Source organism: Clarias gariepinus, chromosome 20, assembly GCF_024256425.1.
Source record: "Clarias gariepinus isolate MV-2021 ecotype Netherlands chromosome 20, CGAR_prim_01v2, whole genome shotgun sequence".
In the NCBI taxonomy this organism is placed as follows: Eukaryota; Metazoa; Chordata; class Actinopteri; order Siluriformes; family Clariidae; genus Clarias; species Clarias gariepinus.
Window position 1 is genome coordinate 875,545 of NC_071119.1, and position 72,089 is coordinate 947,633.

Here is a 72,089-nt window from a genome sequence, read left to right on the forward strand (position 1 = left end):
GTGAACCACAAGATTTTATTATCTATTCTTACAAACCTTAGAATTTGTTGAACAGCGTGGCAATGGTTTGCTTCCTACATAGAAGATAGGTCATATGAGGTAACATGGAGGGGATCTTCATCTGCCCCACGTAGACTCTCTACAGGTGTCTTGGTAAGGTGATATCACTGCAGGGATTTTCATACCATTAATATGCAGATGACCCACAACTCATTCTTCCCTTCCTTCCTTAGACACTCAGGTTTCCACCCAGATCTCAGCATGTCTGGCAGACATCCTGAATAGCAGCTCATCAGCTGAAGCTCAATCTGAGTAAAACCGAACTGCTGTTCATCCCTTGTGACTCATCCCCAGGTCAAGACCTTGTGATATCTCTGGACAACAATCAACTCACTCCTTCAGCCACTGCCTGCAATCTTGGGGTAACCGTGGACAATCATCTGTCATTTTTTCCACGCATGGTTAACCTTTCTCACTCTTGTATATATATAGAGATTGTATACTCTATATATAATGTGATATATATCTGGACTACTGAAACTCACTCCTGGCAGACCTGCCTCTGTCCATGATTCTTCCTCTGCAACTGATCCAGAATGCAGCAGCACGTCTCGTTTTTAACCTTCCCAAGTTCTCCCACACCACCCCACTCCTCCGCTCACTGCACTGGCTTCCTGTAGCTGCCCACATCAAATTTAAAACGCTGATGCTTGCCTACAAAGCTAAAAATGGCCCAGCACACACTTACCTCTCTGATCCAATCACACCACACACTGAACCACGTTCCCTCCGATCCTCCAGCACTGCTCGCTTTATCCTACCATCTATCAGGGATCGAGGGCGGCATTCATCCAGATTCTTTTCTGTTCTACCACCTAGGTGGTGGAATGAACTTTCTCTAGATGTCCATACAGCAGAGATTTTAATGATCTTTAAACGTCGCCTCAAGACGTATCTGTTTCTCCAGTACTTGGACTAATCCCCCCAAAAGCACTTTTTGTAAGTTGCTCTGGATAAGAGCGTCTGTCAAATGCCTAAATGTAAATGTATACTTGTGGTAATCAACCTCAGTGCAGCTTTTGACACTATTGATCATAGTATTCTCCTTCCAGGATTAGAAAATGTAGTAGGAATTAAGAGAACGGCCCTCTCCTGGCTTAGATCCTATTTGACTGCTCATTATCAGTTTGTAGATTTAAATGATGACCATTCTGCATGTTATAGAGTAAAGTGGAGTTTGGTATTCCACAGGGTTCAGTTTTAGGCCCTCTGCTTTTTTTTCTCTTAACATGCTTCCTCTGGGCAACTTAATTAGTAAGCATGGTATTAGTTTTCATTGTTATTCTGATGACACACATTTGTATGTCTTAGCAAAACCAGATGAAAAAAAAAACAGTTTACTAAAGTTGAGCAATGTGTGCAGGACATAAGAGACTGCATGTTAATTAACTTGCTTCTGCTTAATCCTGATAAGACAGAAGTTTAAGTCATAGGACTGCAAGCAGCTAGAAGCAAGCTTTCTGATCACACTAACTTTAAATGGCCTTTCTGTTCCATCAAGTGCAAGAGTGAAAGACCTCAGTGTAATTATAGATCCCAGCCTTTCATTGGAAGCTCATATAGATAATATTACCAGAATAGCATTCTTTCACCTCAGAAATATTGCTAAGATAAGAAATATATTGTCACTAAACGATGCAGAAAAACTAGTTCATGCTTCAATCACCTCTAGGTTGAACTATTGTAATGCCTTACTGTCTGGTTGTTTGACGAGGTGCATAAACAAGCTTCAGCTAGTCCAGAATGCAGCAGCGAGAGTCCTTACTAGAGCCAGAAGGTATGAGCACATGCTTTCTATCTTATCCAAACTGCATTGGCTCCCTGTGAAATTTCACATCAATTTTAAAATACTACTCTTGACATATAAAGCATTAAATGGTCTCCCACCGCAGTATCTGAGTGAACTGCTAGTGTCTTACAATCCGCCACGCCTACTTCGATCAAAGGATGCAGGCTGCTTGTCAGTACCACATATTCTGAAAACTACAGCTGGGGGCGGAGCATTTTCTTACAAAGCCCCAAAGTTATGGTATAGTCTTCCAAATAGTGTTCGGGACTCAGGCACAGTCTCAGTGTTTAGGTCTAGGCTAAAAATCTATTTATTTAGCCAAGCATTTTTATAAATAGATTAGCCTTAGGTAAAGGAGCAGATCTGGGGGACTCATGGACGTAGAGTATTATGATGAACTAGTATGTTTAGATGCTGTCTTCCCCACTTTCATTGATCACTCAGGTTTGTAAATAGTGAAGTGATTGGTTGCTTTACATCTCAGTTCCCCCTCATATCTGTGTTTTCTTCTGGCTCTCCCTTTTAGTTATGCTGTCATAGTTGTCATGTTTAGTTATGCAGTCCTGTCGGACTCCCTGCTTGCACTCTGCACTAAATATACATTCACTTTATACATTGTTTGACTGTGACTATACTTAACTGCCATCTCTTTTTCTTCTGCTTTCTCCTCTTCTCTCTCTTCTCCTCTTTTTCTCCCTCTCCCTTTTTCCCTCTACCTGTGTTGAGTTATACATGTCATTCCTGAGATGCCAGTGATCCAGCCCCCTCTGTGCTCTGTACCTGTCTGACTCGTCCTGGTGACCCTCTTCTGGTTGGATATCTTGTCACATGGATGCCCCGTGTGGTCTGCTTGTGATGCATGTGGTGACTGGGGACTGGGGTACCACTTTACCATGAAGATGGTCCTGTCCTTGGGTGATGCAGACAGCTGTTTTCTGAGAACTCGATAGTTCATGATTTTCCTACAGTCAACCCGACCCTCCAATAATGAATTGGACTCCATATTAACTTAAACACATCTCCTGTTTTACTGAACTTCCAGTCTCACACAGTATAATGCAGTCCAATCCCAGCTATCCGTTGTTAAGTCTGGTTCCTCTCAAAGTTACTTCTTATTACCATCTCAGGGAGTTTTTCCTTGCCACTGTCGCCGTCGTCCTCGGCTTGCTCATCAAGGATAGTCTTATCAGTTTGATTCATACACATTTACATTTCATACAAATTTTAATAATTCTTTTGATTGTGTAAAGCTGCTTTGTGACAATCTCATTTGTTAAAAGTACCATACAAATAAATTTGAATCCAATTGAATTGAATCATATAAATTCTACAACCAGAAGATGGACATCAGTATAGATCAGGCAGGTTCAGAGAGTCATGTGTGTGTAATAACCTACTGTTTACACCATCTGCTGAAAGTGTAGATTAGAGAAAATACTAGAGAAAAAGGCTATCAACACTGACAAATACGACCTATAAAACCACTAAAATTGTCTGTAGTTCTGCTATTCATCTATCTGTCAAAAACAAAATATTGACAGATTGTCCCCTTTTCCAAATTTATGTCTTTTAGACAGAGATCAAGGTGTTCAATATTGTATTCTAAACAAGCAGAGAAGGCTAGAGACAGGTCAGTTGAAATCATTGTTACATAGTAATAAAGTAAAAGGATGTGGAATATTTTGAACTAGATTGTGAAGAGAATAAAAGCCCAACAACAGCAATGAACCACCTTAGAATAACTTCTCCACTGTTGTGATATAGTCCTAGTCTAGTACCACAATTAGAATTTTCAAGTATGCTAAATTATTTCTGTACTGAAGATAGATTTTCAGGTTTCTCAGATCGTAACATTATCAGATTAAATTCAAGAACGTAGGAAAGTCCACTAAAACCTGTTTTACTTTACTTTAATCTAGAAATGATTTATGACTCTACTCACAAGTTTTCTTTGTGTCTCAGGTACATGCAACTACACAACTGAGTTTTATGTTTCTTTAAATAAATCCATGCAAACATTCTGTGTATACACACTTCATACAAACACACACCTTAATTAATTACGCACTCTGTACAAACACACACATTAATTAATTACGCACTCTGTACCAACAAACACATGCACACATACAGTGTGGCTCAAAAGTGTGTATGCCTGGACTAACAGGCAAAATAATAGTAATGAAGTTTGTGCTTTTGTTTTAATGCATTGAGTGTTGAACTGCGCGACTAAAATCGCACTAATAACATGAAATGTTTTACATGGGGTAGTACAAATACTCTTGCTGTTGTTGTGTAATCTTTGCGCAACACCTTTCAACTAGCAGAGAAGTGTTACAAAATATCTCATCCAGTTAGGTGTCATTCAAATTCAATAATGTATTATTTTTTGCTTTAGTGCCTAGTGCCTACTATATTAAGCCACTACTGTTCAAGTTCAAGTTCAAGTAGGCTTTATTGTCACTTCAACCATATACAGTTAGTACACAGTGAAACGAAACAACAATCCTCCAGGACCAAGGTGCTACATGCAACATAAACTTACAACATAAATTAACAGAGAAGCTAAACTAGCTAACTAAGAGGCCTAGTTAGCTGGCTAGTAGAGACAAGACAGATAGTCCTAACAAATTACAACATAAATTAACAAAAACTAACTAAGGAAGACTATTTGCAGGTTTTACAGACAACATAAAGTGCACGTGCAAATGAGCAACAACAAAGTGACAGTGCGACAACAATGACATAACAGAACATAAAATATGGTGTTGAGATAGTAAACACATCAGCAAGAATTGAGGAAAGAGAGGGAATGGAGGGAAGAGAGACCCCGATGATCTCCTCCGCTGTCCTCACTATCCGCGGTAGGGTTTTGCGGTCCGATATGGCACAATTTTCAAACCAGACAGTGATGCAGCTGCTCAGGATGCTCCCGATAGTTCCTCTATAGAAGGTGGTCAGGCTCGGTGGTGGAAGCTGGGCCTTTCTCAGTCTTCTCAGAAAGAAGAGACGCTGGGCTTTCTTGTGCAGGGAGCTGGTGTTGAGGGACCAGTTGAGGTCCTTCTCCAGGTGGACACCCAGGCACCCAGGACAATCTCTGTTATACCAGTCCGTTAGCCTCTGCACTTCCTCTCTGTACGCTGACTCGTCGTTCTTGCTAATGAGACCCACCACGGTCTCATCAGTGTCATCAGCGAACTTAATGATGTGGTTCGAACTGTGTGTTGCTACACAGTCGTGAGTCAGCAGTGTGAACAGCAGGGGACTGAGCACACAGCCTTGTGGGGCCCCAGTGCTCAGTGTGGTGGTGCTGGAGGTGCAGTTCCCGATCCGTACTGACTGAGGCCTTCCGGTCAGAAAGTCCAGGATCCAGTTGCAGAGGGAGGTGTTCAGGCCCAACAGGCTCAGCTTCCCGATCAGTTGTTGGGGGTTGATAGTGTTGAATGCTGAGCTGAAATCTATGTGCAGCATTCAAACGTATGTGTCCTTCTTTTCCAAGTGAGTGAGGGCAAGATGGAGTGTTGTGGAGATGGCACATTGAGCTGGTCCGTTGAGCGGTTAGGACGGTACGCAAATTGCAGTGGGTCCAGTGAGGGGGGCAGCAGGGTCTTGATGTGTCTCATGACGAGTTGCTCAAAGCAACTCGGTGGGTGTAAGTGCAACGGGACGGTAGTCATTGAGACAGGACACAGTAGACTTCTTGGGCACGGGGACGATGGTGGTGACTTTGAAGCACGTGGGAACGACGGCGCTGCTTAGAGAGATGTTAAAAATGTCGGTAAGAACATCTGCCAGCTGTTGAGCACATTCTCTTAGCACTCTGCCTGGGATGTTGTTTGATCCAGCAGCTTTACTTGGGTTGACTCTGCGTAGAGTTTTCCTCACATCAGCTGTAGTGAGAGACATGTCGATCGGAGGAGGGGGTGGTCTTCCTAGCCGCCACATCGTTCTGCCTGTCGAACCGAGCATAGAAGTTGTTCAGTGCATCTGGGAGGGAGCCGTCACCGTCACACTGTGTAGTCCTGTAGTGAGTAATAGCTTGTAAGTCCTGCCACATGCGACGATTGTCGCCGCTGTCTATGAAGTGATTGTGGATTCTCTGGGCGTGTGCGCGCCTTGCCTCTCTGATGGCCCAAGAAAATTTGGCCCTTGCTCTTCTAAGGGCCACCTTGTCTCCCACTTTGAAGGCAAAGTCTCGGGTCCTCAGAAGTGCACGCACCTCTGCATTAATCCACGGTTTCTGATTGGGACGTGAGATGATGTTCTTGGGGACAGTGACATCATCGGTGCACTTGTTGATGTAGCTGGTCACTGATGACGTGTACTCCTCTAAGTCAGCGAAGTCGCCGTAAGTTGCAGCCTCCCTAAACATGCTCAGTCAGCGTTCTCGAAACAGTCCTGAAGAGCAGAGATGACTCCTGCTGGCCAGGTTTTCACCTGCTTCAGAACCGGTTTTGAACGCCTGACGAGTGGTCTGTGTGCTGGAATTAGCATATTACCATCTTTTACCCAAGACAAATCTATTTACAAAAATGTTGGCTAAATAAATAGGTTTTTAGCCTAGACTTCAAAACTGAGATTGTGTCTGAGTCCCGAACATTAATTGTAAGAATATTCCATAACCCTGTTACACTAAATATAAGCACTATGTTAAGACACATGCTTAAGGACAAAACACAGACTCAAGCTAAACATGGAGCTAAAAACGGGGACAAGACGAGAGACTCGGAGACACAAGACAGGACTAAAGACACGAGACAGGACTAAGGCTAAAGACATGCTAATTAGCTAAGCATGGCAACTAGCTAAACATAGCAATTACTGTAGCTACCCATGGTAATTAGCTAAACATGTCCTTAGCCTAACACACGTCTAGCTACACTTACCAAATAGCTAAACACTAAAGGCTAGGGTAAAGGGCACACTGAGGCTAGGCTAAAGGGCACACTGAGGCTAGGCTATAGGGCACACTGAGGCTAGGCTAAAGGGCACACAGAGGCTAGGCTAACGGGCACACCGAGGCTAGGCTAAAGGGCACACCGAGGCTAGGCTAAGGGACACACAGAGGCTAGGCTAAAGGGCAACCCGAGGCTAGGCTAAAGGGCACACCTAGGCTAGGCTAAGGGACACACCAAGGCTAGGCTAAGGGACACACAGAGACTAACTACTTACCTATTTTCTAACTCACAACACAACCGGACACGACACTGAATCAGCTCCACACACACATGAACACCATAGACTTACATACGAACACAATTAGCACACATACGAACACAATTATATATATATATATACACACACAAAATTTTACAGGGAGCCAATGAAGTGAAGATAAGATGGAAGTGATGTGCTTGTATCTTCTGGTTAGAGTGAGGACTCTCGCTGCTGCATTCTGGACTACCTGAAGCTTGTTTATGCACCTAGTTGAACAACCAGACAGTAAGGCGTAACAATAGTTCAACCTAGAGGTGATAAAAGCATGAACTAGTTTTTTTGCATCGTTTAATGACAAGATATTTCTTATCTTGGCAATATTTCTTAGGTGAAAGAATGCTATCCTCGTAATATTATATACATGTGCTTTCAATGAAAGGCTTGATCTATAATTACACCAAGGTCTTTCACTGTTGCACTTAATGGAACAGAAAGCCCATTCCACTGTCTGAAGTTATATCAGATCACTATCTTTTCTCTATTAAAGTGTTTTATAGTGATAATGTATGTGCAGCTCTATGCTACTGTACTTAACGTACATTCACATCAAATACCAGAGGTTGCCCAGAGGAAGCATGTAAAGAGGAAAAGCAGTGGGCCTAAAACTCAACCCTGTGAAACACCAAACTCCATTAGAGAGCATGCAGAATGGTCACTATTTAAATCTACAAACTGATAACTATCAGTGAAATAGGATCTAAGCCAGAAGAAGGCCGTTCCCTTAATTCCTACTACATTTTCTAATCTGTGAAGAAGAATACCATGATAAATGGTGTCAAAAGCTGCATTGGGTTCAAATAACACAAGTATAGTGACGCAGCCCTGATCAGAGGCCAATAGGAGGTCATTTACTACTTTAACGAGTGCTGTTTCTGTGCTGTGATGGGGCCTATATCCTGACTGATACAGTATGTTTATGCCATTCCTATGTAGATAAGAACATAGTTGCTGTGCTACTATCTTGTCCAGAATCTTAGAGATAAAGCGGTGGTTTGATATCGGCCTGTAATTGGACAGCTGACAAGAGTCAAGGTCTAGTTAAATAAGTCAAAGGACAAATAAACATATTGTAGCGTTTTTACCGCTAAGCAGAACTTGGAGAGACAAGTGAGCTTCCTGGCTGCCCAATGCAAATGGCTGGGAGTACTTTATTGAGCAACAGCGCATTCCACAGTCATTAAACAGACATCTACCCACACACACACAACCTGGCCGAAGCCACTACCCCAAACACCTTTCCCCAACACGGTGAACACATCATAACCCCTCCCGCAAAGCATGATGGTCGTCTGTCAAACCCCACCCACGCCACACTGCCCCCACCCGAGCTGTGACTGTCCCCGGTCACCATGGCGAACTCAGTCCTGGAGGCGTGACGGTGGCCGGCGCTGGCGAAACCGTAGAGCCAGTGTCCACGAGCGCCTGTAGCGAAACGTTGTCCAGGCCACAGTTCACGTAGACACCCGCGCGATTTCCTACGCGTCCTGACCGGAAGTTGAACCCGGCCGTTGGGGAAGCAAAGACGGCTGTAGGAGGCGGCTTCTCCTCGGCTAGTTTTAACGGCTGCTGGAGTACGTTGTCCTCAGGCCTGAGAACGTCGCAGCGGTAATCCGTCAGTCCCTGGCCTCGGCGTGGTCGCGGAATCTCGGAGGCTGAGTCGAGGCCTAGCCGCGACGGGTAGCCCTGTCCCCGGCTAGGTTCACCTACCGAGCGGCCCCGAGCCACGGGAAAACGCTCGGCTCTTTCTACGTGGTGGTCTGCCATGATGGGCTCTGCGCGCTCGGCTTCGCGCAGCGCCTCAAACAGGGAAGCCGGTGTCGCCAACCGGATGTGCTCGCGAAGCCGCGATAGCCGAATTCCCCGCAGGAACGCACGCCGTGCTAGCTCTTCCTGCTGGACGGGCCCGAATTCCGGGTAGCCCCGGCGTGCGAGAGATCTCAGGTCCATGGCGAACGCCCCTAGTGGCTCGGAGGCGCTCCGCACGCGGGTTGCCAGCTCCTCGCACGCGGCCTCGTTACAGTCATTCGCGCCGAACCGGAAGTGGAGCACCTCCCGTAACTTCGCCCAGTCCTTCCGCTCATCCGCCCGGAGGTCTTCCAACGCCCGGAGCGCTTCGCCCTCCAGCGAGAGGGCCACCCGGACGGCTGTTTCCGCCGGGGACCAGCCCGCGAAGTCAGCGGCTATCTCCACCTGGGCGGTGAATGCGTGGGGCTTGACAGCGCCGTTGTAGGACGGCAGGTGCAGCTGCAGGTCGCCTCGCCGGCTGACGGCGCTGTAGCTTGCTCTGGGGTGCGCTCTAAGCCGTTACTCTCCATCCCACTTCTGACACCAAATGTAGCGTTTTTACCACTAAGCAGAACTTGGAGAGACAAGTGAGCTTCCTGGCTGCCCAATGCAAATGGCTGGGAGTACTTTATTGAGCAACAGCGCATTCCACAGTCATTAAACAGACTAAATCTACCCACACACACACACAACCTGGCCGAAGCCACTACCCCAAACACCTTTCCCCAACACGGTGAACACATCATAACCCCTCCCGCAAAGCATGATGGTTGTCTGTCAAACCCCACCCACGCCACAATATCAAGGTACGCATTCATGGTGCACATGCATTTAGACAAAATAAACCCCTTTATGTGAATGCACTAGAATATTAGTGTCTGAGGACGGTTTCACTTTACCATGAAGATTATTCTGGCCTTGACTGATGTTGACAGCTGTTTCTCTGAGGACTTGACATGGCTGCGGTTGCCAGATAGTTCAGGACTGAAATTACCTACCTCATAGGGCTACCTAAACCTCCAATAACTACCTGGACTCCATATTAACATCAATTAACATTAACTGCTATAGCTGAACTGCCTGCCACCTAACACACAGTATAAATGCAGATCAATTCCTGCTCTCTGTTGAGGATGCGTTCCCTGTTGATTTCAGTTGCTCTCAAGGTTTCCTCCTATTGCCATCTCAGAGAGTTTTTTCTTGCCACTGTCGCCCTCGGCTTGCTCATCAGCGACTCTCTGACTATTGTGATTCATACACATTTACATTACATACAAACTTAAATAATTCTTTTGATTATGTAAAGCTGCTTTGCGACAATGACAATTGTTAAAAGCGCTATACAAATAAAATTGAATAAAATTGAATATTAGCTAACTGATTTGTTGTGTGTTACTGTTTGTTGAAATGTTGAGCTGTGGGTTCCTAGTGTCAGGGGTTCGAGACGAAGTGGCGAAAAGATAGATCCAGACGCAGAGAAGCAGAGGTGGTCGTGAGTATTGTTTGGGGAGCTGCGAGATCCTGAAGCTGTGTGTCGTAGAGAAACCTGAAGCAGAGCCGTAGTCGACGGATGAAAGCAAGAGATCAAAGCCTGTGTGATCCGTCAGCAAGGGCGTAGACCAAAACAAACTCGAAACAGAGACGTCTTCCATTTGTCACCCTCCTTAATTCGGACAAGATGATATGCATTGCGCAAGTCTAGCTTCGTGAAGATGGTGGCCCCCTGGAGAAGCTCGAAGGCTGTAGACGTGAGCAGTAAGGCGTAGCGGTTCCTAACTGTTATCTCGTTAAGCCCTCTATAATCAATGCACGGACAGAGGGACCCATCTTTTTTTCCACAAAGAAAAACCCCGCCCCAGCGGGTGAGGAGGACGGGCAAATGATACCAGCAGCGAGACCCCCCTGTGATGTACTCGTTCATGGCTTTTTGCTTTTGGCGTGTCAAAGAGTAAAGTTGATAGTTTGTAAGAGAGGCGGCCGAAAGGAGGTCTATCGGACAGTCATAAGGTCGGTGAGGAGGAAGTGAAGAGGCTCGGGCCTTGTTGAAAACCAGCTTGAGATCACGGTATTCGGCTGGAACATTGGAGATATCTGGAGAATCAACAGGCTTAGCCAAAGTGGAAGGCAGGGGGAAAGCTGAGAGAAGACAAGACCTGGAACATGAAGGCCAGGAAAGACCGGGAACTACAGCAGCATGGGATTTATAAACAACCAACAGACAATTCAATTTAGTCACAGTGGCAAGGAACACTCCCTGAAATGGTAATAAGAAGAAACCTTGAGAGGAACCAGACTCAACAGGGAATCCATCCTCATTTGGGTAAAACAGAAAGCAGGAATTGATCTGCATTTATACAATGTGTTAAGGGGCAGCCAGTTCAGCTTTAACAGTTGATGTTAATTTATTTTAATGTGGAGTCCAGGTAGTTATTGGAGACAATTGCAGTCTTAAACTATCGAGCAACCGCAGTCAAGTCAAGTCCTCAGAGAAACAGCTGTCAACACCATTCGAGGCCAGAACCGTCTTTATGGTAGAGTGAAACCATCCCCAGACACCAGACGCATCCCAAAGAATAACATCTTGTGGGGCACCCATGCAACGAGATCTCCAACCAGAAGCGGGTCACCAGGATGGGTCAGACAGGTCCGGAGGGCAGAGGGATTCTGGATCACTGGCAGCTCAGGAACGACATATGTAGAGAGGGAACAGACATATAAGAGAGGGAACAGACATATGAGAGAGGGAACAGAAGAGGGGAGAGGAGAAGAGAAAAGATAACAGTTAGGTATGGTCGCAGTCACATAATGTATAATGTGAATGTATATTTAGTGTGTATATTTAGTAAGCAGAGACTCAGGGAGGACTAACTCCATGTATGCTATTTCTATGTAGATATGAGCATAGCTGCTTCGCTACTATTTTTTCAAGAATCTTAGAGATGAAGGGGAGGTTTGATATTGGCCTGTAATTGGACAGCGGACAGGGGTCGAGGTCAGGTTTCTTAATAATCGGTTTAATAACTGATAATTTAAAAGATTTTAGAACATACCCAATGCTGAGTGAGGAATTAATTATTTTCAACAGGGGTTCTGTTATTGCTGGTACTATCTGTTTAAGAAAATGTGTCGGTATAGAATCTAATATACAGGTTGATGAATTTGCAGAAAAGATGAGTGAAATTAGTTTATTCTCTTCAAGGGGAGTAAAGTATTCTAGGTTCTGATCTGACATAGTTAGTTTAACATCTGCATCAATTGCATTGTCTGGTTTCAAAGCCTCAATTTTATGCCTGATGTAGGAACCCCAAAAGTAGTAAACAAGTTTTTTTTAAGTATGCTGTGTGTCAGAAATCGTACAATGTACTAAAATGTATTTTTGTTGTTTTATTATTATTTTTTTTATTGAGAAGATAAAATAATTGTGTTTCAGTATCCAATAAGAAAGCTCATTCAATACAGGTATACTAATGAAAGCCAATCAATGTTGAGCTTAAGGTTAATGTAGTCACGTGATGAGGAAGTGATTTAGAGCATGGTGAGCGTGTGCGCTGCCAGCGATATCTGCTGTCTTTAACAAGAGAAAACCAAAGAGTGCGTCATCCGTTTGGAGACTAGTACATTTAATGTAATATCAGGCCCAAGTGTGGAGTGACGACGCTTATGTTGTTTTTCCGTTTTTATTTCAAGTGCGGTTATGTTTGTTTCTCTACGGTAGGGTCGCGATATTAAGTCATCACTTAGTTACGCTGCGAGTGTGTGTGACGCGAAGGCCCGGGAGCTAGAGAGACATTTGTTTGAAAGGAGCGAGAACTGCTGATAAAACCATTAACACCGCCGAAGTCTTCAGAAGTGCAGCAAAACAGGACAGAGCGTGCATTTCTTCTTTCGAAGTGGATTGGCTGGATTCATCCGGGATTTCAAGACGGCTCCTGAACGACGCTGAGTCTTCGTGTTGTTCGGTGAATACGCGATTTTTCATTAACTCATCGGAGAAGGTAAGTGGATTCATTTTTGTGTGGAATTAGCATTGGACTTCATCTTCTGTTTAATGTGCACCCACCAATGGGCCCCAACGTTAACGATCGATCCAACTTTTAAACTATTTGACTGACTCACGTACTTTTTGAACTATTTGACTGACTTATGTATACTTTGAACAGATCCGGATATCTATCCATCTAATGTCTATATGGTACCTACATACTGTTATAGTGGGAACTACACGTTTTCTCGAGTCTTAAACTCACCTGGGAAGAGTTTTATGTCTTTTATTTAACCACAAACTATTACATTATTGTGATACAATAAATATTTATTCTTTTTTTCCTTTTTGTACAAATTTGTATTCTGGTATTTCATTGAGTCTAGCAAGTTATTTAAAAATCTAAAAGGAAATCGAGTGATTGCTCACAAAATTTAAAACCGAAAGTAAAGAAGTTACCGGCCTAATTCACCATTCAACTGCCGGGGATCCAGGATTCTTGTTGAGTATATAATTAAATTAACCCCTAGGGTTAAGAAAAGGGTTACACTGATATTTACAATTTTATTATAAAAAAAGTTTATAAAGTCCTCACTATTGCATGATTTTGTTGTGAAGATTTCTGAAGTGGTCTTATTTCCAGTTAATTTGGCTATGGTATTAAAAAATCTGAAATTATTTTTGTTATTTTCTATAAGAGTGGAGAGATGTGTTGATCTAGCAACAGATATCCTCAGAATGATAATTCACATTTTACGATGGGAAGATTGCAGCAATTCGCCAGTCATTCCACCCAAGCAAACTTCCACAGCAAAACCTCAGGGCCTTTCCTTCCCTCCCTTAGCAGAATTCTCCAACCTGTCATCTGATGAGATTCAGCAGATCATCTCATCATCTAACCCCACCACCTGTTTATTAGACCCAATCCCTTCCACAATGCTCCAGGCCATTTCACGAGACCTTCTTCCGTTCACCACAACCATCATCAACCATTCCATATCATCTGGTCATGTTCCTGCTGCTTTCAAGAAGGCAAGGGTTATTCCCATCCTCAAGAAACCCTGCCTGGACCCATCAGAAGTTAACAACTATCGCCCGGTATCACTTCTCTCTTTTAATTTCAAAATTCTTGAAAGAACTGTTTATAACCAAATGTTTCTTTATCTCTTACAGAACAACCCTAATGATCCCAACGAATCTGGATTCAAAGTGGCGCATTCTACAGAGACTGCCCTTCTGTCAGTCACTGAGAAGCTCCATGCTGCTAGATCTGCTAAACTGTCATCTGTCCTTATCCTACTGGACCTGTCAGCTGCATTTGACACAGTGAACAACAAGATTCTAATATCTATTTTTACAAGCCTTGGAATTTGTGGAAAAGCGTGGCAATGGTTTGCTTCTTACCTAGAAGATAGGTCATATGAGGTAACATGGAGGGGATCTACATCTGCCCCACGTAGACTTTCTACTGGTGTCCCGCAGGGCTCAGTACTTGGTCCTCTTCTGTTCTCCCTCTATACCCGGTCTCTTGGTAAGGTCATATCATCGCATGGATTTTCATACCATTGTTATGCAGATGACACCCAACTTACTCTCGCCTTTCCTCCCTCTGACACTCAGGTTTCCACCCGGATCTCAGCATGCCTGGCAGACAACTTATCCTGGATGGCTGCTTGTCAGCTGAAGCTTAATCTGAGTAAAACCGAACTGTTGTTTATCCCTTGTGACTCATTCCCATATCAAGATCTTGTGATATCCCTTGACAACAACACTTACTTCTCTGCTCTAATCACACCACGCACTGCACCACGCTCCCGCCGATCCTCCAGCACCGCTCGCCTCATCCCACCATCCCTCAGGGATCGGGGCGGCATTCATCCAGAAGGAGCGCCCTCTAATGCTCCCAGTCTGCCTAAAGGCCCAATTTTAATAGCCAGTTCCTAAGTAAGTGTCCCGAGGCTCCTCTGTAAAAACAGGCCCTCTCCTGGCGGCACCGCCGTCTCTCCTCCTCTGAGATTCGAGTCCTGTCTAACTGTATAGGCTCCTCCTGATCAGTCTGTCTCAGAGGAAGGGACCTGTGAACTGTCCTAGGGGAGAAAAGTCTCCAAGCGGGGGGTTATCTCCTGGAAGTTCGCCTGGAATGAAGGCACGTGTCGAGATCCATGAGTCCTTTAAGGTCGTCAGGTAGCTCCTGAGAGACCAGCTCATGTTTGACTGCCTCTAATAAGCGTGAAGGCGAGAAGCGAGAAGGTGGTGGCTTGTAGTTAAAAAAATCAGTGAGCACTGAGAAAGAAAGGATCTGCATGTACCTGGCTCTCCTCCATAAGTGCCGCGGGGTATGTGCTGGTAAACGTGGCTCGCGTGGGGTTTTAGGACTTGTGACTCGTGCTGAGGAAAACCAGAGTTGTTGCATTTCTGTGGTGACGTCGGCAAGAGTCTGTCTAGTGTTGAGGAATTCTTGCTGCTGCTTCTCCTGTCGTACTTTGCTGGATCCATTACGGCGGCTAGATTATTCTTTTAGGGGTTCGAGATGAAGTGGCGGAGAGATACATCTAAACGCAGAGAAACAGAGGTGGTCAAATTAAAATTAAAATTTTATTTGTCACATACACAGTCATACACAGTACGATATGTAGTGAACTGTTTAGACAACTGCTCGTGACCTAAGAATAAAAGAATATGAATATGAATAGGAAATAAATATGAAAATTAAAATAAAGGGTAAATTTAACTAGGAAAGAATAAAAATAAAAATAAATAAAAATACAAATAAAAGTTAAAAATAAAATAACTACACAAAAATACACAATATAGAAAATATATGTAGAATATATGAAGAAATGTAGAACAATAAGAGCAGCGAAATAAATGGTAATAAAGGAATGGTAACGACCATGGTTGCGCAATCCACATATTAAAACATATTAAACCATTAATTAACATGTCATGTTCTTTTTTTTTTTTAAATGTTTGTTTTGCACTATATGTAATAAAATGCATCTACTGATGGGATACCCTGTACAGTGGCCAGTATCTATGATGGGTGCATCGCTTCATGTGCACTGACATGCCCATCAGTCTGGAATAGGCTTAATCTGGACTCATCAGACCACATGACCTTTTTCTATTATTCTCAATATAGTCCCTTGCTACACTTATGCACTTATCGCTGCATTTCCCTAATGCTTAGTTACCATCAAGGTAGAAAGAACCTCAATACAATATGACAGAGCCATTATCCAACTGTCTGCTTATCTAAATGCTGGACCCCATGAACTCCTTTAATGGCCAAAAGGATCCCAGCATGACTTGAGAACCGATCGTTTGTTTGTGGGTTTGTGGTGGTTGGGTTAACTTAGTTGATTTCTCAGATGGTGGTGCCACGGAGACGCATTTCGCTGTATATGTATAAATGTTTTATCGTATTGGCGTTTCGTCCACATGGATCCGGCGTTTTAGGAGACTGAAACCGTTATTTTTTGAAACCGGGTCCCAAAGTGGATAAATCTGAAAACGACACCCTTGCGTCTTCGTGTGTACGGCCAATCCGAATATTTTGTAAAACGATGATGTCATCACATCACGTGTCGGCTGCGTCACACGTAACAGCAACAACAATAATGGCGGACTACATAATTGTGTTTGTGTTGCTACAAAGCCTACTAGCTTTATTACAGCAAAATCTATTGCTTCTATGCAACTGTTATGAGCAACAAGCGATAATGGACAACACCATCTTGGTTCGTATACAGCGCGCAAGGTTATGCGCATGCTCAAAGTCTTCTTCTCCATCTATAGTGTATCTCTATGGCAGAATTACAGTGCCCCATACTGGTCTGGCATATATATACTACACCGTTTTCAGTGGTTTCGTGTGTACGCAGATATTTCTTGAGACGACGCCGTGTTTACGAAAAAAAATGAACGCACCGGCTTCGTGTGGACGGAGTCTCAGATTCAAAGTTTTCCATTTGTTCACGTTTGCTCACTTTTCTGTATATTTATTACTATATAATTGTTTTTCATATCCGCATATTTGAATAATTTCACGCTTTAAGAAACATATTTATTTACGCATAAAACACATTCACCTTGAAGTGAAACTTCCTCAGCACACAGCAGATCGGTTTATTTTATTATTATTATAATTGTTCCTTAGTCTTCTCATCATACATGGCTTGTGTTCCTCCTATGTTAAATACAGAAAAAAGTATTCCCTGTGGCCAATCAGAACGCAGAAGACCTTGAGGTGTAAACTGCATCACAATGCAAGGGTTATAAAATAAATGTGACACTCACACACCGTCCTCAAATCTAGTAAAAATAACTGTTTATTTGTACGGGAATTCTGCTCAAACATTTGGCAAATGAAGTGGTGTGTGATCTGTGTGAACTCTCTCTCTCTCTTAGCGGTAGAAGATGAGCACCACCGCCTCTGTCACCTGTTTGCTGGCGCTCCAGCCAGCCTGTGTGCCGTAACCATTCCAGTCAAAAGAGGTGAAATCACCGCACTGCCTCGGAGACGCTTCTGGGAAATGTCCCCGTCCTCCTATACAGCACTGCACACATACACACACACACACACACACACACACACACACACACACACACACACACACATACGCACACACACACCATCTGTATGTTCACACTGGCATGCATTCATATCGCTAAGGGTTTGTCATGTGTGACCTGTTTAGCAACATATAGCAACAGCCTGGTTAAGCACCTGTGCCCTGTTGCACCAGTATCACTTCAAGGATGTTAATTTAGTTGCATAACATGAGAACAAATCAGATTAGATTCTCACGTGTTCATTGTGGCAGGCTTTCAGTTTGACTCCCGAACAGATCGCCATCGCCGCTTTCTCAGTGTTTATTGCTCGGAATGTGATGAATCCAGGATCGGTCATCCCTCCGTCATATGGAGATGTCACACGTTCATGTATGTAAGTCATGTAATAAACGTTAAATCATCTTAGGAGTAAAGTCAACACCCCACTTCTGACGTTGGGTCCATACAGGTTATGGTTGGATGCAGCATCTCCGACGTCGTACACTACAGGAACAGAGAGGCCGTGGTCAGCAGGACAGCTTCCGACGTTATACTTTACGGGGAATCGCTGTAAACAGGAGAGTTATGTTAGAAAAATGTTAGTTTTAAATGAACATTGGATTTATGTGTTAGATGGACGTTAGATTAATTTTAAATAAACGTTAAATTAATGTTAGACAAAAATTATAGTTAAAACTTTTTTCAATTTGATTAAATTTTATTTCCATAGCACTTTTAACAATAGTAATTGTTGCAAAGCAGCTTTACAGACTACTTAGTAACACTAAGATTACACTCTAAAAAATGATTCTGTGGCCTTGTAAATTTCACAGTTATAAAAAGGTTATGTTACCTTAATAAAATCTCTAAAAGTCACATACATGATTGTTTGAGTTAGACAAATCAAAATAAATGCCTAAAAAAACCTTTTATTAATTTTGTCTCCAATTTACATTTAAGTTTACTTCACTAGTAAAAATCAGTATTTGACTAACTGAATTATATTTTTAACATGCACTTAATATTTTTTGATACATTTCAATCAAAATATCTGTTAATTGAGTAATTGTACTGATTAGTTTTAAGAACTACAATTATCACTTATTCCAACTCAATATTCTTTATGTTTAACAACAAAAACTTAAATAATTGAGTAAATTGCCCTGTGCAAGTGCTCATGGGAAGTCTGGTGTAACATCAGAGACAAGAAGGCTGTGAGGATGTGAGAATGGACATGAAGCACCTGGAACATTCTGGAACATTCCTTACAAATCCTGGTGAGTAAACAGCTAACACAAGTTACTGTAATAATGACTCTGTCTGCCTGCACACACAACTTTATAGTGTGTGAGTTACTGTTCTGAATCCTGTCACAGCCGAGCTCCAGAGCTAACGATAGCTAGCAACAGGCCAGTCCTGGGGTTCAGTGTGATTTAGCTTGTTTGTTCCGACCACCAAACTGCTCAGCTAAAGCGCGTTTAATACAGACACTTAAAATCTGGTGTAAAAGGAGAGATTTAACACCGAGCAGCAGCGCGTGCATGTCCCGGTTTCTTCCGCGTTTCTCGGTGTAAACGGCGGCGGTTGTGCCGCAATATTTGAATTTCTCCCGCCAAATGCGGTGATTTTGCGCAGCCAACCGCCACTGTGGCGAGGATATAAAACTAACATGTTCAAATACAGTAATTACCGCATGTGTACCGGTCCACCTCACACACTGAACCGCGAGTCTGCTCGGTCACTCCGACACTTTAAGGAAGAAACTCAGAACAAATCCGGTTTAAACAGCAGAAATGAGGTGCAGTGTCCGGGTTCTGGCAGTGTTTTATCCGTTACTGTATATGAGTATTTTTAACATGATTAAACACTGAGCACGCAGCAGCTGATGTTATAAAATAAATGTGCTAAGTACTGTACTAATAACTAAAGCTATGAAATATAAAGATTTAGTGAAAATACAACATTTCTTTTATGTTACATAAGTATTAAATGTTACAGAAGTATTAAATGTTACAGAAGTATTAAATGTGTAACCATTTAATCAAAGATAGAAATTACAACAAGACTATTAGTCCAAAAAGTATGTATTTGAACGGAAGTACTATTTTACCAGTCTGGTAGACTTTATATTAACAGTCACACTTGTACTTACTTGTATACTATTGTTCCTTTTTCAGGTGCCAGCATTATGGGATGGCGGTGTAAGCTCTGCACATTTGTCGTATCATCAAAAGGAATTTCGATCATTATGGAGTGAAGCATGGTACTGTTGGTCATGGATATTTAGTGTCCTGTCTTCATTTAGACTGTCATTGCTTCTTTAAGACCTGAGAAGGTCTGCACACACATTTGTATGGATCCCACAGTTTGCAGGAAACTGAAGTGTGAAGGTGTGCAATCTTTCAGATGTAAAATGTGACTCATTAGATTCTAATACAAAAGTCTACTTTCCATGTGTTAACTGTATAATACTTGTGGCAGGAGTATTGTTTCTGAGACTGTTTACTAATAACATAAATTCAGCTCTTTGTTTATGATCTTGTTACATGTCATTTGCATGTAAACCAGGTTGAGTTTAGACTTCATGTCTTGTCAAATTTGGCAAATAAATGTTTAATTAAAATGGTAATGTGTGTATTGTTTCTTTCATTCAGTTAAAATATTTAGTAAATGTAGCACATTTGTTTGTTAAATAAAAGTCTAATTTTCAGTATCTTCTACCTTCCATTTCAATTATATCTACTCAATTATTTTACTCATTTTCACTTTGCATTACCTTCAGATTTTCATTACATTTACTTAATTTTGTAAATCATTGTACTAAATATAGTTATTCAGGTCTACTTAATTTTTTTTACTGACTTGTACTCAATTTATGAAGTATATTTTACATGATTTTTACATTTTTTTATATTTACTCAATATTTTTAAGTGTAAAAATGTTTCACCAAAAAAATTGAGTACAGCACAGTTTTATTTTTTAGAGTGTAGTGTTAGACAAATGTTAGATTAATGTTAGGTATTAAACTGGTTTTAGGTGAACGTTGGTGTTGGATGAGGGTTAGATTTACATTAGATAAATGTTTGATGAACATTGCACTAGTGTTAGATGAACATTAGTCCTCATTGGAACTTCAGATTAATGTTAGACGAACATTCGAATATTGTCAGTGTCATGGTTAAATGAAGGTATAAACAGCCTGTGAGCATTAGATAAATGTTTGACTATAATTAAACTGGTGTTAAATTAGAGCAAATGGTAATAGGTTTCAACATGTCTGAGCCACACACTCCAGGAGGGAATCGTCTCTCACCTGGAAGAGATTGTAAAGGTTTCCTGTTGAGGAATCTGGTCTCGGTATGGTAGCGCAGGAATGATGTTTGTTTCCACTGATTCACTCGCCTGTCATTAGGAACGTGCCACACTGCCACATCCTCCGCTGTGATGTCAAAATACCCAGGATTCTGTGGAAGAAATTATGATGAAGAAGATGAAGAAGATGAATGTATCTTCTTCTTCTTTTTCCCGAGCTCCGCCAGACTTTTTCCCGAGCTCCGCCAGACTGACCAATTTTTCTACTTTTTCGTCCCCTTACGAAGAGTAAACATATAACAGATAAGTATTTCATACTACCTTATAATATATTCACTCGAAACGCGTGTTATATCGTTTTCGTATGAGTTTATATCGTATAAGTTTTAATAGTTTTGCAGCACACCGCTTCTAGCCGGCTTTTCATTAGCATCGCTAGCCCGTTAGCCCGGCTATCACAAGTTTGTTTACGCTCTTTCGCACCGGTTATTTCTATTTTTAGACACCATGTCGGTTGGGTCTTTGCCTCTGTGTGCAGGTGAGGAGACATTGGAGCTGCACTCGGTGGACTTGGAGATGGAGGCCGTGGAGAAGCTGATCCGCGACCTACAGGTGAAGCTGGCCCGGCTACAGCAGCGGAAAGCCACGCTGGAATCGTCGCGGACCGACGCTCACCTGTCCCAGGTAAATTCTCGGCATGAGAATTCTCCGACAACCTCTACTCCGCGTGCTTCTCTGCCCAGGTCCAACGCACCGAGAACGCAGCCTGCCCAGCTTTCCTTCACCCCGGCGCCGGGATACCACGAGGCCTGGAAACTTCAGCAGCGGAAGACGCGCGCCAAGCCCCGGGCGAGGACCTCTCCTCCTCCGCCACCACCCGTCTTCGAGATCTCAACCCGAAACCGCTTCGCTCCTCTCCGTGAGACGGCACACGACGCGCTGGTCATCGGAGACTCCATTGTCCGGCACGTGCGTGCTACCACAGCTAAAGGTAAGGCGTACACGCGCTGTTTACCTGGTGCACGTGTTCTTGATGTTGCTGCACAGGTGCCTGCGGCCCTGAGGAAGAACATTCGAGCTGTGGTTCTCCATGCTGGCACCAACGACATCAGGCTGAGGCAGACGGAGATCCTAAAGAAGGACTTCAGGAGCCTGGTTGAGAAGGTCCGCAGCACATCACCCACGACAAAGATCGTCGTATCTGGACCACTTCCGACATTTCAGAGAGGAATCGAGAGGTTCAGTAGATTATTTGCCTTCAATGAATGGTTACAATCTTGGTGTCAACAACAGAGATTACCCTTTGTTGATAACTGGAATGTTTTCTGGGAGCGTCCCAGGCTCTACCGCACAGATGGCCTGCACCCTAGCAGAGCTGGAGCAGCGGTCCTCTCTGACAACATCTCCAGGACATTACGAACCATCTGACTTGCGGTAAGTCATACCTCAGATTCTTTAGATATCAGCCACAATACAACCCACCATACTAATAGAAACTGTGTCTATTCCCCGATTAGTGAGAAAAAAGAATAAATTCGTTAAATCCAGCCGAAACAATCTGGTAACCATTAAACCAGAAAAAGCCCAAATAAGTAATCGAAGTCTACCTCTAAAGTTTGGACTTCTCAACATTAGATCCCTTACGCTAAACCAACCGTCTGCTAGCTGCATAGAGTCGTCACTCAGAGTTCACTCTATTGAGACTGTGTCTGTTCCCCGAGTTAAAAACAAATTTAGAAAGACTCAGAAAGTCTGTTTTAGTAATTTAATTAGCATAAAGACCACAAACTTGGATCAGACTGAATGCGCAGCCGGCACCTCTGATCTGAAGCTAGGACTGTTAAATATTAGATCTCTCGCATCTAAAGCAGTTATAGTTAATGAAATTATCACAGATCAGGAGTTTGATATACTCTGTTTAACAGAAACCTGGATTAAACAGGACGAGTATGTAGCTCTAAATGAAGCTAGTCCTCCTGGATACAGCTACATACACCAGCCTCGGTTAACTGGTAGAGGAGGAGGCATCGCAGTTATTCACAATGATAATTTGACTATTGTACAAAAACACGGACACAAATTTAATTCATTTGAAATTCTTTATAGTAACATAAGTGTATTTAACTATATTAAGTCAGCTCAGTCGATCCCGCTAATTGTCATTTACAGACCTCCAGGGCCGTACTCGGAATTTCTTAGTGAATTTGCAGATTTCCTCTCAAACCTAGTCATTTCTGTAGACAAAGTGTTAATTACTGGAGATTTTAATATTCATTTTGAAAACCCAGAAGACCCTCTGAGAACTGCATTTATGTCTATACTGGACTCGGTAGGAGTAAATCAGTGTGTAGTAGGACCCACTCATAAAGCAGGTCACACTTTAGATTTAATAATATTATTTGGATTAAGTATAAGAAATTTATTCACAATACCACTATCTGAAGTTATCTCAGATCACTATCTTGTCTCATTGCAAGTGTGTCACAATAATAATGTACACACAGCGCCGCGCTACCGTATGAAACGTACATTCACATCAACTACCAAACAGAGTTTTATCAGTAATCTCCCAGAGTTCCCAACTTCGATTAGATCACCGTCTGACCCCACAGAACTCGATCAGGCGACTGAATATTTAGAGTCGACATTTCGCTATACCCTAGATAATGTAGCTCCAGTCAAAAGAAAAATTATTAGAGATAAAAAACTTGCTCCCTGGTATAATGATCACACGCGCACTTTAAAACAGACCGCTCGGAAATTAGAACGTAAATGGCGTCAAACTAAATTACTAGTATTTCAAATAGCATGGAAGGAGAGCATCCTGAACTATAGAAAAGCTCTTAGTGTAGCTAGATCAACATATCTCTCCACTCTTATAGAAGAAAATAAAAATAATCCTAGATTCTTATTTAATGCTGTAGCCAAATTAACCAGAAATAAGACCACTGCAGAAATCTCCACAACAACATCATGCAATAGTGAGGACTTCATGAACTTTTTTAATAATAAAATTGTAAATATTAGGCATAAAATTTAGGTTTTGAAACCGAACAATGTAATTGATGCAGATGTTAATCTAGCCATGTCAGACCAGAACCTAGAATACTTTACTCCCCTTGAAGAGAATGAACTAATTTCACTCATCTCTTCTTCAAATTCATCAACCTGTATATTAGATCCTGTACCGACACATTTTCTTAAACAGATAGTACCAGCAATAATAGAACCCCTGTTGAGAATAATTAATTCTTCACTCAGCATTGGATATGTTCCAAAATCTTTTAAATTAGCAGTTATCAAACCAATAATTAAGAAACCTGACCTCGACCCCTGTCAGCTGTCCAGTTACAGACCAATATCAAACCTCCCCTTTATCTCTAAGATCCTGGAAAAGATAGTAGCGGAGCAGCTATGCTCATATATACATAGGAATGGCATACATGAACTGTATCAGTCAGGATTTAGGCCTCATCACAGTACAGAGACGGCGCTCGTTAAAGTAGTAAATGACATTCTATTGGCCTCTGATCAGGGTTGTGTAACTATGCTTGTATTACTTGACCTCAGTGCAGCTTTTGACACTGTTGATCACGCTATTCTTCTTCACAGATTAGAAAATGTAGTGGGAATTAAGGGTACAGCCCTCTCCTGGCTCAGATCCTATCTGACCCATCGTTATCAGTATGTAGACTTAAATGGTGATTATTCTGCATGTTCTCTAGTGGAGTTTGGCGTTCCGCAGGGTTCAGTTTTAGGTCCACTGCTTTTTTCCCTTTACATGCTTCCTCTGGGCAACATAATCCGTAAGCATGGTATTAGTTTTCATTGTTATGCTGATGATACACAGTTATATGTCTCAGCAAAACCTGATGAGAAAAAACAGCTTACTAAAATTGAGCAATGTGTGCAGGACATAAGAAATTGGATGCTAACTAACTTCCTTCTGCTAAATCCGGATAAGACAGAAGTTCTAGTCATAGGACCGCATACAGCTAGGAGTAAAATTTTAGATCATACCATAACTTTAGATGGCCTTTCTGTTCCATCAAATGCAACAGTGAAAGACCTTGGTGTGATTATTGATTCCAGCCTTTCATTTGAAGCACATGTAGATAATATTACCAGGATAGCATTCTTTCACCTCAGAAATATTGCCAGAATAAGAAATTTATTGTTGCTAAACGACGCAGAAAAACTAGTTCATGCTTTTATCACCTCTAGGTTGGACTATTGTAATGCCTTACTGTCTGGTTGTTCAGCTAGATGCATAAATAAGCTTCAGCTAGTCCAGAATGCAGCAGCGAGAGTCCTCACCAGAACCAGAAGATATGAGCACATCACCCCTATCTTATCTTCACTCCATTGGCTCCCTGTGAAATTTCGCATTGATTTTAAAATACTACTCTTGACATATAAAGCTTTAAATGGTCTCGCGCCGCAGTACCTGAGCGAACTGCTAGTGTCTTACGATCCGCCACGCCTACTTCGATCAAAGGATGCAGGCTGCTTGTCAGTACCGCGTATTATGAAAAATACAGCTGGGGGCAGAGCTTTTTCTTACAAAGCCCCAAAGTTATGGAATAGTCTTCCAAATAGTGTTCGGGACTCAGACACAGTCTCAGTGTTTAAGTCCAGGCTAAAAACCTATTAATTAGCCGAGCATTTTTATAAATAGATTTGCCATAGGTAAAGGAGCAGATCTGGGGGACTCATGGACGTAGAGTATTATGGTGAACTGGTATGTTTGGATGCTGTCTTCCTCACTCTCATTGATCACTCAGGTTTGCTGACGGTGAGGTGATTGTTTGCTTTACATGTCAGGAAGCCCTCATGTTTGTGTTTCCTTCTGGCTCTCCCTTTTAGTTATGCTGTCATAGTTAGTCCTGCCGGAGTCTCTGCTTGCACGCTACAGTTAATATACATTCACATTATACATTGTGTGACTGTGACCATACCTAACTGCCATCTCTCCTCTTCTTCTCTTTCCCCCCCTCTTTCTCTTTCCTCTCTCCTCCTGTCCCCCCCTTTCACTCTTTCTCTCTCTCTCTGTCGAGCTACACATGTCGTTCCTGAGCTGCCAGTAATCCAGACTCCCTCTGCCCTCCGGACCTGTCTGACCCATCCTGGTGCCCCGCTTCTGGCTGAAGATCTCGTCACATGGATGCCCCGTGTGTCTCTCTGGGATGCGTCTGGTGTCTGGGAATGATTCTCTCTACCTAGAAAATGGTTCTGGCCTTGACTGGTGTTGGCAACTGTTTCTCTGGGGACTTGACAGTTCGATAGTTCATGACTGGAACTTCTTACAAGTCTACCTGGGTCTTCAATAACTACCTGGACTCCATATTAACATCAATTAACATCAGCTATTATAGCTGAACTGCCTCCCACCCTACACACTGTATAAATGCAGATCATTTACTGCTTTTTGTTTCACCCAAATGAGGATGGGTTCCCTGTTGAGTCTGGTTCCTCTCAAGGTTTCTTCCTCTTACCATCTCAGGGAGTTTTTCCTTGCCACTGTCGCCCTCGGCTTGCTCACCAGGGACAAACTGACCATTTTGATTCATACAAATTCACATTTCATACAAACCTAAATAATTCTTTTGACTATGTAAAGCTGCTTTGCGGCAATGAAAATTGCTAAAAGCGCTATACAAATAAAATTGAATTGAATGTATAATAAAATGCATAATATGTGAGAAAAAAAAAAATCCTTATAAATTATTAAATGATTTTTGTAGTTAACAACGTTAGTGTGTGTGTTAAATTTATAACACTTTAATAATATTTATAATGCATTTTCAGTTGTTTAACTATGTGTGTTGATTTGTTGTGATTCAGACCTTAAAGTCATCACTGGTTGCAGCTTCTGCAGTGCCGAATGTGACGGTGTTACTCCATGATCCGTCTCCCCCAGGTACGTTAGCATGCCCTCCCTGCTGGCTGGACCAGCGATCACCTTCAGATCGGAATTAGAGAAACATTAGTGCAGTGTTACATATAGATTTAAAAAACACAAACTAAGCATTATCAGGATTTTATTGGCCCTTTTACAGATATTGTTAAAAGAATTAAATCAATGTTTACATTAAAGGAGAGTTGGATGAACATAAAATGTTAAAATAGCATTAGAAAAGGTTTTGATTGTAAAATGTATGTTAACAGAGTGTTAGATAAGGGTAAGATAAACATTAGAGGTACATTAGCTGATTATTATCTGAATTTTATTATAAATATGAACATAAAATGAGACCACAGACCGGTGGTGCATTTGCCATAAAGGTTGTTCTCATGAACGCTGGCCACCAGAGTCCATCCTCCTCCTGCAGTCGTCATGTCACAGTACGTCTGATACACGGTCCCACTCGGTGTGCTCAGGTAATAAAGACCGTCTACAACAACATGCATAAAATAATAACACCGCGTTCCACACTGTAGCTCTGAGTGACACTCTGAATGAGATTGTGTTTAAGAGAAATCCTACCTTCAATGGTTTTATATCTGTGCATCAGCTCTTTGCAGCTCTGTGGATGGAAATTTTTCATTTCTGCAGAAAAACACATGGGGATAAACAATATTATACATTAGTAATTTATCCTTTAATTATTTAAAACAGTGTGATTTAATATGGTAGACAAAAATGTCCATCTCTGTCACACTGCCAGACTGAAGATTATTAATAAAGCAGGAGAGATCTTTGTCTATAATGTGAGGAATAAAGAGTATGAGTAAAGTCCTACCAACAGGGAGACAGAGGTTAATGGACACAAACACCGTAGACACAACGATCCAGCTCGCCATCTCTGTTAGGAAAGTGGACATCACACCCTATTGAGGACATCCTCAGGGTTCTTATAGTGTGTGTGTGTGTGTGTGTGTGTGTGTAAGGTGAGGGGCATGAGGTTGTCCTGTTCAATTCAATTCAATTTTATTTGTATAGCGCTTTTAGCAATTTTCATTGCCGCAAAGCAGCTTTACATAGTCAAAAGAATTATTTAAGTTTGTATGAAATGTGAATTTGTATGAATCAAAATGGTCAGTTTGTCCCTGGTGAGCAAGCCGAGGGCGACAGTGGCAAGAAAAAACTCCCTGAGATGGTAATAGGTAGAAACCTTGAGAGGAACCAGACTCAACAGGGAACCCATCGTCATTTGGGTGAAACAGAAAGCAGTAAATGATCTGCATTTATACAGTGTGTAGGGTGGGAGGCAGTTCAGCTATAATAGCTGATGTTAATTGATGTTAATATGGAGTCCAGGTAGTTATTGAAGACCCAGGTAGACTCGTAAGAAGTTCCAGTCATGAACTATCGAACTGTCAAGTCCCCAGAGAAACAGTTGCCAACACCAGTCAAGGCCAGAACCATTTTCTAGGTAGAGAGAATCATTCCCAGACACCAGACGCATCCCAGAGAGACACACGGGGCATCCATGTGACGAGATCTTCAGCCAGAAGCGGGGCACCAGGATGGGTCAGACAGGTCCGGAGGGCAGAGGGAGTCTGGATCACTGGCAGCTCAGGAACGACATGTGTAGCTCGACAGAGAGAGAGAGAGAAAGAGTAAGAGGGGGGGACAGGAGGAGAGAGGAAAAAGAAAGAGGGGGGAAAGAGAAGAAGAGGAGAGATGGCAGTTAGGTATGGTCACAGTCACACAATGTATAATGTGAATGTATATTAACTGTAGAGTGCAAGCAGAGACTCCGGCAGGACTAACTATGACAGCATAACTAAAAGGGAGAGCCAGAAGGAAACACAAACATGAGGGCTTCCTGACATGTAAAGCAAACAATCACCTCACCGTCAGCAAACCTGAGTGATCAATGAGAGTGAGGAAGACAGCATCCAAACATACCAGTTCACCATAATACTCTACGTCCATGAGTCCCCCAGATCTGCTCCTTTACCTATGGAAAATCTATTTATAAAAATGCTTGGCTAAATAAATAGGTTTTTAGCCTGGACTTAAACACTGAGACTGTGTCTGAGTCCCGAACACTATTTGGAAGACTATTCCATAACTTTGGGGCTTTGTAAGAAAAAGCTCTGCCCCCAGCTGTATTTTTCATAATACGCGGTACTGACAAGCAGCCTGCATCCTTTGATCGAAGTAGGCGTGGCGGATCGTAAGACACTAGCAGTTCGCTCAGGTACTGCGGCGCGAGACCATTTAATGCTTTATATGTCAAGAGTAGTATTTTAAAATCAATGCGAAATTTCACAGGGAGCCAATGGAGTGAAGATAAGATAGGGGTGATGTGCTCATATCTTCTGGTTCTGGTGAGGACTCTCGCTGCTGCATTCTGGACTAGCTGAAGCTTATTTATGCATCTAGCTGAACAACCAGACAGTAAGGCATTACAATAGTCCAACCTAGAGGTGATAAAAGCATGAACTAGTTTTTCTGCGTCGTTTAGCGACAATAAATTTCTTATTCTGGCAATATTTCTGAGGTGAAAGAATGCTATCCTGGTAATATTATCTACATGTGCTTCAAATGAAAGGCTGGAATCAATAATCACACCAAGGTCTTTCACTGTTGCATTTGATGGAACAGAAAGGCCATCTAAAGATACGGTGTGATCTAAAATTTTACTCCTAGCTGTATGCGGTCCTATGACTAGAACTTCTGTCTTATCCGGATTTAGCAGAAGGAAGTTAATTAGCATCCAATTTCTTATGTCCTGCACACATTGCTCAATTTTAGTAAGCTGTTTTTTCTCATCAGGTTTTGCTGAGACATATAACTGTGTATCGTCAGCATAACAATGAAAACTAATACCATGCTTACGGATTATGTTGCCCAGAGGAAGCATGTAAAGGGAAAAAAGCAGTGGACCTAAAACTGAACCCTGCGGAACGCCAAACTCCACTAGAGAACATGCAGAATAATCACCATTTAAGTCTACATACTGATAACGATGGGTCAGATAGGATCTGAGCCAGGAGAGGGCTGTACCCTTAATTCCCACTACATTTTCTAATCTGTGAAGAAGAATAGCGTGATGAACAGTGTCAAAAGCTGCACTGAGGTCAAGTAATACAAGCATAGTTACACAACCCTGATCAGAGGCCAATAGAATGTCATTTACTACTTTAACGAGCGCTGTCTCTGTACTGTGATGAGGCCTAAATCCTGACTGATACAGTTCATGTATGCCATTTCTATGTATATATGAGCATAGCTGCTCCGCTACTATCTTTTCCAGGATCTTAGAGATAAAGGGGAGGTTTGATATTGGTCTGTAACTGGACAGCTGACAGGGGTCGAGTTCAGGTTTCTTAATTATTGGTTTGATAACTGCTAATTTAAAAGATTTTGGAACATATCCAATGCTGAGTGAAGAATTAATTATTCTCAACAGGGGTTCTATTATTGCTGGTACTATCTGTTTAAGAAAATGTGTCGGTACAGGATCTAATATACAGGTTGATGAATTTGAAGAAGAGATGAGTGAAATTAGTTCATTCTCTTCAAGGGGAGTAAAGTATTCTAGGTTCTGGTCTGACATGGCTAGATTAACATCTGCATCAATTACATTGTTCGGTTTTAAAACCTCAATTTTATGCCTAATATTTACAATTTTATTATTAAAAAAGTTCATGAAGTCCTCACTATTGCATGATGTTGTTGTGGAGATTTCTGCAGTGGTCTTATTTCTGGTTAATTTGGCTACAGCATTAAATAAGAATCTAGGATTATTTTTGTTATTTTTTTATAAGAGTGGAGAGATATGTTGATCTAGCTACACTAAGAGCTTTTCTATAGTTCAGGATGCTCTCCTTCCATGCTATTTGAAATACTAGTAATTTAGTTTGACGCCATTTACGTTCTAATTTCCGAGCGGTCTGTTTTAAAGTGCGCGTGTGATCGTTATACCAGGGAGCAAGTTTTTTATCTCTAATAATTTTTCTTTTGATTGGAGCTACATTATCTAGGGTATAGCCAAATGTCGACTCTAAATATTCAGTCGCCTGATCGAGTTCTGTGGGGTCAGACGGTGATCTAATCGAAGTTGGGAACTCTGGGAGATTACTGATAAAACTCTGTTTGGTAGTTGATGTGAATGTACGTTTCATACGGTAGCGCGGCGCTGTGTGTACATTATTATTGTGACACACTTGAATTGAGACAAGATAGTGATCTGAGATAACTTCAGATAGTGGTATTGTGAATAAATTTCTTATACTTAATCCAAATAATATTATTAAATCTAAAGTGTGACCTGCTTTATGAGTGGGTCCTACTACACACTGATTTACTCCTACCGAGTCCAGTATAGACATAAATGCAGTTCTCAGAGGGTCTTCTGGGTTTTCAAAATGAATATTAAAATCTCCAGCAATTAACACTTTGTCTACAGAAACGACTAGGTTTAGGAGGAAATCTGCAAATTCACTAAGAAATTCCGAGTACGGCCCTGGAGGTCTGTAAATGACAATTAGCGGGATCGACTGAGCTGACTTAATATAGTTAAATACACTTATGTTACTATAAAGAATTTCAAATGAATTAAATTTGTGTCCATGTTTTTGTACAATGGTCAAATTATCATTGTGAATAACTGCGACGCCTCCTCCTCTACCAGTTAACCGAGGCTGGTGTATGTAGCTGTATCCAGGAGGACTAGCTTCATTTAGAGCTACATACTCGCCCTGTTTAATCCAGGTTTCTGTTAAACAGAGTATATCAAACTCCTGATCTGTGATAATTTCATTAACTATAACTGCTTTAGATGCGAGAGATCTAATATTTAAGAGTCCTAGCTTCAGATCAGAGGTGCCGGCTGCGCATTCAGTCTGATCCAAGTTTGTGGTCTTTATGTTAATTAAATTACTAAAACGGACTTTCTGAGTCTTTCTAAATTTGATTTTAGCTTGGGGAACAGACACAGTCTCAATAGAGTGAACCCTGATTGACGACTCTATGCAGCTAGCAGACGGTTGGTTTAGCCTGTCTGTCTGCTCCCTGGCCTGGGCTCTGGATTGTCACCGATTAACTAGGCCTTTTCTAAGACTATGAGCTATACTTCCTAGCTTCAGATCAGAGGTGCCGGCTGCGCATTCAGTCTGATCCAAGTTTGTGGTCTTTATGTTAATTAAATTACTAAAACGGACTTTCTGAGTCTTTCTAAATTTGATTTTAGCTTGGGGAACAGACACAGTCTCAATAGAGTGAACCCTGAGTGACGACTCTATGCAGCTAGCAGACGGTTGGTTTAGCCTGTCTGTCTGCTCCCTGGCCTGGGCTCTGGATTGTCACCGATTAACTAGGCCTTTTCTAAGACTATGAGCTATACTACAAGAAATGAGAGCAGCACCTTCCCGAGTGGGATGGACACCGTCCCGCCCTAACAGGCCAGCTTTGCCCTCAAAGGTCTTCCAATTATCAATAAAGCCCACGTTGTTTTCGGAGCACCACCTGGACATCCAGCGGTTCAGCGACCATAACCTGCTGTAAGTTATGTCACCACGTCTCATTGGGATGGGACCAGAGCATACTACTCCATCGGACATCGCCTTCGCTAATTTAAACACCTCTATAAAGTTATTCTTACTAACCTCTGACTGACGAAGGCGTATATCGTTAGCTCCAGCATGTACTACTATCTTGGAGAACCTGTGCTGTCCTAGAGCCCTAAGATTACCTGCTATGTCCGGTGCTCTGGCTCCCGGGATACACCTAACCACTGCCGCTGGCGCCCCTAAAGGTCTAGCTAATTTCACGTGTCTCATTATAGAGTCTCCTATAACCAGAGCTCTTTCAGGTTTCTCAGTGGGTGCATCACTGAGGAGAGCAAACCTGTTGGACACGTGAAGCGCAGAAGAGGTGTGCTCCGGTGGGCTAGCCTTAGCGTTAGCTTTGGCTGAACGAGTATGCCGCCGAGTCGTCACCCACTCGCCCCGCTGTGAGGGCTCTAATGCCGGAGTCGGGGGCTGGTTATCTCCGCCTGTGGCACCCAGACTGTCCGCTACAGGAATAACACTGCTCTCACACTCTCTAACCCTCTCTAAAGTCTGGATGCGCTCCTCTAACGCTGATATCTTCTCCGTCAGAGTGCTCACTAACACACACCTATCACAAATAAAATTACCGCTAACGACGGAGGAAGAATGTCTAAACATCCTGCAATCCACACACTGAACAAGCTGAATATTGGACATGATAACGTACCTGAGTCGGAGTTGTAGTTGTTTGGAGCTGAATTCCGTTTGTTGTTTTTAGAAAAAGAAACTCGCGCGTTCTCCAAAAAGCGCAGAAAAAGGCGAAGCCAAATAGTGTGAGATGTAAAAACTAGTTGCTATTAATATTATTATTGTATAAATGAAAAAAAGTATGTAATTTAAACGCTAACACAAACGCAAACTTTCGCGGCAACGATACGAAAACAGGAAGCTACCCCCAGGATACAAACAGGAAGCAAAATCCCCTGTTCTTGTGCCAGTCTCTGTGGTCAGTTGCCCCATAACATACATGACATAAGAATAATGTCGATTTAAAAAAAAAGAAAAAGACCTTTGGTTTATTAAGTAATGTTTATTAACTGTTATCCCAAAATAACATCCAAAAAAACAGAATTCCAGAACATTCCTTTCAGCCCATTTATTCATTATTTTTAAAGAAAAAAACAGCAGCCTTAATGCAAGTTCCATTTTTTTTTTGTAATCTCGAAAATCTTTTATTTCTGCTCTTAAAACCATTATAATCTAGAAACACCAAGTCATTGTGTGTGTGGGTGTGGGTGATGTTGCAGTTTATAGTTCCCTCAGCTAATATCTAGTTTGTAGATCAAAAACTCTGTTCCGTTTTTTTTGTTTGCTCACATAAAAGTGTGTCCTGTGAGACTCTTCAGTGTGGTTGAGTTTATTTCTGAAGTTTTTTATGAGCAGATTATGATGCAGATGGAATTACTATCCACAATAAAAGACACAGCACTAAACATGACACATACGGTAGCTTTCTGTGCTCTGTTTTGTCAAAAGGTGTTGATTAATTCTATAGAACAGCAGCTTTGACAGCTGCTGAGACTCTTTCTCTTTTCCTTACACTACAGAGGTGTGTCCTTTAAACTATTCACTTAGAAAACATGTATGTATTCTACTGCACGGTAGTGTAGGTTTTAGCACTGGCTTATGGGTTTGAGTGTGTGTGTGAAGTTTGACTGTTCTTCCCAGATTGAAAAGACATACAGATTTGTTACGGAATTTACAGACTCAACAGACAGTGATTGCGCAATCTTGTATGTGCATGGTAGACTTAGCTTATAGGTGACAGGGTTGATCTGTGAAAGGATGGTGAAGGGACTAATGAATCTGGGACTCAGCTTCTTGCAGGGCTTCTTGAAGACGGATGTTGCATGTGGAGAGCCAAAGTCGCTGTCCTGGATGAAAGGTTGGAGTATCTGCTCTCCTCACATCGGCGACGATGCATTGTCTCTGAACTGCACGCTGTAGCTGTTGATGAGCCGAGTCCCAAACCCTCTCACTCTCCTGGAACCAGTAATTCACAGCTGGCACTTCAGATGGGGTTCCATTCCAAGGAAAAAGAGGAGGCTGATAGCGAAGTATGCACTGGAAGGGAGTCCTGTAGTGGGTGGACGCAGAGAATTCTGTGCATACTCTGCCCAGGCGATGAACTGGTTTCAGGAGTGCTGGGGATCGTGGCGGATGGTACGGAGGTATCTGCCTATCTCCTGGATCTTACGTTCAGTTTGTCCATTACTTTGCGGGTGATATCCAGAATATAGACTGACAGTCACATCTAGAAGTTGGAAGAAGGCTTTCCAGAACTTGAAGATGAATTGAGGTCCTTGATCTGAGACAATGTCCTTGGGTTTACCAAAAATCATTAAAACCTGGTTAAACAGAATTTTGTCCGTTTCTTTGGCTGAGGGAAGTCCTTGTTAGGGAACTAAAGAAGCACGACTTGCAAAATCGGTCTACTATGACTAGGATGCATGTATGTCCTTTGGAGCAGGGAAGATCAGTGACAAAGTACACTCCTAGGTGTGACCAGGGACACCGGGAAACTGGAAGGGGCAAGAGTTTTCCTGCTGGTAGATGTCTGGAGAATTTGGTAGCGGCACAGTTCCGGCATCATCTCATGTACCTTCCCTACTGGATCGGAGAGTGTAGGAAAGAATGTTCTCAGGAGCTTCTTGTGTCTCCTCCAATTGGTGGAGATGGGAGAGAGCATCCACTTTTATGTTCTTTGTCCCGGGTCTGTAAGAAATGGTGAAGTGGAACCTGGTGAAAAACAGCAGCTTCTGGCTTGCCGTGGGGTGAGCCATTTGGCCTCTCGCAGATACTTCAGATTGCAGTGATCGGTTAAGACTATGAATAGATGTCGAGCCCCCTCCAATCAATGTCTCCATTCCTGCAGGGCGAGCTTGGATGCTAGGAGTTCTGTTTCCGATGTCATAATTTCGTTCGGCAGATGTCATTTTCCAGGAAAAGAAAGCACATGGAAGGTACTGAGGAGGAGTCCCCTGCTCCTTTGAAAGAACACCTCTAACCCCAGATTGTGATGCATCCACCTCTACAAGGAAGGGTTAATTAGGATCTGGAAGAATGAGTATGGGAGCGGAGGTAAATGCTTTTTGGAGAGAGTGCATGGCTTGGGTAGTGTTGGGGTTCCAGAAAATAGTCTTGTGTTTACCTTTTAGGATTATGTGGAAAGACTAGAGAACTGTAGCCATGAATGAACCTCCTATAGAAATTAACAAACCCCAAGAAGCGCTGTAGTTGTTTGATGCTGGTAGGGACAGGCCAGGTTCGAATGCCTTCCACCTTTGTTTCGTTCATTTTGATGCCATTGTTACTGATGTGGTATCCCAAAAAATGCACGGAGGGCTGATGGAATGCACATTTTTCGGCTTTTGGGAAAAGCTGGTGGCAACAGAGTCTCCGGAGAACCTTGGTTACATGAAAGTGGTGTTCCGATTCGTTCTTGGAGAATATATGAATGTCATTAATATACACCAAAACAAATTGGTTAAAAAAATGGTAAAAGAACCTCATTTATGTAACCCTGGAACATGGAGGGGCATTGACTAGACCGAATAGCATAACAAGATATTCATAGTGGCCAGTCGAAAGCTGTTTTTCACTCATCCCCCTCTTTAATCCTGATGAGATTGTATGCGCTCCGGAGATCTAAATTTGTGAAGATGTGTGCCCCTCGCTGTTGTTCTAGGGCAGCAGGGTAATTATATTTAACAGTGATCTTGTTTCGGGTATGATAATCAATGCAGGGACGAAGGCCCCCATCCTTTTTGGCCAAAAAAAAGATGAAAGCAGCAGGGGAGGTAGACGGTTGGATATGTCCTAGGCGAAGAGCCTCCTCGATGTACTCTTTCATGGCTCTCTGTACAGGAATGGAGAGTAAATAGATCTTTCCTTTGGGCACTTGTTCACCGGGAAGGAGGTCAATAGCGCAGTCCCTGATGAGGTGGCAGCTGCGTGGCTCGCCGAGGAGACGTCTTGAAAGGAGGAATAGATCTCGGGGGTAGTAGTTGACTGGCCGACCCCTGGACTCTCCTATGATGTGGTGTTTACCAGGAGTACGGGTTTTATCAGCATGCATTGGTCTATACAGTTGGCTCCCCACTTTAGAATGTCTCCATTGTCCCAGAAGATCAGGGGCTGATGCTTGGCGAGCCACGGCCATCCCAGTATGATGTCGGAGGTGGATTACTCTAGAACTAGGAACCTGATATGGTCGGTGTGGAGCCAGCCTACCCGCATGTGTAGGAGAGGGGTGACGTGGCGGACCCATTTCCCCGACACAGCAGATTTTAAATTGCATGGAGTGGAGATGCAGAGGTATCCTGAGTCGACGACACAAGGAAGCAGAGATGAAGTTACCGACCGACCCCAAATCCAGGAGAGCCTTTATTGTAACAGAGCCATACACAGTATCAATTACAACATTAGTGGTCAAAGGGGTCATGGTTTTACATAGGAAGGAAGATTGCTCAACAGAGAACAAGGAGGACGTCGAGGACATGTCAAACGGACAGTAAAGGCACAGCCCTTGGGTCAGCCAGTGTTGTCTCTCAGCTGGAGTGAGCCCAGAGAACGAGTATTGGTTCACCTGCATTGGTTCTGGAGCGGATCTCACCTCGGGGGACCAGAGAACTGTGGAGGATCCTCGAACCACGGGTGCTTTATTAGTGCACTCTTGTAGGCGGCTGGCGACTCGGATTGCTGTGCACATGAGTTGCAACCTGAGACGAGGGTCGAGTCCTTGATGAAATTTTGTGAAATAAAAGCGGCTTCATTTTACCCTCTGGAGGCTGCCAAGGTCCTGAAAGTCAAAACATATAGAGTGGAACCTTGGATTATGAGTAATGCGGTTTATGAGTGTTCCGCAAAACAAGCAAAGATTTTTATAAATTTTTCCTTAAAAACAAGCATTGTCTTGGTTTACGAGCAACGAGTATCATGTTTCACACATGCTCTTCTTGTTTTAACCGCGAGTGTCAAGTGATCACAACTTTTTTCACAGCCAACGTTTTTTTTCTCTCTTGCGCTGTGAAATCATCTTCCCTGCTGGGTCTTAGTGCTCATCTCTTACTGGTATAATCAACATCCATGCACGCGTGTACTATAACTTTCTTATAACACACGTGTGTGTGCGCGAGTAAAGCAAAAGAAATTCTCAATAGAGAGGTTAAAAATCTATTTTCTTCCTCATCGCTGTGTGTGTGTGTATGTGTTTGTGTGTGCGTACAGATCTGGCCTTTAAAAACGCACGTTTTCGGAAAAGGGATCCCACGACTTGCCGTGGTTGCGCGCGGCAAGCTGTGAAAATGCCCTTCAATACCTGTAGGGGGCAGTCGTGTTTCAGTCTAAAGTATTGTGTGTCTACTGAAGCCGAAAAATGTTATGTCTCTTAGGCGCCCATTGACAGCAAGCGACAGAGCTCATAAACGTGTCAAGCTCAAACTGTAATGTATTTATTCATCATTTTCATTCAGAATTATTATTATTATTAGTAGTAGTTCTCCGAATTTATTATTATTATTGTAACGCACCCGCGCGTGTGCAAAAGGACTACAAAGATGTATGACGTTAGCCTATAACAGTATTTATGCGCTTTAAACACAGACGGGTACTGGTGGTTCAGTTGTAGGTGATTCGCCCGCCATGTGGGAGACCCGGGTTCGATTCCCAGCCAGTGCTCAATATGCTGGTGCTATTCGCTAAAATGCCATAGATATAGCCATTACATTATCAACTTATGCTTCAGTACTAAATGCATGTTTGCAATTGAGAATTTTTTTTTGCTTAAGCTATGAAACACATTCACCTCACAGTTGCTATAATTTAATGATTATCATAAGCAAAAAGTGTAAAACAAAGGATTCCCATTTATTACATTTTCACCCAGAGCGGGATTCGAACCAGGGTATGGACGATTTTATAGGATATATGAATATTATACGGATATTATTTAAGCAACGCCACACCACGTGGAAAGCGGCAAAAATGCTTCAATTTCATTGGCTGTCACTGAGTGTCAGCTATTCACGACTGGCCCCCGCGTAACACAGAATCCCCGGGCTTTGACTGCGCTTTCTCCATTCGTTAATACAGGGGCGGACTGGGACCAAAAAGTGGCCCTGGACTTCCTGGCCCACAGCAGCCCACACCATATTACATTGGCTCATTAATGTAGAGATACATTTTTAACACCAGTTACTAGTATAAAAATATAACACAATACATAAATCAATGCTATTTAAAAATGTTATTTAAAGTATCACTGAGCATATATTGGGTCAAAGAAACAAACAAAAAAAAAGAACATCAAGACAAACAACATATAAATCTATAAAGACAATATTTTTTATTTTATTCTTTAATTATTATGGTAGTCAATATTAACACGAAATAATGCTGAGAAACATTATTTCAATTAATACTGACCACCATCATAATAACTAGCACCAGTTAATGCTGCTACTAATTTTATTCTGTTTGATTGCCATTCTTTTTACTTGGCTCTGGTAGATGAGGGGAGACTTGTTGGTCATCATCAGCATGTATTATGATGTGGGATGTGGTGCGCTGCTGGGTCCAGCCTCACTGTCCCTGACCTGTTATAGGCAGAATCTGTTCATTTGAAGCATTTCACAGCATTTACCTCTAAAGCTTTTTCTTATTTTCGCGTAACCTTTTCTTCTTTCTCCTTTTCATTCATGGAAATTATTATTAATTTGCTCAGAAAATTCGCTGCATCGAAAAATTGCCCACGTGTGTGGACTAAGAATACAAAAGTGTATAATCTTTAATAAAGTTAGCCTAATACAATATTGTTTCCAATGCTGAAGCAAACATGATTTTGTTTTAGTCTATTTATTGAATACAACGCGACAGGGCGCTCCGAGGTGAAGCGCACCCACAGTTACTGTAATCCCCCATCTCACCTTTACAACAGGTGTGAAGTAATCAAACCGGTTTCGCTGCTGGGGGAATTCACAGAATTGGGGGTTTTAAAACAAATTAACAAGACCGAGCAGACTTCAGACAGGGGGTTTGGTTGGTTAGAAGTGGCGCTGACGGGGGGCGGGAGGGAGTCTCGCCCGGGGAGCAATTCAGTGTAGAACCGCCACTGCCTATTTTCCACCACATCACGTACTTCCCTGATCTCCATCTCCGCGCTTTGCTTTTATAATGTGGAGCAAGCCCGAGATCATATTAACGTAGCATTCATCATTCAAAGTTATTCATATCAGTGTATAGTAAGTGTGATTTGAAAAGCGCTATAACTCCACTTGCTACAGTTTCAGCCCAGTGGAACAATCTGACTACACGTGAAGTGCCATGAAAAAGTATTTGCCCCTTCCTATTTTTTTTCTTTGCATATTTGTCACACTTGTATTGGTGGAATTTCACCTAAACACTTTAGGTGAGAACGTATAGGTTAATATGTATAGGTGAGAACAGCTGATTCACACTTGGGGAGAGTGAATAATTTGCATTTGAATGTTGTCTGGCATTGTAAGCACACGCAGTGACACTAAAAGAACAATAGGATTAATAGGAATAGGAGGCACTAAAGAGGAGGATTTTAATTTAGACTATAAAAAAATTAACCTGCGTCTATTTTTAGGCGTGCCAGCTGCCACTTTTTAGTCTTATAATGCCCACATGACATGCTGGTACAGAGCTGGACATAGCTCATCCATGCCAATGATCCCGGGTTTTCACCCTGCGCTATAAAATACGAGTACGACGGCCATCCGCGGACAGCAGCTCCTGCCTCCGTCCGCTCGCGCTTGCTCTTCTTTGAAGTCCCTGGGGCGCGTTCCATTTGCCCCGTTTGCATGCCGCACTTCCGCGTTGTGTGCGCGCGTCTCATTCACACCGCGTAGTAAAATCCACTGTAAACCAACAAACCCCGAGTATTTTATAGCACGGATTGGAAGCCCAGAATCATTAGCAAGGAGAGCTCTTCTTCACTATTCGTGCCTAATTCTGCAGCCCCGCTTATTCGCATATTTGAAGGAGAGGCCGCCTAACTAGTGAGTGAGGAGCGATATTGATTTGGGCGCACGCCGTGACAGGCTGAAAAAAAAACTATTGTCCTCAAAAATGTAACAGATGAGGACTCTGATTAATGTGCAAAAACTAGGCTATATAATAAAACTATATAAGACTACAAGCCTTTATAAGACTCAACTTTTATTTAAGCGCACTCACAATAACGAAAAAACGTGATTTTATAAATGTTTGAAAGCAAATAAGCTGCGCTGTTCTGTATTGTTTTTGGTGAACTTGAGCACGTCAGAAAATGAACGCAAACGTTTTTTTAAATGGTCAGAGTCAGTCTGCTTGCTGTTTTTCCCGACGCGTTCATAATCATTAGTCTACTTCTGCCGGTGCGCTCTGGAAAACTCCATGCATGCGGCTGAGCGCTGATTAAAACTATGGAGTAAATTAAAGAGGAGAATCACGATGCCGAATCGAAGTCCTGAGCCCAAACCTCATTTAAAAAAATTAACAAATACTATAAGTAAAAAAAAAAACAATAGCCCACGTTTAGAAACCGTTTATAAATTCTTTTCGACATGAGTTGGCCCGGTGTTATGCGCAGAGCGCCGGGAGATTTCCTGAAGCTCCGAAATCACTGGGGCATTTTTTCTAAATAGATGATATCGTTAATAACTGATGGAGGTTTGGGGCTGTATACACACATTTTTGAGGGGTTTAAAACGAATTAGTCCGAGCAGACCTACATGAATGGTGAGAAGTAAGTAACTGCGCGCGCTGTCGCGGTGTATATACTGTACAACACACGTTTATCAACCTTTTGATAAAAACGCTGCCTTTTGTAAAGTGAAAGTACTTTACAAAAGACAAACTGCTTTATTTTAGTCATGAATTCACAATCACATCACATTCCAGCTATTATTTCCAGCCGTGGTTAAATAATGTATGAAATAATTATTAAATGCTGGACACAAACAGCAAATATGATGATTATTATAAAAAGCCCGAAAAAGTTTGTGGTCATAAGATAATATTTACTTAATAATATAATATATATAGTTCATTCATGTCTTCTGATGATGTCGACACTTTTTTACGTTTTAAATAAGATATGTTGGCATATTCACGAATCAGGACATTCGCATAGTTAAGACTATCAGATAGCCTACTATCAGGAAATTAAATTAATTTCAACACCATGTAAACCGAGACATTGCCATGTCTTTCACTGTTTTGTCCCTGTTAAAACATTACAAAAAATATATAAGAAACTTATTAAGAATTTTAAAGCACGAATTTCATCATTATGAAAATAATATGAAGCACATATACACACATTTATCATGAAAGATCTGTTGTAAAACAAAATAAAATTCATGTTTGCTTCAGCATTGGGAACAATGGGGGCCAAGGGTAGCTCAGTGGTTAAGGCATTGGACTACGGTTCGGAAGATCCCAGGTTCAAACTCCACAACCACCTAATTGCCACTGTTGGGCCCTTGAGCGCGGCCCTTAACCCTCAACTGCTCAGATGTGTAATGAGATAGAAATGTAAGTCGCTCTGGATAAGAGCGTCTGCCAAATGCCTAAATGTAAATGAACAATATTGTTTTAGACTAAGTAATTATACACAATTCTTCGTTGTACAGTACTTGGTCCGGCGTTTAAATAAAGTCCTTCTATGTGCCATCTGGCGGATATTCAGTGAAGCACAACACATTTATTTAAATTCCCGAATGTTGCTTACTGCAAGTTGCGGCGCGCCGCGCGCTAAATTGAGGCATCCCGTGGGAAAACACGCGCAGTCTTAATGACCACATCTGTAAGTGAAGCCCCCTTCACAAACACACACAGAAATTAAGGCGAGAGACACACACTCTGCTCTCAGAAGAAACTTGCAAATCTTTTCAGAGGTAAGGTGTTGGTTAATTTGTTTGTTTACTTTACAGCAGTGATTCTGTTAGTTTGCACTCACACGAGTGTCATTAGCGATGTTTATTGCTAATTTTTAGATAAAACAGTGTAGCGGGAGAGAGACGTTGATTTACGACCGCTGTTTACCGAGTGTTTTGAAATACGAGCCCACTTCCGGAACAAATTAAGTTCATAATCTGGTTCCACTGTAATAATATATATTTTTTAAATAATATAACACCTTTCCAGAGCTCAAGGACACTTTACAATAAGTGAAAAACATAAGAAGATAATAGAGACAGATATTGAAGTATTGTAGTAGAAAAAAAGACAACAAACAGACAAAAAAAGGGAGAGACATGCAGAGGACAGATGGATTCAGGTGTAACATTCGGAAAACAAGTGAGTTTTGAGTAAAGATTTAAATACTTAATGTCTTAATAATTTAAATTTAATTTAAATACTAAGATGTTATTAACAGAATGGAGAGAGTTCCAAAGTTTGGGTGCCATAACACTAAATAATCTTCTGCCTATTAAAGAGAGACGGTACAGAGGAAGAGCAAAAAAGCCAGAATCGGAGGAACGTAGTGAATGAGTCGGAATGTAGGGGGCAAGCAGATTGAAAAGATAAGTGGGAGCTAAGCCATTCATAGATTTAAAAACAAGGAGAAGAATTTTGAATTTGATACGGTAGGCAACCGGGAGCCAATTGAGATCATACAAGATTGGGGTTATATGAGCAGAGCGTTTGGTATAAGTGAGTATTTTAGCCGCAGAGTTTTAAATATATTATAATCTGGAGATGGAGCTGGCAGGTAGACCAATAAAAAGGGCATCACAGAAATCAATGCGTGATGAGACTAATGCATGGATGACAGTTTCAGCATCTTTGGTACTGATGAAGGGATGCAGTTGGGCAATGCGGCATGAATGAAAGAATGCAGATTTAGTGACAAATTTAATGTGAGGCTGGAAGGAGAGTGTGAAATCAAAGATTACTACAAAGTTTTTGACAAAAGTAGATGTTTTGATGTGAGAGCCAGCAATCTCACAGGTGAAATTGGTGGAAATGTTGCTGGTGAGTGCTGAGGTTCCGATAAAAATTATCTCAGTTTTGTCCATGTTAAGTTTCAGAAAGTTTAAGTTAAGCCAATCTCTAACGTCCTTCATGCAAGCAGAGATTTTGCCAAGAGATTTTGGGCAGGAGGAGTAGGTGTACAGATAGAATGAAGTTAAATGTCATCGGCATAAAAGTGTTAGTTAAGACCATGACGTTGAAGGATCAGACCGAGTGGGATTATGTAAATTGTGAATGATAGTGGGCCAAGAACAGATCCCTGGGGAACATCTCGCTGTAGGGGGATGGTGGGCGATCGAAAATTCTTAACAGAAATATAAAATTGTCTATCTGAGAGGAAGAAAAACAAGAAGGAGTAGTACCAGAGATACCCGGACCAGAGAGAAGAGAAATAAGCAAATCCTAGGAAACAGTATCAAAGGCAGAGCTGAGACCAAGTCGCAGCAGTATAGACAAGGAGACAGAATAATTACTAGAAGGCAGTAGATTACTTACTACCTTTACAAGTGCAGTTTCAGTACTATGGAGGGGCGAAAATAGTCGAAGAGATTATTATCAACTAGAAAAGACTGGAGTTGGGCAGAAACAGTACTTTCCAGTGGTGAAAGTGCTTTCAGTCGTGGTGGAAGAAAGATGGTGGAGTTGCTCCACCAGCTCGAGTACTGGATCCGAGCCCGTCGGGTTTATTGTCAGGTCTGACTTTCTGGTATAAACTGAAAACACTGAATGAGTAAACCGGATAGTCTTAACTGAATTGATAATGATGGAGCTGGTGGATGAGTGGAGACAAACGGAAGACACAGGGAACACTGAGGAATCACAGACCAGAAGAAGATCTACATGTGTTTTGTGAATTTGGAGAAGGTGTATGATCGGGTCCCCTAAGATTTTTATGTTGGAGGTACTGTGGAAGTATAAGGTGAGAAGGTCAGTTCTCAGGGCCATCCAATCCCTTTACACCCAAAGTGACAGCTGTGTTCAGGTTCTCCACAGTAAGTCAGACTTGTTTCAAGTGGGTGTTGTCAGGGCTGTGCTCTATCACCGATCCAGTTTGTGCCTTTCATGGACAGGAATTTAAGGTACAGACATGGAAAATAGGGTATCCAGTTTGCACTACCCTACTAGGTGTACTCATTAATAAAGACAATCTGCAACAACACACATAAAATAATACCACAGTGTTCCACACGAGGTTGTGTTTTCTGATCTGTGCATCAGCTCCTTGCAGCACTGTGGCCTGAAATACTCCCTGCTTCTGCATGAGGACAAGTGGGGTTATAGCATTATACATTAATTTATCCTTTAATTAATTATATCCCTCCACACTGAACATTATTAATAAAGCAATTACTATTAGAGCCATTGCAATATCAACCATAACACTAAGTGCTAGCTAATGTCCATGCAGGTTTAAGTTTTTATTAATAATGTATATTGAATACAATAATAAAAATCCAGATGCAGGACAGCATCAGTCACGGGAAGGGATTGTGTGTTAAACTCAGCAATAAATAAAATTTATATCTAACTCTATGTTCTTATAGAGTGTCAGTAGATAAGCTGTCTCACTGTGAACACACTGCAGGTTCATCGTAACGCTGTTACGCCACTCTGCAGAAACACAAGGTCACTGAGGTCAGGTGTTTGTGTGTTTGTGGATGATGATGTTGCAGTTTACAGTTCCCTCTGCTGATTTCTAATTTGCAGATCAACAACTTTCTGTTCTGTTTTTCTTTTGTCTCCGCACACAGAAAAGACCAGCTTCTGCCCCGTCCTGCCCTCCTGTGTCCTCTGAGACTCTTCAGTCAAGTTTATTTCTGAAGGTTTTCAGGAGCAAATTATGATGCAGAATTGCTTTACAGTGAGGTTACAGTGAATATAATAGAAATAAATAGAAAGAAACCTTGAAAGGGCCAGTAAATGTCAGTTTGCTTTACACCAGAAATTTTATTACACGTCTTGGTTTGACATTAACGCCCCATGATGTACAAACTGAACCTTGAATTAAGATGTTATATAATATTTGTTGTTTGCTATTGAAAGATGAGAATATAGAGTGTATGCACAAGATCAGTTCCTTTACTATTCTGACACACTAGCAAAATTAATAAAAAATCAAGAAAACTAACACAAAAATTTGTAGAAAAATTTTATATAGATGAACAATTAGCTGATGAATGTGTATGCCTCTAGCAAATTTTTCAATGACCACTTCCCAGAAATGCAGAATCATACACAAATTACTCATATGTCAAGGTGGCTTTTTTTTTTTTTAACAGAGCAGACCTAAGCCTTCATTTACTTGCAAAGAAATAACTATTAAACTAATTGACTATGTACAAACCATAACTTATATACAGTACAGTATATTCTACCACTTTAAATAGAACATGCTTTAACTTCCAGAATGAAACTTAATGTAAAAAAAACTTAAATCACACTTTATGTATCATCATACCCATTGGTGTGTTTTAAGATGTAGTCCTCTCATTTTGCTAACAATAAGCCTTCGGTGTTCTTTATTCAAGTACAATAAAATGTTGGGATGTACTGTAAAGAGCGTTTCAGTTCCAGTTCATCCCAAAAGTATTTAGGTTCAGTCGGGGTGCTGAGATCTTCCAACTCCAACCTTAAAACAATACAGTATGCCTTTACAGAGCTCACTGTATCTGCACTGTAAAGCTAGAACAAGTTTTAGCTCCAGTGAAATTGTAAATATATTCTAAACAGTTATGTACTGTAGTCTGGGGAAGAACCACATATGACTGACATAAAGGTTTCTGTTCCCAAGATTTTTAGGTTTGGGGGGAGTACAATTATAAGGTTTAGGAAAAAAGACAAACACTGCAATGCATAATATGGTACAATATGGTACTAAAAAAAGGACCAGTTAATATAATGAAATAAATAAATAAATTTTATTTCTTAAATGATTTTTTTTTTAAAACAAACACCTTAAACCTTATTTACAAATTAAAATTATAAAAACACATTTTCAACAAATTAATTTGTTTTTATAAATTTATAATATTGTAGCGTTTTTACGCCGGGAAGAATGCTGGAGAGACGAGTGAGCTTATTTGCTACCCAATGCAATGGCTAGGAGTACTTTATTAAGCACACAGCATGTAAGGCATGAGCAGCACCTTCACTCAGGAGCCTACATCCAATTCAGCACTAGCTTGAACTGGAGCACATTTCACACGTCACACACCCCTCACACAAACAGGGCCGAAGCCACCAACCCAAACACCTTTCCCCAACATGGTGAACACACACCGACATCCCCGCAAGGCATGCTGGTCGTCAGCCGCCGCCCCGCCCACGCCACACTGCCCCCACCCGAGCTGTGACCGTCCCTGGTCACCATGACGAACTCCGTTTCGGAGGCGTGGAGGCGGTCGGCGCTGGCGGTGGGAACGCCGGCGTCCTTTGGCAGGTGAGGGGTGAACGCGAATGTAGTCCTGAGGCGGTCCGGCCTCCAGAGTTCGATGGTTCCCCGGCGTGCGGCTGTGGAGGCGCAAGACGGTCCCGGTGGGGCAAAACTCGTGCCCGCCCTGCCAACCACACCCGGTAGATGACATCGGAGAGCCGAGCTGGCTGTGAGTGTCCACGCCCATTCGCCCCATAGGTGCCCCCACCCAAAAGTCTTGCTGCGGTGCCTGCAAGCGCTGGGCGGGACCCTTCTGCCTGGCGATGAGCGGTTCACAGTTCCACAACCCGTGGGAAACAGTGGAGCCGGTGTCCACGAGCGCTCGCAGTAAGACGCCGTCCGGCACACAGTCGATGTAAAGCCCCGCGGGGCTCCCCAACCGTCCACCCGGCGCTAGTTTAGCGGCTGCTGGTGTACGCTGTCCCTCAGGCCTGAGGACGTTAAAGCTCGAACCCGTTATTCTCCACCCCACTTCTGACACCAATGTAGCGTTTTTACGCCGGGAAGAATGCTGGAGAGACGAGTGAGCTTATTTGCTACCCAATGCAATGGCTAGGAGTACTTTATTAAGCACACAGCATGTAAGGCATGAGCAGCACCTTCACTCAGGAGCCTACATCCAATTCAGCACTAGCTTGAACTGGAGCACATTTCACACGTCACACACCCCTCACACAAACAGGGCCGAAGCCACCAACCCAAACACCTTTCCCCAACATGGTGAACACACACCGACATCCCCGCAAGGCATGCTGGTCGTCAGCCGCCGCCCCGCCCACGCCACACTATAAACAATAACAAAAATAAAAAATCCCAGTATTTTCGACGTGAAGCAAGCAGTTGGATCACAGCTTTCATGGTATCCAGATTACATTCAGAAATGCAGTGATAAGTGCGTTAGTGTAGCAGAGGATTATTTAGAGAAACAATAAACTTTGTAACTCTTATAACCTTGTTACCTTGTTGTTATTCAAAAGTATATTAAAAGTCCTGGTTTGTCATGGTTGAAAGTCCCAAAATATAGAGTACAGTATTCAGATCAACTTCTATTTTTATATCATTTTCTATCTGAGCGATTGAGGCTTGAGGGCCTTACTCAAGGGCCCCACAGTGACAACTTGGTGGTTGCGAGGTGTGAACCTGGGACCTTTTAAACCATAGTCTAAGTTACCCTGACCTATACAGAAGTGGTTGTGAATGAGGACTGAGTTTAAAAAAGGTGACAAAACACATCCTTCGCATACACATCCCATTTCCCCAATCTTACACCATCTGATGCCTACTTGTGGGGAAAATTAAAGGATAGTGTCAAGAACTGTGCCTGTATTATGCAAGCAAATTATCTCCTTTTACAGGAGTCTGCAACAGCCTTTGTTCCTGGAATCCGGGTGGAGAATCTGCATGAAAAATATGAGCACTGTCAACGCACACTTTAAGCACTTACATTACGCATACAGAGGCAAAACAACACGCTAATAGTGTGTGTTTGTTACAGGCGAAATAAACTCACAGATGACAACGAGGTTATATTGTTTATTGAAATAACATTAATTAGCACTAATTACCATACAGTGTTTATGTGGATCCAATTGGACTCCAGTTTAAACTGAGATTGTTAAATCCAAACCGGATATTTTATTGTGCAGACAGCAGATAACTCCGATCCAGATCCGACTTGACCCAATTTTATCTCTTACAGATCCATATCACATCTTTTCAGTTTTCAGTCATAATTCTCTAAGGTTCCACGCACAGATGTGCCCCATACATTTTTAAGGGGTTGATGTCAAGCACACTCGGGCATGCATTGCCGAAATGATGTGAGTTGTTTTTGCCCTGTCACACTACCTGTGAAGCAAACACACCAGTAAGGGGGTTTAACACAGCACCAAGCATATGCGGAAGGAGAACTGCACACATCCCCACGCGCTAACCAAACATACAGGCAAGTGTTACTGTTACATGGCCTTGTAAATGCAGCTTGTAGGGTTCGTGGCTCTGCAGTGTCTATGCGAAACATCCAGTGACACATGACACAGTGATACAGTATTACCCAAAGAGTGAAATGCCTGTCAATATATACAGTAACATTAACATTTTTGCCTTGAGTTTAATCATGTTTTTATATTTATAAGATCATTAAAGGCTAAAAAACACCAGTGAGAGAGAAAGAGAGAGAATCACAATCCCACATCAGCACAATCCCACTTTATTTTCAGGATTTTTTATTTTCCTTTTTTTCTCTACTTCTTTTGTATCAAGAACGATTCTTTTTTGATGATAATTTCTCCTTTCATTATTATTATTATTATTAATTCAATTCAATTCAATTACATTTTATTTGTATAGCGCTTTTAGCAATTTTCATTGCCGCAAAGCAGCTTTACATAGTCAAAATTATTATTATTATTATTATTAGGGGTATGCACAGCCATTTTGAGGGGCAGGGACTCAAGTGGAAAAAAGGGCACTTTTAATATTTATTTTTTAAACATTTATTTTTTCTAAACAAAAATTATAAACAATGAAAGGCTTTAGTTATTTTGATTAAAGGTATGCAAATTAGCACATTGTAATTACATGTGATTTGACTTTGGCTTTGTGTTTGGTGTTTGGGCTTCCTCTTAATGACATTCCAGAAGTTTTCTCCAGTAAATTGCAGTGGTCTCTTATTTTTTTTACATTTTATTTTTTTTCCTGTTATTATTTTTGTGACTTGACTCTAAGCTTTGGCAGTACGGGTGTATGCAGGAGTGTGTTCCCTTTCAAAAGCTACACTCGATGCTGCGCGAAAGCGCTATGGGAAACGTTTCGCCATGACCGGTTGTGAAGCACGTGTGTGTCAATCACGTCAAAATTTTTGGCATACTGTATATAACCTTGGTCAGGTGACCTCATTCGATTAGATGCACCTGGAGGTTAGAAATAGGCATAAACCGGAAACATCCTCAGATCTTTTCGTCTTCAGGATCCGCTTTGTAAGTGTGCAAGCACTTTTTTAAAAAGAAAGTGAAAATAGGAAGTGTCTTATTACTCACCAGAAAGATGGCAGAGGTAGACATTAGTCCGTCCCTCTGTGTAGAAGAATATCTTGCTGAGGGTGATCTCGTCGCTTTCTGTTTTCAGTGTTTGGGGGAAGAGCACGCTATCTCAGCTTAAGGGAGCAGGTAAGTATTGCGATTTTTCCCTATTAAAGTCCCTCGACGCATTTTTCGCGTGCATATCTGGCGGAAGCGCACAAGACAGGATTTTCCTTTTCTCTCGCTCTCTCGCTGGATCATGAGCTTTTACCTTCCACTTCTCAAGCGCGCTTCGGCGCTTCTTGTGAAGGGGGGAAAAACTTTTTCTCTCGCTTCCGCAGAGATGGAAACTATCACTTCAGAGCGCTCCTCTAGTGATGAGCCAGTGTGTTAGTTGTTGTTAGAGGTGGTAACGCGCGGTCTAACGCGTACACCTTGATTTGCCGTAAAAATAAATAAATCCCCCAAACGCTCAAGGTCAAACGACAGGTGCCTGTGGGTTGCCTGCCTCAATGATGGCCCCTCCCCCTCCTGGCGACCTCCATGAGTTAACTCTTTCATGGAATAAGCATCCCGTGCTATTGACATCGATTTGTTCCAATGTCATTGATGAAAGCACGGTCCTTTATGATGATGTTCCAGATCAGAGAGACGCTTGTGGGCTATCTCTCTCCTGGGAGCTAATCTTCGTTGGTGGAAGAAGGTTTTTCAGACAGCGAGTCAGCCTGGTGCTGTCCTGCAGACAAGGGCTTTGCAGGCATACCAGACTGACCTACTGAGAGCTGAGCACTGGCGGGAGGCCGTGGTTCAATCTCCGCCACCACTGGTGTTTCGGGGAGCAGCGGTCTTCAGCAAAATGTTAGTCGTTCGGTCTGTTCCTCCCATGTTAAAGATGCCGAACATCTAACACACCCACCTAGCCGAAGTGTCAAAATTCGCGCACCTTTTAGAGAGGCCGGCAGCGGGGAACTTACTGCCAGGTATGCCTCTTTAGGCACTGTGGAAGACCAGCACCCTCAGGAGACTGGTGTTCAATTCCCGCTGCCACTGGTGTTTCGGGAGAAAGCAGTTTCCGACAAAGTGTTAGGTGCTCGGTTCTCTCCTGTCGTGTTTCAGGGCACCCAACAGGCATTACTATCACCACCACTCCTCCACCTAGCTAAACGACAAAGCTACCGCCCCTTCAGAAAAGCTGGCAGCGTGTAAGCTACTGCCAAGCATGTCTCCCTGGCTACAGGATTCAATCATTGTGTTTCAACGACGTGGGTTTTCCAATTCCGTGAAACCACAGTGAGCACCTCTGTTAATTCAAATCACAGGCTTGCTGGAAAAAGGGGCCATAGCACATGTTCCCCTCCCAGACAGAGCCGTTTGGTGTCAACACGTCACCCCTAGCTCACCTCTTAGAGTGGAGTCTTAATGCCACAAAAAGCGTCCTTCCTTCCTACACAAGGTATGACGTTGAGTGTCATGCGGAATCCGACCGCAATGCAGACACAGCTGTCTCCTGCGCGCGCCGGATCCATTATAGCACCCTAAAGGAGTCCAAGCTAGGCCAGGAGGTAACTTCACCGCTCCTAGAGTGGTTTTAGTGGTGGCTAAGTGGCGGGGGATCACACAAAATGCCGCCGGTGAGGTCGGCTGCCGTCACGACTGCTCCGACCTACTTTCCTTTGTTTTTGTACTTTAAAGTAATTTCCAGTAACTTTAAACTCATCACCGTTAAGTACATTAGTTACAGTGGGAGCCACGTCAAACAGCCGCTTGGAGCATGATAGGTCCATGACAGGACCGTGACAGGACCATGATCGATCCGTGCACGGAATGTGATCCCCCGCGATGACGTAGTTAACGATGCCCCGCCCCATAAACGCCCCCATGCGCTTTCTAAAAAGATGGTTGCAATGCTGTATAATTCCGCCAGATGGAGCATTGACTGCTTCAGTGTCCAAGCAGCCGGTTACTATATTAAATATATATATATCATAACTTACGTCAACATAGTTTCATAAATAGATGATGTGGTAAAAAAGAGGGATAAAAAACGATTCATAAAACAGATTTAAATCACTCAATACACAATCCATGATGCTTATGCTATTTTAATTGATGATTAAATCAATTAATAAAACTACTTATTGCAATATTTTTCACGACATCCTTAATAATACTTAAAGACGGTAAAATCTGTAATTTATCTATACCAGTCGTTATAGGTACGAAATACAAGTGCAGGCTATGTACAGTATTTTACATTACGGTGTTTTTATCTATTTTCAGTTTAATAGACTGGTAGATCATATTTTACTGCAAAGTAAAGCTTAAAATTTAACTTCTGCTTAAGTTTGTTTTCGTTATATTTTTGATGTTTTCGCTGATGTTTTTTTCGCTGATAGTCAAAAATTGGAATAACAAATCGATTAATAACGCATAATATCTGGAACAAATATCTGTTCATACGGATCAGTATGTCTTTAACCAGCATAACGTTTCCCCATCAAAGATCTGATGGGACATTAATCACTTATCACTACGGTGAATAGATGCGGCAGCAGTGACAGACTAAATCCCCATAAACATTCACACTTGAACACAATACTAACAGAACTAAACAGGTCCAGAGGGTCAGTGTCTGTTATCAGGACAGGGATCACCTACAGGATACTACTGTAATTTTTACTGCTTATATATTTTTGCCATAGTTTCATTTGGTTTTACGCGATTTCATGTTTTACTTGTTCGTGTGTGTACGTGTGTGTGTGTGAGAGAGAGAGAGCGTGCGTGAGAGAGGGCTTATATTGTGATTTATCCAGGGTTACTAAAGCCTGGCTTACTACTACTAATAAAAAATATTTCAATGTAACCCATGGGTCTCAATCACAAAATCAGCCAACGCTGTAAACAGATGACAAGACAAATTATATAGGCTACCCTGAAACGTTAATTCGAACATAAAAAAAAATATATATATATTTGTGTTAGCGTTTAAATTACATACTTTTTTTTCATTTATACAATAATAATATTAATAGCAACTAGTTTTTTACATCTCACACTATTTGGCTTCGCCTTTTTCTGCGCTTTTTGGAGAACGCGCGAGTTTCTTTGTCTAAAAAACAACAAACGGAATTCAGCTCCAAACAACTCCGACTCAGGTACGATATCATGTCCAATATTCAGCTTGTTCAGTGTGTAGAGTGCAGGATGTTTAGACATTCTTCCTCCGTCGTTAGTAATAATTTTATTTGTGATAGGTGTGTGTTAGTGAGCACTCTGACGGAGAAGATATTAGCGTTAGAGGAGCGCATCCAGACTTTAGAGAGGGTTAGAGAGCGCGAGAGCAGTGTTATTCCTGTAGCGGACAGTCTGGGTGCCACAGGCGGAGATAACCAGCCCCCGACTCCGGCATTAGAGCCCTCACAGCGGGGCGAGTGGGTGACGACTCGGTGGCATACTCGTTCAGCCAAAGCTAACGCTAAGGCTAGCCCACCGGAGCACACCTCTTCTGCGCTTCACGTGTCCAACAGGTTTGCTCTCCTCAGTGATGCACCCACCGAGAAACCTGAAAGAGCTCTGGTTATAGGAGACTCTATAATGAGACACGTGAAATTAGCTAGACCTTTAGGGGCGCCAGCGGCAGTGGTTAGGTGTATCCCGGGAGCCAGAGCACCGGACATAGCAGGTAATCTTAGGGCTCTAGGACAGCACAGGTTCTCAAAGATAGTAGTACATGCTGGAGCTAACGATATACGCCTTCGTCAGTCAGAGGTTAGTAAGAATAACTTTATAGAGGTGTTTAAATTAGCGAAGGCGATGTCCGATGGAGTAGTATGCTCTGGTCCCATCCCAATGAGACGTGGTGACATAACTTACAGCAGGTTATGGTCGCTGAACCGCTGGATGTCCAGGTGGTGCTCCGAAAACAACGTGGGCTTCATTGATAATTGGAAGACCTTTGAGGGCAAAGCTGGCCTGTTAGGGCGGGACGGTGTCCATCCCACTCGGGAAGGTGCTGCTCTCATTTCTTGTAGTATAGCTAATAGTCTTAGAAAAGGCCTAGTTAATCGGTGACAATCCAGAGCCCAGGCCAGGGAGCAGACAGACAGGCTAACCCAACCGTCTGCTAGCTGCATAGAGTCGTCACTCAGGGTTCACTCTATTGAGACTGTGTCTGTTCCCCGAGCTAAAATCAAATTTAGAAAGACTCAGAAAGTCTGTTTTAGTAATTTAATTAACATAAAGACTACAAACTTGGATCAGACTGAATGCGCAGCCGGCACCTCTGATCTGAAGCTAGGACTGTTAAATATTAGATCTCTCGCATCTAAAGCAGTTATAGTTAATGAAATTATCACAGATCAGGAGTTTGATATACTCTGTTTAACAGAAACTTGGATTAAACAGGACGAGTATGTAGCTCTAAATGAAGCTAGTCCTCCTGGATACAGCTACATACACCAGCCTCGGCTAACTGGTAGAGGAGGAGGCGTCGCAGTTATTCACAATGATAATTTGACTATTGTACAAAAACACGGACACAAATTTAATTCATTTGAAATTCTTTATAGTAACATAAGTGTATTTAACTATATTAAGTCAGCTCAGTCGATCCCGCTAATTGTCATTTACAGACCTCCAGGGCCGTACTCGGAATTTCTTAGTGAATTTGCAGATTTCCTTTCAAATCTAGTCGTTTCTGTAGACAAAGTGCTAATTGCTGGAGATTTTAATATTCATTTTGAAAACCCAGAAGACCCTCTAAGAACTGCATTTATGTCTATACTGGACTCGGTAGGAGTAAATCAGTATGTAGTAGGACCCACTCATAAAGCAGGTCACACTTTAGATTTAATAATATTATTTGGATTAAGTATAAGAAATTTATTCACAATACCACTATCTGAAGTTATCTCAGATCACTATCTTGTCTCAATTCAAGTGTGTCACAGTAATAATGTACGCACAGCGCCGCGCTACCGTATGAAACGTACATTCACATCAACTACCAAACAGAGTTTTATCAGTAATCTCCCAGAGTTCCCAACTTCGATTAGATCGCCGTCTGACCCCACAGAACTCGATCAGGCGACTGAATATTTAGAGTCGACATTTCGCTATACCTTAGATAATGTAGCTCCAGTCAAAAGAAAAATTATTAGAGATAAGAAACTTGCTCCCTGGTATAACGATCACACACGCACTTTAAAACAGACCGCTCGGAAATTAGAACGTAAATGGCGTCAAACTAAATTACTAGTATTTCAAATAGCATGGAAGGAGAGCATCCTGAACTATAGAAAAGCTCTTAGTGTAGCTAGATCAACATATCTCTCCACTCTTATAGAAAATAACAAAAATAATCCTAGATTCTTATTTAATGCTGTAGCCAAATTAACCAGAAATAAGACCACTGCAGAAATCTCCACAACAACATCATGCAATAGTGAGGACTTCATGAACTTTTTTAATAATAAAATTGTAAATATTAGGCATAAAATTGAGGTTTTGAAACCGAACAATGTAATTGATGCAGATGTTAATCTAGCCATGTCAGATCAGAACCTAGAATACTTTACTCCCCTTGAAGAGAATGAACTAATTTCACTCATCTCTTCTTCAAATTCATCAACCTGTATATTAGATCCTGTACCGACACATTTTCTTAAACAGATAGTACCAGCAATAGTAGAACCCCTGTTGAGAATAATTAATTCTTCACTCAGCATTGGATATGATCCAAAATCTTTTAAATTAGCAGTTATCAAACCAATAATTAAGAAACCTGACCTCGACCCCTGTCAGCTGTCCAGTTACAGACCAATATCAAACCTCCCCTTTATCTCTAAGATTCTGGAAAAGATAGTAGCGGAGCAGCTATGCTCATATATACATAAAAATGGCATACATGAACTGTATCAGTCAGGATTTAGGCCTCATCACAGTACAGAGACAGCGCTTGTTAAAGTAGTAAATGACATTCTATTGGCCTCTGATCAGGGTTGTGTAACTATGCTTGTACTACTTGACCTCAGTGCAGCTTTTGACACCGTTGATCACGCTATTCTTCTTCACAGATTAGAAAATGTAGTGGGAATTAAGGGTACAGCCCTCTCCTGGCTCAGATCCTACATGACCCATCGTTATCAGTATGTAGACTTAAATGGTGATTATTCTGCATGTTCTCTAGTGGAGTTTGGCGTTCCGCAGGGTTCAGTTTTAGGTCCACTGCTTTTTTCCCTTTACATGCTTCCTCTGGGCAACATAATCCGTAAGCATGGTATTAGTTTTCATTGTTATGCTGACGATACACAATTATATGTCTCAGCAAAACCTGACGAGAAAAAACAGCTTACTAAAATTGAGCAATGTGTGCAGGACATAAGAAATTGGATGCTAACTAACTTCCTTCTGCTAAATCCGGATAGGACAGAAGTTCTAGTCATAGGACCGCATACAGCTAGGAGTAAAATTTTAGATCACACCGTAACTTTAGATGGCATTTCTGTTCCATTAAATGCAACAGTAAAAGACCTTGGTGTGATTATTGATTCCAGCCTTTCATTTGAAGCACATGTAGATAATACTACCAGGATAGCTTTTTTTCACCTCAGAAATATTGCCAGAATAAGAAATTTATTGTCGCTAAACGACGCAGAAAAACTAGTTCATGCTTTTATCACCTCTAGGTTGGACTATTGTAATGCCTTACTGTCTGGTTGTTCAGCTAGATGCATAAATAAGCTTCAGCTAGTCCAGAATGCAGCAGCGAGAGTCCTCACCAGAACCAGAAGATATGAGCACATTACCCCTATCTTATCTTCACTCCATTGGCTCCCTGTGAAATTTCGCATTGATTTTAAAATACTACTCTTGACATATAAAGCATTAAATGGTCTCGCGCCGCAGTACCTGAGCGAACTACTAGTGTCTTACGATCCGCCACGCCTACTTCGATCAAAGGATGCAGGCTGCTTGTCAGTACCGCGTATTATGAAAAATACAGCTGGGGGCAGAGCTTTTTCTTACAAAGCCCCAAAGTTATGGAATAGTCTTCCAAATAGTGTTCGGGACTCAGACACAGTCTCAGTGTTTAAGTCCAGGCTAAAAACCTATTTATTTAGCCAAGCATTTTTATAAATAGATTTGCCATAGGTAAAGGAGCAGATCTGGGGGACTCATGGACGTAGAGTATTATGGTGAACTGGTATGTTTGGATGCTGTCTTCCTCACTCTCATTGATCACTCAGGTTTGCTGACGGTGAGGTGATTGTTTGCTTTACATGTCAGGAAGCCCTCATGTTTGTGTTTCCTTCTGGCTCTCCCTTTTAGTTATGCTGTCATAGTTAGTCCTGCCGGAGTCTCTGCTTGCACTCTACAGTTAATATACATTCACATTATACATTGTGTGACTGTGACCATACCTAACTGCCATCTCTCCTCTTCTTCTCTTTCCCCCCCTCTTTCTTTTTCCTCTCTCCTCCTGTCTCCCCCTTTCACTCTTTCTCTCTCTCTCTGTCGAGCTACACATGTCGTTCCTGAGCTGCCAGTGATCCAGACTCCCTCTGCCCTCCGGACCTGTCTGACCCATCCTGGTGCCCCGCTTCTGGCTGAAGATCTCGTCACATGGATGCCCCGTGTGTCTCTCTGGGATGCGTCTGGTGTCTGGGAACGATTTTTTCTACCTAGAAAATGGTTCTGGCCTTGACTGGTGTTGGCAACTGTTTCTCTGGGGACTTGACAGTTCGATAGTTCATGACTGGAACTTCTTACATGTCTACCTGAGTCTTCAATAACTACCTGGACTCCATAGTAACAGCAATTAACATCAGCTATTATAGCTGAACTGCCTCCCACCCTACACACTGTATAAATGCAGATCATTTACTGCTTTCTGTTTCACCCAAATGAGGATGGGTTCCCTGTTGAGTCTGGTTCCTCTCAAGGTTTCTTCCTATTACCATCTCAGGGAGTTTTTCCTTGCCACTGTCGCCCTCGGCTTGCTCACCAGGGACAAACTGACCATTTTGATTCATACAAATTCACATTTCATACAAACTTAAATAATTCTTTTGACTGTGTAAAGCTGCTTTGCGGCAATGAAAATTGCTAAAAGCGCTATACAAATAAAATTGAATTGAATTGAATTGAATTGAATCGTGGTGTAAATTATTAACGTATCGATGTATTTCACTTGCAGACAAAATAGACCATGTCTAGTAACGAAAGTAATGAATTTGTCACTACTCTTCTCTTACGCAGCACGGCTAAAAAGATAAGAAAAGTTACACCAATCCTGCCATGATGCTACCCTGTCCCAACACTGGCTGGGGAGATGAACTCATACCAAAACTTACTATTATTTCATGAGATGAAATTAAGCTAGGATGAAGAAAACAAAAATTAACTCCCCTCTGTGCAATATCTAAGTAAAGTGTAACTGGAGCAGCCACAAAATGCCCCCCGTGTAACTCTGATTAGGAAAAGCTCACAGACACCAAACCTGCAGCACTTTGGTGTAATTTTTATTATCTTTTTAGCCGTGCTGCATGAGAGAAGAGTAGTGACAAATTCGTTAATTTTAATAACGTGATGTTTGATTTGATATTATATCATTTCCAAGTTTGATAGTGTCGATTTTAGAGTGCATTATACGTGCGATGCGAAAAGGAAGTAAATAAACACGTAGCAATGCAAAGAGGACAGAGCTGCGAAATATTTAAGCAATTCAACAAAGTGTGATCATAATGGTTGTTGTTGCTGCTGTTTAGGTAATTGGTTCCATCGTGTTACTGAACTCAACTGTGTTCACAAAACCGAGCGGAGGGAAAGAAAAAACACTCGCTAACACGTTTGAATGAAAAGGGGCGGCGGCTTTTCTTTGAAGATAGCGATTGCGTAATGGGGGGCAATCCGTGACGGGGGGGGGGGGGGGGGGGTCGTTTTAGGGCATAACACACCTCTGAACGTCTTTTGTCTTGTAAATGATTATCTTCGTTCACCTTCCAATCCCCCACAGCGCACACACTCTCCACACTGTTGCTATGTCTGTTGGGGCACTTGGTTATACACAGCACCTTAATGTATAAAACACTTACTTCCTGGTTTGTTTTTTTTTAAATATTGCTTATTACCTTTTCCCGCAAAATAAACATTAAACATAAACAACATGTTATCATTGTGTAAATTATTAACATATTGGTGTTTTTAATTAAGGACAAAAACAGACCCTGCGCTTGTGTTTAGGACTGATGCTGAACAGCTGTGTTCATAGGTTTAATCAACGATTTACAAGACAACAGTTAAAGCGTTTGTGGATGAGAGGTGTGTGTGTGTGTGTGTGTGTGTGCGCGCGCTCCGGCATTTCTCCGTTGCTTTAACACAAACATTTGGGCAGAGACAAGTAAGTCTGAAGTACCCCTCCCCCCGCCAAACACACACACACACACACACAGAGAGAGAGAGAGAGAGCAATTAGCACCATGTCACAGTCAGTATTCTCCACTGAGGTTTCTTACCTTCCACTCCTTCTAAGTTTGTCTTTGCTCTTTTAATGGAGTTCTTAAAAAAACCCAAAACTTTTATACTGAGAAAAAATTATTATGGGTCACATAGTCACAAACTAGCACAGATACATATGATCAAGTGTTTAACTGTTGTTTTAATTTGTTTCTATAACCAGTAATAATAATAATAATAATAATAATTATTATTATTATTATTAGCCTAACTCAGGTCCCATTTTTGCACATTGAAGTTGTTGGTTTAAGTAAATGTATTTTTAAATACACAAACAATCCCCCAACAATTAAAACACGCACACATGACTTTAAAAATAAAATTTATTCTTCCAAAACTAGTCAAAGGTAAAACAATAATTTGTATAAAACAGGTAAAAACATGTTAAATTTTTGCTTTAAATTTTCATTAAAATACCCGGATAACACCAGCTGCTTATCAGTCTCTATCTGGTTCTTTTATATTAAAATATCATTAAAAAAAAAAAAAAATATATATATATATATATATAATATATATATATATATATATATATATATTAAAGATGGAACTGTTTAATTCTTTGTTTTTCCCCTAAAGTATCAGACGTTTTGCAATTCTATGTTCAGAACATACAGTAGACCTGACCAAACATCATTCTAAAGCTGTTGCACTGTGACGTCATCCCTCCTACAGCTCCCTCAACAGCTTGTTCAGGCTCCTCCAGTAGCTCCAAAAGGCCAACCGTCATCCGTCTGACCCCCCAGTCCTCCACGGCGGAGCTCTGCTTAAAGACAACAGGAGAATTTAGTAAAGACAAAGATAAATAAACGTTACAGAATATCTAGTTGTAATATATATAAAAGTTATTAGTAAACCTACACCACAGAGTGGGTGAAATACTGTTTTGGGGAATTCTGGAATGTAAATAAACTGGGATAACTTTAACCATTGAACTTTGTTAGTGTTAACCCCGGTCTGTCTGTATTATCGTCTGCATTAAATTAAAATGCGCTTTTCATACAAATAAGTTAGGCGATATAACACTCGTATATATTAGTTCATCTCTGAAGCCAAACTATAACTTACCCAGTACTGAAGCCCCCCACACCTCCTCACACACCTCCCCCTCCTCACACTCCTTAACTGATAAACACTTCAGAGTTTTTATCCATCTCGGTAACTAAGCGCTCGCGCTACCGCGCAAAGTCACGGCCAAATTGAGAAAAATATAAACCGGGTTATGAGCGTTTAGCTCGCGAGCTCCTGTACATCTATCCTCAGCTTGTGTCCTTCATGAACTGCATCACATTATATTCACAGATATAACCTGCAGATTAACTCTTACCCAAAGAATAAATAAATGCTGAATTTATCCAGACAACACTCTTCATCCGGTAGTGCAGCTTTTGTAATAGGGACATTAATAGTATTTTCGAAGCTTTAGTGTCTTTTTTAGTTAAAGAGGAGTGACATTGTGAGTTTGTGACACTGACAGTAAGCTGTAATGTTAACTCCAGATTTGGTAAACAGATCATTAAGTTATCTAAAGTCACATCTGACCGCTGCTGGTGCTGCCAGTGATTTTCAAAACGGCCGATAAAAAACTAAACTGGGAAATAAACTGTAAACTAATCCCAAACAAATTTTATGAATTAAAACACCACTTACCGCGAATAGTCCATTAAGCCGCCATCTTCATCTCTAGTGCAGTTTGGCAGCGTCAGTTCGGCGGGGGTGGGAGCGGGTTGTTAAAATCACGTGATTGCAACTCAGCGCAGCTAAATTGCTGGCTTGTGTTAACGTGTCCTTGAGAACGAAGCGCCATCTAGTGGTGGAACCAGGTAAATGCATAAATAGGGCTTGAATGGGCGTGTTTACTGTGAAATCTTGACACGCCTTTCTCGAAGAAAAAGGAGGGGGGATTACGGCGTGCATAGGGCAGCCGTACGCCATTCGTACGCAATTCACACGGCCGCGGCTATTTGGCGTGGCTCCATCTGTATGATAGAGATACTCTTGTTTCTATTGGTATACAATGTACTCACAATTTGAAGTTTTTAACTTCGAATTCGAGCTGGCCGAGTGAGATTCTGAGGAAGAACAAAGGACGCAATGCGAAGCAGCGGCCCCGAGGGAAACGAGCCGGTGTCAGGAACAGGCTGAGAGTCCATGCACACCGCACACCTCTGCCTAGCATCCTGCTCGCCAACGTCCAGTCACTGGAGAACAAGCTCGATACCCTCAGGGCCAGGATAAAGTTCCAGAGAAACATTCTGGACTGCAATCTCCTCTGCTTCACCGTGACATGGCTGAACCCAGCGATGCCGGACCACACCATTCAGCTGGCCAAGTTTTTCTCGGTTCACCGCATAGACAGGACACGGGACTCGGGGAAGTCAAGGAGAGGCGGAGTGTGTTTAATGGTGAACAGCAGCTGGTGCAACAGCGCGAGCATTGTTCCATTAACACGCTCCTGCACACCCAACCTGGAACTACTGTTCATCATGTGTCGTCCTTTTTATCTACCTCGGGAGTTTACATCGGTCATAATCAGCGCCGTTTATATTCCACCACAAGCGGACACGGACACTGCCTTATGCGAGCTGCATGAGGCACTCACACAGCACCAAACACAACACCAGGACACTGCGCTCATTGTGGCGGAGAAGTTTAAGAGTGCCAACCTCAAACGGCAGCGCTGAACTTCAGCATACCATCTACCCCACCAGGGGCGAAAGGACACTGGACCACTGTTACACGACAGTCAAGGACGGCAACAAGGCACAATCTCGTCCACCGTTTGGTAAACCTGACCACGCTGCCATCTTCCTCATGCCAAAATACAAACAAAGGCTGAAACAGGAAGTTCCGGTTCAGAGGGAGGTCGCGCGCTGGACGGACCAATCGGTGGCCGTGTTACAGGATGCACTCGATGACGCAGACTGGGACATTTTTAGAAACACCTCCGATGATGACGTCAGTGGAAGCGGTTGTGGGATTCATCTGGAAACTAGCGGATGATACCGTGGAGAAAAAGACTATCAGAACGTTTTCTAACCAGAAGCTGTGGGTGGATAAAACCATCCGCTATGCTCTGAGATCTCGCTCCGCTGCCTAATTTGTGTCAGGGGACATAGAACCGTACAAGGCTGTGTCATATAACGTCGGGAGGAAACTAGAGTCACAACTCCAACAGAGTGACTCTAGGAGCCTGTGGCAGGGACTAAGGACAATAACGGACTATAAAACACCAACAACCGTTATGACGAACGCGGGCGCAACTCTGGCAGACGAGCTGAACACCTTCTATGCTTGCTTTGAGGCTGCAGCTAAAGACGCTAGTGATGCTAATGCTAGCGGCGCTAACGGCTGCAGACAGGAAGACACTGCCAGCACTGAAAGCGCATTCATTAATCCTTCAAAAGAGTGAACACCAGGAAAGCAGCAGGACCAGACGGCATCTCAGGGCGTATCCTCAGAGCCTGCGCAGACCAGCTAGCACCTGTGTTCACTGAGATATTCAACCTCTCTTTATCTCAGTCAGTGATCCCCACATGCTTCAAAGAGTCCATCATTGTGCCTGTCCCGAAAAAACTCATCCTGCTTTTCTCAACGATTATCACCCTGTAGCCCTCACCTCAGTAGTGATGAAGTGCTTTGAGCAGCTGGTCAAGGAATTCATCATCTCTTCACTACCGGACACACTGGACCTATTACAGTTTGCATACTGCCCGAACCGTTTCACAGACGATGCAATCTCCCATCTCCTACACACATCACTCACTCACCTGGACACTCGGAAAGGGAATTATGTTAAAATGCTCTTCATCGACTACAGCTCTGCATTTAATACCATAATTTCCTCCACACTTACCACCAAGCTAGAGGACCTGGGACTCAGCTCATTACTGTGTCAGTGGATCTCCAACTTCCTAACTGGCAGACCACAGGCAGTAATGATGGGCTGACATGTCTCAGCCTCCCTCACTCTCAGCACTGGACACCTATGACTGCATAGCCACTACGAACTTCACTACCATAATTAAGTTTGCTGATGACACTGTTGTGGTGGGCCTGATCTCTGACAATGACGGGACAGCCAGATCTGGAGAACTGGTGCCAGAGGAACAATCTCCTCCTGAACGTCAGCAAGACAAAGGAGTTGATAGTGGACTTTAGCGCAAAGCAGAGAGGAACTACCAGACCCCCATCGTCAACAGGAGCCCAGTGGAGAGAGTGGACAGCTTCCAATACCTCGATGTTCACATCACGCAGGACCTGTCATGGTCCTGCCACATCAACACTGTGGTGAAAAAGTCCCGGCAGCGTCTCTTTGGCACACACAATGCACATTTGCACACACTTGCACACATATTGCACATTTGCACAAGCAATGCTCAATTGCACACCTCAGGACAATTGCACACTTCATTCATTCCACATATCATTTGCATTTAAATTCATTTTTGTCTGTAAAGATAGGTGTATATTTCTTATATCTTGAAAGCTTGTATATTTTGTTTAACTTTCTTATTGTTAAAATATTTATTTATTTCTTGCCTTTTTTCTATTTTTATATTTCTCGTTATTATTTCTTGTAAACTTTTTTTTTTTTAGGTCACGGGCAGATGTGTAAGCATTTCACTGCATATCATGTGTATGACTGTCTATGTGACAAATAAAATTTGAATTGATTTCATCCAAGGGCCAACCCCCAGAGGCAACAAAAGTTATGCGCAGAGAGCTTCGTACCCTTTCTATGTGGTTCAGACCTCGGTCTTTGACTCTGGGTCCCACTCTAGGTCCGTGTTGTCGTCGCAGATTGCTAACTACAAACGTTTTCCCTCACAGGCTGGGGTGCGGCCTTAGATGGCCGTCCAGCCCAAGGGATCTGGAGAGGTCATCTTTTCGCGTGGCACATCAATTGCCTCGAAACGATGACTCTATTTCTAGCCCTGAAATACTCCCTCCAGCAGCTGCAAGGCAACAAGCGTTACGCACGAGAGCTTCGTGCCCTCTCTATAGAGCTAGCGCCTCGGCATCGACATGTTGTCCTAGCTCACCTCGTTTTCTTTAGGATGGAGTCTTAACGCCACGGAAAGCGTTCTCTTTCCTACACAAAGTATACATTGAGTGTCATGTGGGATCCGACCGCAATGCGGCACAGCGCGCTCTCCTGCGCGCGTCGAATCCATTTTAAACACCCTAACGGAGTTCAAGCTAAGCCAGGAAGTAACTTTCACTGCTTCAGTGGAGGCTAAGTGCCGGAGGATTTCATCCAAGGTCCATTCCCCAGAGGCAATAAGGGTTACACGCCGAAAGCTTTGTACCCTCTCTATGTGGTTCAGACCCTCGTCCTTGACTCTGCGTCCCACTCTAGGTCCATGCTGTCGACGCAAGTTGCTAATGGCAGACGGTTTTCCCTTACGAGCCGGAGCGCGGCCTTAGATGGCCGTCCAGCCCAGGGGATCTGGAGAGGTCACCTTCTCGTGTGGCATATCAACCGACTCGAATTGATGACTTTATTTCTGGCCCTGAAATAAAGCAATCAGGAGGCTAGCACGAATGGACATCATGGTAGTTTTGTAAATAACGCCCAGCCAGACTAGATTTGTGCCGTTACGGAAACTAGCGCACTAGGTTCTGCTTTAAGAACAGGACTAATCTGTCCCTCAGGGTCATTTACATTCCAGGACATAAAACATGTAAACCCAGTCCACTGCCAAACTGTTTCAGTGCTGGAAGTTTCTGCACTCCTTAGTTGCCGGCTTATTCGCGGGCCTCATCAGCCTCTCTATGGTGCTTAGGCTGTGCCAATTGGCTAGCTAGAGCTGTTCTGCATCCTTGCCCAACTATCTTCCGCAGTTGTTCTCGAAGCCTCTGTCCTCCGCCGTTACAGCTACGGAGCAGTAAGACTTCATTCACTTTGTCTAGTTCATGCTCTTCAAAATTAACAGCGCACTAGCGAGTCGCGTAAATCTGAGCAGGTTTCATATGTCATGGGGCCGCGGCCGAAGGGCAGCCGCCACTGGACGAGTCGGGTGAGAGATGCTAGTGCCCTAGCCTATGAGGCGTGTGGCACACTTCGCCTTTCGTGTTTGGGGCCATTCGACCAGGAAGCTTGCCTTATCAGGTGCTTTGGCAAGAGGGGTTTCCAAGTATGTCTAAGGCTCCTTGGGGGGACTGTGCGCACAGTCTGTTTCTGTTATGTGCAAGTGGTGCTGGTGAATAGAGTATAGTGTAATGGTGTACAGTTCTCACAAACAGATGTATATCCTCTGAAAGTTGGAGACAAGTTAACCGTCAATTTTAAAGAACACATACAGCCTTCTGTAAAAGATTTTAATATGTCTTGGTTTACGAGCACCGAGTATCATGTATCACGCATGCACTTCTTGTTTTGACGCTGAGCGTCACGTGATCACAACTGAGCCAATGGTTTTCTCTCTCTTGAGCTGGGAATTGTGGGTAATCGTCTCCACTGCTGGGTCTTAGTGCTCGTCTCTTACTGGTATAATCAACATCCGTGTTGGCATGTATTGTTTACTATAACACTGTGACCGTGTGTGTAAAACATATTTTATTTTGTGTTTGTAAGCGCGTGTGTACAGCGTGCGTGTACTGTTTCTTATAACAAACGTATGTGCGTGAGTAAAGCAAAGAAAATCTCATTAGAAGTTAAAAATCCATTTTCTCTCTCCCTCTCTGTTTCAGCCTGTGTGGGCTTATGTGTGTGCGGCACGTAATTTGACACCGTGCCTAAGGGTCAGTTTCTGTAAGGAGCAGAGCAGTGTGTGTGTGTGTGTGTGTGTGTGTGTGTGTTTGTGTGTGTGTGTGTCTCTCTCTCTCTCTCTCTTTCTTGAGGGGCGTTTAAAGTGTGTGTGTGTGTGTGTGTGCGTGTGTTTGTGTGTGTGTGAAACAGAGAGGGGGTGCTGCACACACACACAGAAACTCTGCTGTGTCGCGATTCTTTTCAAAGGTAAAGTGCAGGTTCATTTGTTTTTTTTACTTTACAGCAGTGATTCTGTTATTAAGCGCTTGATTATTATTGAGTGTGATTAGCGATGTTCCTTATTAATTTTTCAGACAAAACAGTTTTTCCGTTAATGTGCGTTTATGTGAAATTCAAATAAGAAAGGTTTAATTCAATTTTCAATTCAATTCAATTTTATTTGTATAGCGCTTTTAGCAATTTTCACTGCCGCAAAGCAGCTTTACACAGTCAAAAGAATTATTTAAGTTTGTATGAAATGTGAATTTGTATGAATCAAAAATGGTCAGTTTGTCCCTGAGCAAGCCGAGGGCGACAGTGGCAAGGAAAAACTCCCTGAGATGGTAATAGGAAGAAACCTTGAGAGGAACCAGACTCAACAGGGAACCCATCCTCATCTGGGTGCAACAGAAAGCAGTAAATGATCTGCATTTATACAGTGTGTAGGGTGGGAGGCAGTTCAGCTATAATAGCTGATGTTAATTGATGTTAATATGGAGTTCAGGTAGTTATTGAAGACCCAGGTAGACTTGTAAGAAGTTCCAGTCATGAACTATCGAACTGTCAAGTCCCCAGAGAAACAGTTGCCAACACCAGTCAAGGCCAGAACCGTCTTCTAGGTAGAGAGAACCATCCCCAGACACCAGACGCATCCCAGAGAGACACACGGGGCATCCATGTGACGAGATCTTCAGCCAGAAGCGGGGCACCAGGATGGGTCAGACAGGTCCGGAGGGCAGAGGGAGTCTGGATCACTGGCAGCTCAGGAACGACATGTGTAGCTCGACAGAGAGAGAGAAAGAGTGAAAGGGGGAGACAGGAGGAGAGAAGAAAGAGAAAGGGGGGGGGGGAGAGATGGCAGTTAGGTATGGTCACAGTCACACAATGTATAATGTGAATGTATATTAAGTGTAGAGTGCAAGCAGAGACTCCGGCAGGACTAACTATGACAGCATAACTAAAAGGGAGAGCCAGAAGGAAACACAGACATGAGGGCTTCCTGACATGTAAAGCAAACAATCACCTCACCGTCAGCAAACCTGAGTGATCAATGAGAGTGAGGAAGACAGCATCCAAACATACCATTTCACCATAATACTCCCCGTCCATGAGACCCCCAGATCTGCTCCTTTACCTATGGCAAATCTATTTATAAAAATGCTTGGCTAAATAAATAGGTTTTTAGCCTGGACTTAAACACTGAGACTGTGTCTGAGTCCCGAACACTATTTGGAAGACTATTCCATAACTTTGGGGCTTTGTAAGAAAAAGCTCTGCCCCCAGCTGTATTTTTCATAATACGCGGTACTGACAAGCAGCCTGCATCCTTTGATCGAAGTAGGTGTGGCAGATCGTAAGACACTAGCAGTTCGCTCAGGTACTGCGGCGCGAGCCCATTTAATGCTTTATATGTCAAGAGTAGTATTTTAAAATCAATGTGAAATTTCACAGGGAGCCAATGGAGTGAAGATAAGATAGGGGTGATGTGCTCATATCTTCTGGTTCTGGTGAGGACTCTCGCTGCTGCATTCTGGACTAGCTGAAGCTTATTTATGCATCTAGCTGAACAACCAGACAGTAAGGCATTACAATAGTCCAACCTAGAGGTGATAAAAGCATGAACTAGTTTTTCTGCGTCGTTTAGCGACAATAAATTTCTTATCCTGGCAATATTTCTGAGGTGAAAGAATGCTATCCTGGTAATATTATCTACATGTGCTTCAAATGAAAGGCTGGAATCAATGATCACACCAAGGTCTTTCACTGTTGCATTTGATGGAACAGAAAGGCCATCTAAAGTTACGGTGTGATCTAAAATTTTACTCCTAGCTGTATGCGGTCCTATGACTAGAACTTCTGTCTTATCCGGATTTAGCAGAAGGAAGTTAATTAGCATCCAATTTCTTATGTCCTGCACACATTGCTCAATTTTAGTAAGCTGTTTTTTCTCATCAGGTTTTGCTGAGACATATAACTGTGTATCGTCAGCATAACAATGAAAACTAATACCATGCTTACGGATTATGTTGCCCAGAGGAAGCATGTAAAGGGAAAAAAGCAGTGGACCTAAAACTGAACCCTGCGGAACGCCAAACTCCACTAGAGAACATGCAGAATAATCACCATTTAAGTCTACATACTGATAACGATGGGTCAGATAGGATCTGAGCCAGGAGAGGGCTGTACCCTTAATTCCTACTACATTTTCTAATCTGTGAAGAAGAATACTATGATCAACGGTGTCAAAAGCTGCACTGAGGTCAAGTAATACAAGCATAGTTACACAACCCTGATCAGAGGCCAATAGAATGTCATTTACTACTTTAACGAGTGCTGTCTCTGTGCTGTGATGAGGCCTAAATCCTGACTGATACAGTTCATGTATACCATTTCTATGTATATATGAGCATAGCTGCTCCGCTACTATCTTTTCCAGAAACTTAGAGATAAAGGGGAGGTTTGATATTGGTCTGTAACTGGACAGCTAACAGGGGTCGAGGTCAGGTTTCTTAATTATTGGTTTAATAACTGCTAATTTAAAAGATTTTGGAACATAACCAATGCTGAGTGAAGAATTAATTATTCTCAACAGGGGTTCTGTTATTGCTGGTACTATCTGTTTAAGAAAATGTGTCGGTACAGGATCTAATATACAGGTTGATGAATTTGAAGAAGAGATGAGTGAAATTAGTTCATTCTCTTCAAGGGGAGTAAAGTATTCTAGGTTCTGATCTGACATGGCTAGATTAACATCTGCATCAATTACATTGTTCGGTTTCAAAACCTCAATTTTATGCCTAATATTTACAATTTTATTATTAAAAAAGTTCATGAAGTCCTCACTATTGCATGATGTTGTTGTGGAGATTTCTGCAGTGGTCTTATTTCTGGTTAATTTGGCTACAGCATTAAATAAGAATCTAGGATTATTTTTGTTATTTTCTATAAGAGTGGAGAGATATGTTGATCTAGCTACACTAAGAGCTTTTCTATAGTTCAGGATGCTCTCCTTCCATGCTATTTGAAATACTAGTAATTTAGTTTGACGCCATTTACGTTCTAATTTCCGAGCGGTCTGTTTTAAAGTGCGCGTGTGATCGTTATATCAGGGAGCAAGTTTCTTATCTCTAATAATTTTTCTTTTAACTGGAGCTACATTATCTAAGGTATAGCGAAATGTCGACTCTAAATATTCAGTCGCCTGATCGAGTTCTGTGTAATAAAGGTTTATTAGAAGGTTAAAAATCCATTTTCTCCATCAGCCTCTCTTATGTGTGTGCGCGCGCATAATTTGACAATGTGCCGGTTCACACACTCTTTCTTGGGAGGGGAGGGGCTTCACACACACAGCATAAAACAGTTAAGGGGGAGTTGTCTGAAAAGTTGTCTGCTATGAAAATACATTCATGTTTTCTAAATGATTAGTTTAAACAACACACCTCTGTACTGTAGGGAAAGGTGAGAGGGTGTAATCAGCTGGCGAAGCTGCTGTTCTAGAGAATTAATCAACACCTTATGACCAATCAGAGTGCAGAAATCTACAGTATATTAATGTTTAGTGCTGTGTCTTTTATTGTGTATAGTAAGTTTTTATCTACTGTATTTTATCTACTGTAACCTCACTGTAAAACTATTCTGCATTATAATATGCTCCTTAAAACCTTCAGAAATGAACTAAAGAGTCTGACAGGACACGGGAGGTCAGGACGGGGCAGGAGCTGGACTTTTCTTTGTGAGGAGACAAAAGAAAAACAGAACAGAAAGTTGTTGATCTGCAAACTAGAAATAAGCAGTGGGAACTGTAAACTGCAACATCATCATCCACAAACACACAAAATGTTTCTGATCATCAAACACATTTAACTATTAGTCACAAGTAAACACAAAATGCAGTTTTTAAATGATGGTTTTTATTATTTAGGGAAAAAAAAAATCCAAACCTAACCTGTGTGAAAAAGTAATTGCCCCCTGAACCTAATAACTGGTTGGGCCACCCTTAGCAGCAATAACTGCAATCAAGCGTTTGCGATAACTTGCAAAGAGTCTTTTACAGCGCTCTGCAGGAATTTTGGCCCTCTCATCTTTGCAGAATTGTTGTAATTCAGCTTTATTTGAGGGTTTTCTAGCATGAACCGCCTTTTTAAGGTCATGCCACAACATCTTAATAGGATTCAGGTCAGGACTTTGACTAGGCCACTCCAAAGTCTTCATTTTGTTTTTCTTCAGCCATTCAGAGGTGGATTTCATTGTCCTGCTGCAGCACCCAAGATCGCTTCAGCTTGAGTTGACAAACAGATGGCTGGACATTCTCCTTCAGGATTTTTTGGTAGACAGTAGAATTCATGGTTCCATCTATCACAGCAAGCCTTCCAGGTCCTGAAGCAGCAAAACAACCCCAGACCATCACACTACCACCACCATATTTTACTGTTGGTATGATGTTCTTTTTCTGAAATGCTGTGTTACTTTTACGCCAGATGTAACGGGACACGCACCTTCCAAAAAGTTCAACTTTTGTCTCGTCGGTCCACAAGGTATTTTCCCAAAAGTCTTGGCAATCATTGAGATGTTTTTTAGCAAAATTGAGACGAGCCTTAATGTTTTTTTGCTTAAAAGTGTTTTGCGCCTTGGAAATCTGCCATGCAGGCCGTTTTTGCCCAGTCTCTTTCTTATGGTGGAGTCGTGAACACTGACCTTAATTGAGGCAAGTGAGGCCTGCAGTTCTTTAGATGTTGTCCTGGGGTCTTTTGTGGCCTCTCGGATGAGTTGTCTCTGCGCTCTTGGGGTAATTTTTGTCGGCCGGCCACTCCTGGGAAGGTTCATCACTGTTCCATGTTTTTGCCATTTGTGGATAATGGCTCTCACTGTGGTTCGCTGGAGTCCCAAAGCTTTAGAAATGGCTTTATAACCTTTACCAGACTGATAGATCTCAATTACTTTTGTTCTCATTTGTTCCTGAATTTCTTTGGATCTTGGCATGATGTCTAGCTTTTGAGGAGCTTTTGGTCTACTTCTCTGTGTCAGGTAGCTCCTATTTAAGTGATTTCTTGATTGAAACAGGTGTGGCAGTAATCAGGCCTGGGGGTGACTACAGAAATTGAACTCAGGTTTGATAAACCACAGTTAAGTTATTTTTTAACAAGGGGGGCAATCACTTTATCACACAGGGCCATGTAGATTTGGAGTTTTTTCCTCCCTTAATAACGTAAACCTTCATTTAAAAACTGCATTTTGTGTTCAATTATGTTATCTTTGACTAATAGTTAAATGTGTTTGATGATCAGAAACATTTAAGTGTGACAAACATGCAAAAGAATAAGAAATCAGGAAGGAGGCAAATAGTTTTTCACACACTAATTTGGAATCATTAGCAGAGTGTAGCTGGACTATTTAAAAGCAAAATAACAGGTCTTTCTGGGTCAGAAATCTGGCTGATAAGCAAGTGATTAGATAATTATTTGACACAGTAATTCACAAATTTAAATAGTTTTAAAAAATCATACAATGTGATTTCCATATTTTTCTTTTTAGATTCTGTCTCTCACAGTGGAAATGCACCTATGCTGAAAATTGTAGACCCTCCATGATTTCTAAGTAAGAGAACTTGCAAAATCACAGGGTGATCAAATACATATTGACCTCACTGTATAAGTGTTAGCTGACTAATCCCCATCACTGCACAGAGCAGTCACACACAGAGTATATGGCACTGTAATGTAATAATCTTCATCTACTGCTTTATAAACTACACAGTTTAAAATTAGGATAGAACATATAACATAGAAGCTCCAAAGTGCTTTATTAACAGAATATATGTTTTACATTCCTGGTTTTAATTCTGCACGCACACGTGAGCATTAATTAGTTGCTCCTGTGATTGTAATAGTTTTAAGATTGTAATAGTCTTGCTTTTGTTAAGACAAAAAAAACGGAACTTGTAGTAATGGTGCTG

The 72,089-nt window shown here is 42.2% G+C and overlaps 1 pseudogene; it reads right to left on the minus strand.

The window, feature by feature from the left end:
* Positions 1-17,239: 17,239 nt before the first annotated feature.
* Positions 17,240-27,571, minus strand: LOC128508348 (intelectin-like; annotated as a pseudogene).
* Positions 27,572-72,089: the final 44,518 nt, after the last annotated feature.